The sequence below is a fragment of the Sparus aurata genome, chromosome 8 (genome assembly GCF_900880675.1).
Source record: "Sparus aurata chromosome 8, fSpaAur1.1, whole genome shotgun sequence".
In the NCBI taxonomy this organism is placed as follows: domain Eukaryota; kingdom Metazoa; phylum Chordata; class Actinopteri; order Spariformes; family Sparidae; genus Sparus; species Sparus aurata.
The window spans coordinates 22,122,003-22,193,491 of NC_044194.1; the positions used below are offsets into that span (position 1 = coordinate 22,122,003).

General features: G+C 39.3%; 5 protein-coding genes and 2 long non-coding RNA genes across 9 annotated transcripts in view; 1 reads left to right on the forward strand and 6 right to left on the reverse strand.

Annotated features, from left to right (window-relative positions):
• Positions 1-3,792: 3,792 nt before the first annotated feature.
• On the reverse strand, positions 3,793-21,883 carry LOC115586143 (B-cell receptor CD22-like). The gene is made up of 9 exons (XM_030424938.1): positions 21,811-21,883; positions 21,202-21,585; positions 20,652-20,957; positions 20,289-20,537; positions 6,627-6,932; positions 6,264-6,512; positions 5,987-6,062; positions 5,605-5,644; positions 3,793-5,234 (listed from the first exon to the last, which is right to left on the reverse strand). The coding sequence occupies exons 1-9, from the start codon at positions 21,881-21,883 to the stop codon at positions 5,007-5,009; spliced, it is 1,911 nt and encodes a 636-aa protein (XP_030280798.1). The 3' UTR covers positions 3,793-5,006.
• Positions 21,884-29,856: 7,973 nt separating this feature from the next.
• LOC115586578 (vascular cell adhesion protein 1-like) lies at positions 29,857-37,508 on the reverse strand. Its single transcript, XM_030425725.1, has 12 exons — positions 37,377-37,508; positions 36,978-37,045; positions 36,351-36,734; positions 35,826-36,131; positions 35,582-35,669; positions 35,435-35,471; positions 33,904-33,933; positions 33,032-33,053; positions 31,011-31,394; positions 30,478-30,783; positions 30,115-30,363; positions 29,857-29,933 (listed from the first exon to the last, which is right to left on the reverse strand). The coding sequence occupies exons 2-12, from the start codon at positions 37,039-37,041 to the stop codon at positions 29,857-29,859; spliced, it is 1,947 nt and encodes a 648-aa protein (XP_030281585.1). The 5' UTR covers positions 37,042-37,045; positions 37,377-37,508.
• A 1,807-nt stretch (positions 37,509-39,315) lies between these two features.
• Positions 39,316-45,901, forward strand: LOC115587290 (homeodomain-interacting protein kinase 1-like). 3 transcript variants are annotated; one of them, XM_030427053.1, is made up of 15 exons: positions 39,316-39,732; positions 41,280-41,490; positions 41,740-41,931; positions 42,028-42,209; positions 42,327-42,450; positions 42,907-43,017; positions 43,155-43,232; positions 43,314-43,462; positions 43,590-43,796; positions 43,927-44,094; positions 44,314-44,408; positions 44,494-44,648; positions 44,809-44,946; positions 45,187-45,357; positions 45,435-45,901. In XM_030427053.1, the coding sequence occupies exons 2-12, from the start codon at positions 41,296-41,298 to the stop codon at positions 44,607-44,609; spliced, it is 1,617 nt and encodes a 538-aa protein (XP_030282913.1). In that variant the 5' UTR covers positions 39,316-39,732; positions 41,280-41,295; the 3' UTR covers positions 44,610-44,648; positions 44,809-44,946; positions 45,187-45,357; positions 45,435-45,901. The 3 variants fall into 3 exon arrangements, with proteins under 3 accessions (XP_030282913.1, XP_030282912.1, XP_030282914.1); XM_030427052.1 differs by having other exon boundaries at positions 45,462-45,901; XM_030427054.1 differs by lacking the exons at positions 44,494-44,648; positions 44,809-44,946; positions 45,187-45,357; positions 45,435-45,901 and having other exon boundaries at positions 44,025-44,094.
• Positions 45,902-48,496: 2,595 nt separating this feature from the next.
• Positions 48,497-49,589, reverse strand: LOC115587293 (uncharacterized). The gene is made up of 3 exons (XR_003985021.1): positions 49,508-49,589; positions 48,781-48,817; positions 48,497-48,571 (listed from the first exon to the last, which is right to left on the reverse strand). It is a non-coding gene; the product is annotated as an uncharacterized LOC115587293 (long non-coding RNA).
• Positions 49,590-53,948: 4,359 nt separating this feature from the next.
• On the reverse strand, positions 53,949-54,735 carry LOC115587294 (uncharacterized). The gene is made up of 3 exons (XR_003985022.1): positions 54,702-54,735; positions 54,520-54,559; positions 53,949-54,265 (listed from the first exon to the last, which is right to left on the reverse strand). It is a non-coding gene; the product is annotated as an uncharacterized LOC115587294 (long non-coding RNA).
• A 1-nt stretch (position 54,736) lies between these two features.
• On the reverse strand, positions 54,737-60,307 carry LOC115586580 (vascular cell adhesion protein 1-like; the record flags this gene model as incomplete). Its single annotated transcript, XM_030425726.1, has 4 exons — positions 60,244-60,307; positions 59,077-59,382; positions 58,714-58,962; positions 54,737-54,789 (listed from the first exon to the last, which is right to left on the reverse strand). Coding segments are annotated over exons 1-4 (636 nt in total), but the record flags the coding sequence as incomplete, so codon positions are not given.
• A 2,687-nt stretch (positions 60,308-62,994) lies between these two features.
• LOC115587292 (sialic acid-binding Ig-like lectin 12) overlaps positions 62,995-71,489 on the reverse strand; it is a 10,738-nt gene continuing 2,243 nt past the window's right edge. The window contains exons 6-10 of the mRNA XM_030427058.1: positions 65,218-65,523; positions 64,855-65,103; positions 64,575-64,647; positions 63,784-63,841; positions 62,995-63,484 (exon numbers count right to left, since the gene is read on the reverse strand). Coding sequence (XP_030282918.1) covers positions 63,236-63,484; positions 63,784-63,841; positions 64,575-64,647; positions 64,855-65,103; positions 65,218-65,523 — 935 coding nt within the window. The 3' untranslated portion in view covers positions 62,995-63,235. The remainder of the gene's footprint in view (positions 63,485-63,783; positions 63,842-64,574; positions 64,648-64,854; positions 65,104-65,217; positions 65,524-71,489) is intronic.

The following is a 71,489-nucleotide window of genomic DNA, read 5'->3' on the forward strand; positions in this document are numbered from 1 at the left end:
AAAATGCCAGGGCCGATTTTTTGTCCCAGTCCAGCCCTGCTCACAGGACACTCATCATCTGGGTTTGAAAGAAAAGGGTACTTTTTAAAATATTAATCAAAACACATTTTAAACAAATCGTTGATGTTCTTTCAACCTCAAAGTCAAACATTCAAACCAGGAATTTGCCACCAAGTGTTGTGTGTGTGTAGTGATGAATAGTATCTGCAAAGTTGCTCTGAAACAGTTTGAATGTAGATTCAAAGTGAGAACGTTTTTGAAATGATACAGTTCAGATATAAAAAGCAGTAAAATTTGACCTTACCAAATTAAGCATCAGATGATTTGTGTCAGTAGAGCTCTAACAGACCCAGTCACAGATGTCCATACTAAGACGTTGTAGTATAAAAGCAAACAGACTTCTGGTTTCACATGACTAAGATACTGCAGAAATAAGAGAAGTCTTCATCTTATCAGAATGCAGATGACTTATTTTAAAATATGATTTTGACCAGAAGACTTACTGGAGCCTATATGTCTTAACTTCTGCTTTAGTACATATTCTATCAATAACAATGATATTTAACTTTTTTTAACAAATACAAAAAAACTAACATTTTCACACGGGCTCAGAAAAGGCGGAACCAAATGCAGAAGACTAAAAGCAGGCAGATCAGTGGATGAACATTTATTCAAAGTAACAGCAGGAACAAGAACACGACAATTTGACAAAGACTGAACTAATGACTGGACTTAATCCAAACTAAAGTAACAAGGGGAAGAGGTGCAGGTGGAGAGAGGTGGAGAAACACAGGTGAGAGGAATGAGTGGAGGAAGCAAGAGAGCAGGAAGGAGCTGATGGGCTGAGAACAACACTGGGAACAGGACAGGACTAATAAAGCTGATGCAGGGCAGGTGTGGAGGAAATATCAGGCTGAGGAGGAGCACAGGAACACAGGAGGGAAACACAACAAAGATTAAAAGACAAAAACCCAATAAAACTCAAATAAAAGGAGACAGAAACCACAGCACCATGACAACTACATGTACTGATCACATGTAGTCATGATTTAGGTGATCAGTAGATATCAGATGTAGACAGAGACACATATCAGAGGGACAAAGGAGGACGTGAGACCATCAGGACAGACAGACAGTGTTTCATAAAACAAATACAATATTTTAGTTTCGCCTTTTTAAATTGGACCTTCACACAGAGCTGCTTCTCATACAGCTGACATCTCACCAGCTGGGACTGTTAGATTAAATACTGCAGTGATCAGGTATTTTAATGGAAACTGAGTCACAGGAGGTGAAGATCTGTTAGCAAAGAGTAACTGAAGGAAATTGTCCCAGTCAAAGAATAAATAGTCAATACATGGACAATAAACACAGTTGTGGAACACATGATGAAGACATTTAGTTTCAGAGAGCTGTGTGGAGGACTTGTTGACAGAAGCAGCAAACCAACTTCCCTGTTTACTTTAAGTTCTCAGGTTTTCTCAGAGCTCTGTTCATGACTTCATCGGGTTCAACCCACCACTTCTCTTTAGCATGGTCACTTTGGTTTATCAGCCACACACAGAAACAGGTCTCCTTCATCTGCATATATATGTATAAATGCAACCTCACACCAAATGCTTATGGTTATTCAGAAGTGTTAACGAAGAGACAAAGATGGTCTCATGCATGTTGGTATCACCCAGTTTTGGTCACTTGTGTTTGCAGCACACAGCTTTTAACAGTGTTCATGTTAAATCATAAAAAGGGTGAGCTGAAACTTTACATGTCTAAGTTGTCTACAGAAATGATAATTTTACAGCTACATAGATCTACAGTTATAATTTAATGATTAATCCATGTCCTCACTGACAGTGAAATGATCAACTTCCTGTTTAGTAAAAGTTCTCAGTGTTTTCTCAGCACTCCGTTCATGACATAATCAGTTTACTGTCCAACACTCCTCTTTAATAACTTTAATTCATCAACCACAAATTCTATGACTGCTTCTAATTCAGCAGACGTCTCCACATGTAAACCATACACACATGATAGAATGACCACGAGCCTCATGTAGCCAAGAGTGTTTGACTGACTAATAATAATAAATATTAATAATAACATTGAAATTAGCATTTTAGCAACATTGAACTACCAAATCTTAGTATTCATTTAGTCTTTAGTATTGATATGACCTTTATGCTGGTTGTTATATTGAGATATTCAGCCTTTTTTGAGGATATCAGATGATTTTGAGACAAACTGTTAATTCTAAAAGCTCCGACACAAACACAAAAATCTGCATCACTGCTCGTGTCTGTGGTGGTGACTAGTGATGAGTTTAGATCAGAGGAGTTGTAAATGGGAGCAGTTCAAAGTGTCACCATGACCAGCTGGTGGTGTATGAAACACTCATGACTTAAAGTACAAAAAGCTCACTGCTAATCAGAGCTCAGACAGAGACTCAGAGCCACAAGTTCATATTTTATTAAAGTCATTCCTGCAGCACAGAGAAATGTAAAAAATAAAAACAGCACTGATTCAAATGAAATCTTCAAATCCTCACAAACACAAGATACTTTCTAATCTAATTTTATTACATCAGTCTTTGAGACTTTAGTAATTAGTGACAAGCGCCTTCATACAGGTCAAATAATGAGATTATATTTACATAATCACACACAAGGTAACTAAAGCAAACATGTGACGATCAACTACAGCTGTATATATAAACTTATTGGAGTAAAAAAGGGTGTTTGTGTCATTCTTTGTGAGCGGTGTGAAAACCTCATGAACAATGAAGGAAAAGTCGACTTTAAAGACCTTTGAGGATCCTTAAAAAGTGTAAATTTCTTGTTCATGGGCAAGTTTGAGGAAGATTTCATTCACAGAAACAACAGGAACGGTCAATATATGGAGCATTTTTCCAGATTCATTGATTACATTTGTTATGATGTGATCAGGCGATGAAGAGGCGCTTTCAAGGTCTTTCTCATATCTAAATTCATGTACCGTCTTCTCTGATGGATAAGAGCTTGGATTACCTACACTTTCTAGATGTCAAAATGACCACATCTGTCTTTTGGAAATACTCTGACAGAAACAATTTCTACAGAGTTTTATGGCTCAGCAGTGACTGACTGGTTAATGTTTGCCACTCTGATATTCATTAATAATAATATTCCTGAGTGAGACCTTGTCTTGTTTTGAAATGGGCCTTTTATGCAGAGATGCTTCTCAATAAGAATAAATAGTCACTACATGGACAATGAACACAGTTGTGGAGCACGTGATGAAGATGTTTTGCTGCAGAGAGCTGTGTGGAGGACTTTTTGACAGAAGCCGCAAAGAACAGTTTATAGCTCCCACCACTCCCCTTTAGTATTCTCACTTTGGTTTATGAGCCACACACAGACGCAGGCCTCTCACTTTTGATTTGCTCCTTCACACCTAATGCCTCAACTACCATCTGAGTTCTGGTAACTCATTTTGGGTGTTTCTTACTGCTGCTCTGCAGTGCTTCGAATGCAGCATCACCATCATACTATGATACAATAGTGACATTTAAACAAATGTACAGTTGACAGAGTCAATGTGTAAACACTGATGGAGGCAACAGACAGCCGGTGGGGCTCCTTCTGTTGGATCAGGTGACCAGTCCTGTTGTGATATTTTCAAAATACAACCAAACAAATAGGTGCACATCAGAAGTATGATTTGAAAAAAGGGTCAGATTTGTTCACTTTTTGCAGCACACAGCTGTAAAAACTGTTCCGTGTTTGTATCGAGTCACAAGTAAGATGAAATAGAAACTTTAAGTCTCTAAGTCTTTTATTTTGCACTTCATCCACAGTTTACCATCCACCACTTCTCTTATACACACTGAAAGTCATCAACCACAACATGCTTTGAATGTTTTGAACTCTTCAGTCGTCTATATACAAACACAAATGACAGGATGAGTTATAAAAGTGCTTCATCTTAGATATCTTAGACTCTCTTTGTTGTCTCTTTTGAATATATATTTTTGCACACAAAGAAACACCAGCGAGGGAAAGAAGAATAATGTTTCCATGAAAAAGTGTCTGAAAACCACCCGACTGTACAGAGAGCTGGATTTGTTCTCTTACATCTGCCCACCAGGCACAAAGACGACATTTATATTAAGAGTGTTTTAGATTAAAATGTTCATCAGTCCTCGCTTTCTATGAAAACCACATCTGTAGTACGTTTTGTTATTTTGTTTTCTTTGGTTTGTTGCTCTATATCAACAGTCATAAACTATTACAGATGTGAATTGTAAATAATTATAAGTTCAATGTCTTCTAGATGCTCTTGACTAGTTTTAAACAGTGATGGAATGAAACTAAATACATGAACTCAAGTACTTTACTTGAGTATTTCCATTTTTCTGCTACCTGATAGTTCCTCTCCACTACATTTTGGAGACAAATATTGTACTTTTTACTCCACTACATTGATTCTATACCTTTAGTTACTTGTAACTTTACAGAGTGCCAGCTGCAGCAGAGCAAGTAGCAAAGTTTAAAAGAAATATCCAGATATGATAATTAAAATGCTGAATTTCATATTTAATAAGCCATATGATACAGTATATACAGTACTTACATGCAAATATATGCAATTCACTTTAATACCAAAATACATTTATTGTGTAAATTAAATAAGATAATTTCTAATATTCAGGCTTCTGCAACCAGCTGATGCCAGTGCCACTAATTTTTAGGCTATAGCGCATTAATTTAGAATGGTGAACATACAGTTTATATCAGGATTTAATAGATCTATTGAACTACTCAATGTAATCTTACATTATCTGAGCTGCAGGGTGTGGAGGTTTTTTAACTTCCCTTTATTTAACTGTAGGCAGTGAAGATGACATGTTCTTGTCGAGGCTCCAGTGTCTTTTCTGCATTAACTGACATAAAACATCTTGCATACGTAACAAATGAATCTATATTATGAATCCAAGACAATATGATCTCAAGACAATACTCATTTTATCTTCACTTGAGCATAGAGATCCTCCGGCCTGTCAGCAGTCTGTCTCGAGGTGTTTGCTTCACGGACACATTGACCTGTGCATACACTGTGTCCTGCTGCTGTCCACTGTCCTGCACTGAGTCAGAGGACGGTTCAGGTCTGCGCTTGGAGAAGACGATCTCTCCATAGTGGATGTTTTCTGCTGCTATGCTGGATGGAAGTTGAGGAACCAGCTCATCGTCTCTTTGACTCTGAAAAATTAGTCAAACAAGAAATGTTGTCAGCTGGATACTAAAGTTTACTAAATGGCCTTTTGGATAAATTGGACTCAAAGCACAACATATGCTGATCTTGCTGGTGACCAGTCAGTAGTAAATATTTGACTTGGAGAATGTGTCTGTCCCTCGCAGCTGCTGCTCTTCACTTTAAACAGGTCATATACTAGGAGGCTAATGTTAGCTTTATCAATAGCTTCACTCAGTTAGGAGCTACATCTGCTGTTACTTGGCAGATTCTATGTACTGTTAAAGGAATGTTTTCACATAAAATAGAGGACACAATCACTGTGAACAGATGTGAGACAAACATTTCAGTCCTGTGCAATGAAGTTTCTTCACTCACCTCAGTTTGTTGAGTAGTTTGATGTTTAGTCTGAAACCACCTGGAAGACATAATGGACAGCTCTACAGGTTTTAGGTTAAAAGGACGATAGGAGTGTATGGACTGATGGGATTATCTGAGGTGCATCAGTGGGGAAAAAATAAAATCAATCTAGATCTATTTACACTAAAAAGAGATTAGCGTTGAAAGTAAAAAGTTTGCTGAAGGTAGGTCACAGAAAAGCTTGAATAATACTTTTGTTCCCCGTGTTTTTTTAAGAGTTTGGGATTCAGTCACTTTAATTAGTATAAAAATGAGGAATCTGTTGGTGCAGAAAGGAATCAATAAACACATCACATCTTTATCCATGTCTTCACCATGAATGAAGGTTTGTGATACTCACCAAACACAGACTGCAAGGCAGATGAGTATGACGACCATGATCCCTCCAAGAGCTGAACCCCAGACTACAGAGTTATCTGTTCAACAAAAAGGAAATACATCAAACTACGGTGACTAATAAAAACAAGTTTGGATGTAAACATGTGACAATATTGATGTAGTCATTATTTGGATAGAATCATTTCATACACTTGCATTTAAAAGAGCTTTACAGGGAACTGAAACAAAAGAGAGCAGGTTAGACTAAATGAGCAGATTCAGTCCAGTTCTACATTTACCTCCAACATTCAAGTAAATCTGTGATGACGTCTGGTTACCAAGATCATTTGTGGCCACACAGTAATAATCTCCTCCATTCGTCACATTAACGCTGTAAAAGTGTCCTTCAGATACATTCACTGGTCCATCTTTGCTGTTCCTGAACCAGGTGAAGCTGCTGACGGGAGGCTTGGCTCTGCTGGAGCAGGTCAGGTTCACCCAGCTACCTGCTGATGCACTGATGGACACTGAGGTGTCTTTAGGAGCATCTGAGGAAAATGTGACAGAGATGTGAGATATGAGAGTAACATCAGAGCCTGAATAAGATCCTTTATTTGTATCATGTGCTGACAGGATCCAATAACAAACTCTGGGTGTCTTACATGAAACACTGAGAGTCTTTGTCTCCTCTGCTGTCTTGACATGTTTTCCTTCATTCACAGGATATGTGGCAGAACAGCTGATGTTGTATCCATCATGTTGGTCTGACAGAGTGATGGTCTTCTGGATTTTAGTTGTAAAGGTTCCATCTGTGTTTTCCTCTATTTTGTTGTGAGAGTCTTGTTGGAGATTCCAGGTGAGTTTAGGAGGGGAGTGTGGACAGGGAGTGAAAGCTGAGCAGGTTATAGTGACAGACTCCTTCTCCTTCAGATCACCTGAGATCTCAATTGTGGGGCGACGAGGAAAATCTGTGGGTTCAAATCAAACACATATTTAAAGAAATCAAAGAAATCATGTTAAATTCATTAATTTGTGTTTTTAAATGCCAAAACTGAAACAGAATCTTACAATCACACAATTCTTCCCATAATTGGACCATTTAATGTCAAACTGTAATGATAGAAATAAAATGTATTCAAGTGTAACTGATTTCCATTTTTATTCAGAACAATAACATTATAGACTGACAGAAAGAAACTAAACTCTCTTACCTGTAACGTTTATTTGAAGAGGATCACAAACAGCTGTTGCCTTGAATGAGTCAGTCTCAATCCTGAAGTAGTATGTGTTTGTGTAACTAGTGATTAAACTGGGAAATAAAGTGGTGCAGTTTTTCTCTCTCAGGTTTCCAGTTATCTTCATTGGATAGATGTTATTTGTCCTACTGCTGTTGGAAATCACATTGTTTGGATAGTCTTTAAATTTGGGGTCACTCTTAATCCACACTCCAAAGATTTCTCTGCTGCTGTCAAACCCTTTTTCTGGTTTAGCACTAAAGTTACATGGGATTTGCAAACAAGATCCACTCAGTGCTTCCATCTTCTTTGGTGCAGTAATGAAGAGGGCTGACTCATCAGGACAAACAGCCAAAGCTCCTGTAAATCATAATCATGATTAACACAATTTGTGATGTAAAGTTGATGATAAACGAAGCAGCAGTAGGTTGTTTGCTGGTCTTTTTCCCTCTTCTGTTAACAATATCAGTAAAACAACATTTCACTTTGCATTCTGGAGATGGACAGTTGAATAAAGTAACTCTGTCTGCTCGTTCTGCTTTGTTTCTAAATGAAGTCCAAAGTGTGAATAATCAGTGTCTCACCTGAGAGAAAGAAGAGGCTCAGCAACATGTTGGCTGTCACCAGATTCACACACAGGACTGACAGGACACTCATCATCTGGATTTGAAACAAAATTTTAATCAAAACACATTTTATACAAATCATTCATGTTCTTTCAACCTCAAAGTCAAACATTCAAACCATGAACTTGTCACTAAGTGTTGTGTGTGTAGTGATGAATAATATCTGCAGAGTTGCTCTGAAAACAGTTTGAATATGAATTCAAAGTGAGCATGATTTTGAAATGATCAAGTTCAGATATAAGAAGCAGTAGAATTTGACCTTACCAAATTAAACATCAGATGAGCAGAGTCCCCAACAGACCCAGTAACAGACGTCCATACTAAGAAGCAGTATAAAAGCAAACAGACTTCTGGTTTTACACGACTAAGATACTGTTGAAATAAGAGAAGTCTACATCCTTCCTGTTCACACTCTGTGAGTGAGGAAGTCTTCACCTTATCAGAATGCAGATGACTTATTCTTAAATATGATTTTGATCAGGAGACTTACTGGAGCCTGTATGTCTTAACTTCTGCTTCGGTACATATTTTATTAATAGCAATAATATTCAACATATTTCAAATTGATACAAAAAAACAAACTTTATCACACTGGGTCAGAAAAGTGGAGGAACATTTATTCAAAGTAACAGCAGGAACAAGAACACGACAATTTGACAAAGACTGAACTAATGACTGGACATAAATCCAAACTAAAGTAACAAGGGGAAGAGGTGCAGGTGGAGAGAGATGGAGAAACACAGGTGAGAGGAATGAGTGGAGGAAGCAAGAGAGCAGGAAGGAGCTGATGGGCTGAGAACAACACTGGGAACAGGACAGGACTAATAAAGCTGATGCAGGGCAGGTGTGGAGGAAATATCAGGCTGAGGAGGAGCACAGGAACACAGGAGGAAACGCAACAAAGATTAAAACACAAAAACCCAATAAAACTCAAATAAAAGGAGACAGAAACCACAGCACCATGACAACTTCATGTACTGATCACATGTAGTCATTATTTAGGTGATCAGTAGATATCAGATGTAGACAGTAGCTGTTTTTGATGTAACTATTTAATATCAAACTGTAATGTAACGACAGAATTAAACTGTATTTAAATGTAACTGATTTCCCTTTTTATTTTTTTATTCTATTCTGAAAAATAACATTATAGACTCACTGAAACTAAACTCTCTTACCTGTAACGTTTATTTGAAGAGGATCACAAACAGCTGTTGCCTTGAATGAGTCGGTCTCAATCCTGAAGTAGTATGTGTCTGTGTAACTAGTGATTAAACTGGAAAATAAAGTGGTGCAGTTTTTCTCTCTCAGGTTTCCAGTTATCTTCACTGGATAGATGTTATTTGTCCCACTGCTGTTGAAAATAACATTGTTGTATATATCTTAAATTTGGGGTCACTCTTAATCCACACTCCAAAGATTTCTCTGCTGATGTCAAACTCTTGTTCATATCTAAGTCTAAAGCTACATGGGAATTGCAAACAAGATTCACTCAGTGCTTCCATTGTCTTTGGTGCAGTGATAAAGAGGTCTGACTTCTGGGTACAAGCAGCCAAAGCACCTGTAAACCAGACAACACAAGTCTGACCCCCACTGGTGACCAAACCCAGAGACACAAACACTCCAATGATTCAAGTAATGTCTCCAAATAAAAGTGAGTGAACAAACAGCTCACCTGAGAGAAAGAAGAGGCTCAGCAACATGTTGGCTGTCACCAGATTCACACACAGGACTGACAGGACACTCATCATCAGGTTCCTTGTTAAGCTGTTGTAATTAATACTACGTCGACTTCCTCCTTTATGAATTTATGACCTTTTTTCATATTGGTTCTGTCTTTCCTGCTGATATCCTGTGAGTATTTTTATTCGCATGACTTTCTGCAAGTCTGTATAATGTCAAATCTTTACTAGTGTGTAGAATAATAATATCATGATATCATGTATTAATTGTAAAGATATTTAAAGCATTTATAACATTAACTACCACTTTGTTCACATGTAGCAACCACAATGACTCATGCACAGATGCTGTGGGTCACTTTGTCGCTGTTACCATATGCAATGACAGGACTGCAGTGACAACCATCATCAGCTTCTCTGATTAGCTCTTGCAATTTAACCACGTCTACTTCCTCCTAAATGACCAGAGAACATCCACAACTTCGTCTGAGTGAGTACACAAGGGAGCCGTTGGGGTGTTGGCAGATGCATGCCCTCTATGGTCGCACTTTATTTTACAGTACATTAATAAGACGTAACATCATATATCCCACCCAAATTACGCTGTAATCAGAAGCCGCACATAAAGTCGTATTACTCAAAATATAAGCTACTATACTTAGACAATATTATACCAAATTATACTGTAATTACAAACCAGATCGGAGATCATAATACACTATGAGACACCATTTCACAAGATCTCAGTCTAATTAGAAGTCACACACAATGTCATATCAGATCCAAAATAGCTAGTTAGACACTATTCTACCCTTACTACCAAATTGCTTTTAATGCTACCAACATCAGTGTATAGCTTAATCAGATGAATGTACTGCCATGTTATATCGTATTGTTTTTGTCTGATTTGATACGAAGTACGGCCTGTTACATCTTATTAATGTACTGTAAAGTAAAGTGCGATACACTCTACTGAGTGCCATTCCTGTTGTAATTGTACTCACACAATACAAACCACAAAGGCTCTACTGGCATGATATTCTATCAAGTTGAATTCAATTTAATGCAAAAAGTTAATAATTAAAACAGATCAAGAGGAAATAAAAGAAGTTATTCTCATTTTTAAATAGGTTCAAATCTATTTTCAGTCATCTTTGTCTTCATCTGGCTCATTTCTTCCTAAACGTAACACCAAAAATTTAATATATCATGATTTTTCATGAAAAGCAGCAAAAATAAAAACCCCTCTAGGTGAAAAACTTCAAACACACACACAAAAAAACTTTACATTTGATCTTACAAAACAATCCTGCAGCAAAGTTGGAGAAGTACCGTAATTAGTTTTAAAACCAGAAGATCTGTGAGCTTCAGCGGAACTTCAACAGGACTCAGTAACACACAGATAAAAACAAACTGTTTCAGACTATTTGTCACATAGCTAAAATAATGCAGAACTATTATTTTTATAGAGAGGGAGGAAGTCAGCTTTTGATACATCTTAACCTCACACAGGTGTGATGAGTTATTCTTGTATTTTGATTATTTTCTACTTTTACGACTGACTTCACTTTACACACTAATGTTGTGTATCAATCGCAAGCCCACATGCCCTGTTTTTCTCAAGTATATGATATATATCACAATGGTGGCATTTTAAAAGGGCTGGCTATTAAAGGGTTAAAAAACACAATTATTACAATATGTTGTGAGGAGGATATTTCCATTGGACATGTAGATGATTCTCTCTTCATTAGTTTCTTATTGTCAGACTTACAGCTGCTCAGTGCCGACACACCAGTACACACGGCACCTTATTCTGATAAAATAGCAAATAGTCAAGGCTGAGAAGTGTTGATGAGCAGCAAGCAGGGGCGCTGCCAGGGATTTTGGGCCCCATGAAAAGAAATATTACTGGGTCCCTGTATAGCTGGCCGTAAGGCCGGCGAAAATTTGTTATGCTGTTTACATAAAACTGTGCATTTTAATGATATGTTTGACTATAATTTCCTATATGTGTGAAAAGAACAACACGACAGTTACTTGGTAGGGGAAGCACTGAACACTCAGAATACAATGGAATTTAGATTCATTGTCTGCAAGTCTGCAACGCTAATGGTTAAAATATAAAATTCTCTTAAATTAAATTACCTGAAAAATACAAATGCATGACATACATGAATTATATAGAATTTCCTGTAATACCATTTGAAATAGCATCACCATCACCAGATTCAGGTTTCCTCCCACCATTCTGTTTTACTGTCAATGATTTGATCAAAAATAACAAAAGAAAATGTGATTTTCACAACCAGTACCCCACTGCTCACTGTCTCCCTCTTGTAGCCCTGCATTTAGGTCTAATTTATCTCCAAAATTACTATTATAGCAATACCACACAATTTCTCTTTCAAACATGCACATCACCCCCCCACTCACACACTTAGACCAGCCACTGCACTCAATGTAAAAACTGTATGCTGTCTTACATTATGTTTTTGTTGTTGTTTTTATTAAGTTTGTTATATACGTTTATATTTTGTTAAAACAAATCTATTAAAATAATAATAATAATAATTTCTCTCAAACTGTACGTGGTGGAATTAGAGTTGGGGGTGGAAAAAAATACATAAATGAGGCTCTATGGAGCAGTCACTTCGTCTGCAAGCACCAGATTATTCTCCTCTTTTCCTACTGCAAAGCAAGGGGTGAGAGTCCCAAACTACTGACCAAACATAGTATTTCAGTGAGTTTATAGTTCAGTTTCAGTGATAGCTAAATTTCAACAAAACAAAATAAAGTTATAGGCTATATGCTTTTTAAACCATCTAAATCATTCTGAAACAAATACAGACTATGTGTTTTTATTTCAGAATGATCTTTATTCATTAATTTCAATTTATCTTTTTTTCCATAATAATAGATTAATTCAACACAGAGCTGCTCACCTCCTTCCTCAGTTGTGGGTAGGCCTACTGGGGCTGGTTCAGGGGTAGGTGGGGGTACTGGGGCTGGTTCAGGGGTAGGGGGGCTCACAGGGCTCACAGACCGCCGTGGCTGCGGCTGCTGCTGCACTTGACGTGTCTGTTCAAACATGCATCATTTTTGACAGGAGGGGTGGTCAACTGATTAAATATGGGCAGCTTGCTAAATGTGAACAGTGAAATCTAAAAATCCAGAGTTTTCTTCCCAAATATGAGCTAATATGGGGAGAAAGTGAGCTAGCTTAGAAACCACAAGGTTAAGATAAACAACAGACTAATGTGTTCCAGAACTTTCCACCACATGAACCAAACCCACCTTGTTTTTGGAAAAACTGGGTGACATACTGACGCCCCTTTGCTTCTCTCTCCTGCCTAATCTTTTTGTCTTTCCTTTTTTGGCTACCCGACTTCTCTCGGTCTCCTTACTGACTGAATACACCCACACCGCGCAGCATTTCAGTTGATTCGATGGGAGGACCGAACCATTTTACTCAAGGGGGGCCTTGAGAAATGTTTCCAAAATAAACTTAGTGTTATTATCAGTGCATTAAGTGATGCATATTTATGATTATAAACAAAAAATTAGTGTCATATTATTTTTGTCAGTGTTATAATATTATTAGGGGCCTTTCTGGGCCCCTGTCAATGATGGGCCCCTAGAATCCTTCCCCTTATCCCCCCCTTTTCGGTGCCCCAGGCAGCAAGTGTCCATTTTAGGCTACTTCATGGCATTTTAGATATTTAGGTTAAAGGTGTGTTGAAAGGCTGCATAGTAGTTTGAATTTGTTGCAACCCTCTATGCTGTGGTTAAACATGTTTTATAAAACAGATTTTAAAACTGCTGAATGATAAGTAAAAGCTTTGCAATTTAAGCATTACTAAAGTAGGTGTAAATAAAAGTATAAAAGTATCATTAGCAAAAGTTATGCCCACATTGAATAAGAGTAAAATGCTTTTAAGACATAGTTGCTTTGCATGAGTTCATAAAGCAGCCCTGTCTTTAGCCTGATATAACAATGTTATAGCTTTTTAAAGGAGGGAGGACCTTTTAACCTGAAGAATTAGAATTGAGCTGCTATAGGGAAATTCAGAAAAAACATATTTGAGATGATTTCAATAAAAAGGATAAAAGAATCAATTTAACTACACAGAGCAGACAGAAGTAGTGGAGGTAACAAAAGATGCTAAACTTCTGAGATTTAGGATGTTGATGATACATTATGCTTGAAATAGAATATACCTAAGGAGGAAGAACTATGTGTTGAGTAAATTTACTTATTTGCCTTCCATAATAGTTATTTGATAGACTTCTAAAGTCAGCAGGGGTGTAACATAGTTGTTCATAGGATTGAAAGGGTTTGTGAGCGTTTTTTCCAGTCAAGTGAGTAAACATATGCACACCTAACCACAATAATTAGAGTTGGGTTTGGGATAAAAGTAAAATACATTCCTTCAGGGAACACATACATAAATTACTAGTCAATTGTGCTCCACTATTTATGAGGGGCCGGTCTAAGACAAAAATGCCAGGGCCGATTTTTGTCCCAGTCCAGCCCTGCTCACAGGACACTCATCATCTGGGTTTGAAAGAAAAGGGTAATTTTTAAAATATTAATCAAAACACATTTTAAACAAATCGTTGATGTTCTTTCAACCTCAAAGTCAAACATTCAACCAGGAATTTGCCACCAAGTGTTGTGTGTGTGTAGTGATGAATAGTATCTGCAAAGTTGCTCTGAAACAGTTTGAATGTAGATTCAAAGTGAGAACGTTTTTGAAATGATACAGTTCAGATATAAAAAGCAGTAAAATTTGACCTTACCAAATTAAGCATCAGATGATTTGTGTCAGTAGAGCTCTAACAGACCCAGTAACAGATGTCCATACTAAGACGTTGTAGTATAAAAGCAAACAGACTTCTGGTTTCACATGACTAAGATACTGCAGAAATAAGAGAAGTCTTCATCTTATCAGAATGCAGATGACTTATTTTAAAATATGATTTTGACCAGAAGACTTACTGGAGCCTATATGTCTTAACTTCTGCTTTAGTACATATTCTATCAATAACAATGATATTTAACTTTTTTTAACAAATACAAAAAAACTAACATTTTCACACGGGCTCAGAAAAGGCGGAACCAAATGCAGAAGACTAAAAGCAGGCAGATCAGTGGATGAACATTTATTCAAAGTAACAGCAGGAACAAGAACACGACAATTTGACAAAGACTGAACTAATGACTGGACTTAATCCAAACTAAAGTAACAAGGGGAAGAGGTGCAGGTGGAGAGAGGTGGAGAAACACAGGTGAGAGGAATGAGTGGAGGAAGCAAGAGAGCAGGAAGGAGCTGATGGGCTGAGAACAACACTGGGAACAGGACAGGACTAATAAAGCTGATGCAGGGCAGGTGTGGAGGAAATATCAGGCTGAGGAGGAGCACAGGAACACAGGAGGGAAACACAACAAAGATTAAAAGACAAAAACCCAATAAAACTCAAATAAAAGGAGACAGAAAACCACAGCACCATGACAACTACATGTACTGATCACATGTAGTCATGATTTAGGTGATCAGTAGATATCAGATGTAGACAGAGACACATATCAGAGGGACAAAGGAGGACGTGAGACCATCAGGACAGACAGACAGTGTTTCATAAAACAAATACAATATTTTAGTTTCGCCTTTTAAAATTGGACCTTCACACAGAGCTGCTTCTCATACAGCTGACATCTCACCAGCTGGGACTGTTAGATTAAATACTGCAGTGATCAGGTATTTTAATGGAAACTGAGTCACAGGAGGTGAAGATCTGTTAGCAAAGAGTAACTGAAGGAAGTGTCCCAGTCAAAGAATAAATAATCAATACATGGACAATAAACACAGTTGTGGAACACATGATGAAGACATTTAGTTTCAGAGAGCTGTGTGGAGGACTTGTTGACAGAAGCAGCAAACCAACTTCCCTGTTTACTTTAAGTTCTCAGGTTTTTCTCAGAGCTCTGTTCATGACTTCATCGGGTTCAACCCACCACTTCTCTTTAGCATGGTCACTTTGGTTTATCAGCCACACACAGAAACAGGTCTCCTTCATCTGCATATATATGTATAAATGCAACCTCACACCAAATGCTTATGGTTATTCAGAAGTGTTAACGAAGAGACAAAGATCATTTCATACATGGTATCACCCAGTTTTGGTCACTTGTGTTTGCAGCACACAGCTTTTAACAGTGTTCATGTTAAATCATAAAAAGGGTGAGCTGAAACTTTACATGTCTAAGTTGTCTACAGAAATGATAATTTTACAGCTACATAGATCTACAGTTATAATTTAATGATTAATCCATGTCCTCACTGACAGTGAAATGATCAACTTCCTGTTTAGTAAAAGTTCTCAGTGTTTTCTCAGCACTCCGTTCATGACATAATCAGTTTACTGTCCAACACTCCTCTTTAATAACTTTAATTCATCAACCACAAATTCTATGACTGCTTCTAATTCAGCAGTCGTCTCCACATGTAAACCATACACACATGATAGAATGACCACGAGCCTCATGTAGCCAAGAGTGTTTGACTGAATAATAATAATAAATATTAATAATAACATTGAAATTAGCATTTTAGCAACATTGAACTACCAAATCTTAGTATTCATTTAGTTTTTAGTAATGATATGACCTTTATGCTGGTTGTTATATTGAGATATTCAGCCTTTTTTGAGGATATCAGATGATTTTGAGACAAACTGTTAATTCTAAAAGCTCCGACACAAACACAAAAATCTGCATCACTGCTCGTGTCTGTGGTGGTGACTAGTGATGAGTTTAGATCAGAGGAGTTGTGAATAGGAGCAGTTCAAAGTGTCACCATGACCAGCTGGTGGTGTATGAAACACTCATGACTTAAAGTACAAAAAGCTCACTGCTAATCAGAGCTCAGACAGAGACTCAGAGCCACAAGTTCATATTTTATTAAAGTCATTCCTGCAGCACAGAGAAATGTAAAAAATAAAAACAGCACTGATTCAAATGAAATCTTCAAATCCTCACAAACACAAGATACTTTCTAATCTAATTTTATTACATCAGTCTTTGAGACTTTAGTAATTAGTGACAAGCGCCTTCATACAGGTCAAATAATGAGATTATATTTACATAATCACACACAAGGTAACTAAAGCAAACATGTGACGATCAACTACAGCTGTATATATAAACTTATTGGAGTAAAAAAGGGTGTTTGTGTCATTCTTTGTGAGCGGTGTGAAAACCTCATGAACAATGAAGGAAAAGTCGACTTTAAAGACCTTTGAGGATCCTTAAAAAGTGTAAATTTCTTGTTCATGGGCAAGTTTGAGGAAGATTTCATTCACAGAAACAACAGGAACGGTCAATATATGGAGCATTTTTCCAGATTCATTGATTACATTTGTTATGATGTGATCAGGCGATGAAGAGGCGCTTTCAAGGTCTTTCTCATATCTAAATTCATGTACCGTCTCCTCTGATGGATAAGAGCTTGGATTACCTACACTTTCTAGATGTCAAAATGACCACATCTGTCTTTTGGAAATACTCTGACAGAAACAATTTCTACAGAGTTTTATGGCTCAGCAGTGACTGACTGGTTAATGTTTGCCACTCTGATATTCATTAATAATAATATTCCTGAGTGAGACCTTGTCTTGTTTTGAAATGGGCCTTTTATGCAGAGATGCTTCTCAATAAGAATAAATAGTCACTACATGGACAATGAACACAGTTGTGGAGCACGTGATGAAGATGTTTTGCTGCAGAGAGCTGTGTGGAGGACTTTTTGACAGAAGCCGCAAACCAACTTCCCTGTTTTACTCAGAACAGTTTATAGCTCCCACCACTCCCCTTTAGTATTCTCACTTTGGTTTATGAGCCACACACAGACGCAGGCCTCTCACTTTTGATTTGCTCCTTCACACCTAATGCCTCAACTACCATCTGAGTTCTGGTAACTCATTTTGGGTGTTTCTTACTGCTGCTCTGCAGTGCTTCGAATGCAGCATCACCATCATACTATGATACAATAGTGACATTTAAACAAATGTACAGTTGACAGAGTCAATGTATAAACACTGATGGAGGCAACAGACAGCCGGTGGGGCTCCTTCTGTTGGATCAGGTGACCAGTCCTGTTGTGATATTTTCAAAATACAACCAAACAAATAGGTGCACATCAGAAGTATGATTTGAAAAAAGGGTCAGATTTGTTCACTTTTTGCAGCACACAGCTGTAAAAACTGTTCCGTGTTTGTATCGAGTCACAAGTAAGATGAAATAGAAACTTAAAGTCTCTAAGTCTTTTATTTTGCACTTCATCCACAGTTTACCATCCACCACTTCTCTTATACACACTGAAAGTCATCAACCACAACATGCTTTGAATGTTTTGAACTCTTCAGTCGTCTATATACAAACACAAATGACAGGATGAGTTATAAAAGTGCTTCATCTTAGATATCTTAGACTCTCTTTGTTGTCTCTTTTGAATATATATTTTTGCACACAAAGAAACACCAGCGAGGGAAAGAAGAATAATGTTTCCATGAAAAAGTGTCTGAAAACCACCCGACTGTACAGAGAGCTGGATTTGTTCTCTTACATCTGCCCACCAGGCACAAAGACGACATTTATATTAAGAGTGTTTTAGATTAAAATGTTCATCAGTCCTCGCTTTCTATGAAAACCACATCTGTAGTACGTTTTGTTATTTTGTTTTCTTTGGTTTGTTGCTCTATATCAACAGTCATAAACTATTACAGATGTGAATTGTAAATAATTATAAGTTCAATGTCTTCTAGATGCTCTTGACTAGTTTTAAACAGTGATGGAATGAAACTAAATACATGAACTCAAGTACTTTACTTGAGTATTTCCATTTTTCTGCTACCTGATAGTTCCTCTCCACTACATTTTGGAGACAAATATTGTACTTTTTACTCCACTACATTGATTCTATACCTTTAGTTACTTGTAACTTTACAGAGTGCCAGCTGCAGCAGAGCAAGTAGCAAAGTTTAAAAGAAATATCCAGATATGATAATTAAAATGCTGAATTTCATATTTAATAAGCCATATGATACAGTATATACAGTACTTACATGCAAATATATGCAATTCACTTTAATACCAAAATACATTTATTGTGTAAATTAAATAAGATAATTTCTAATATTCAGGCTTCTGCAACCAGCTGATGCCAGTGCCACTAATTTTTAGGCTATAGCGCATTAATTTAGAATGGTGAACATACAGTTTATATCAGGATTTAATAGATCTATTGAACTACTCAATGTAATCTTACATTATCTGAGCTGCAGGGTGTGGAGGTTTTTTAACTTCCCTTTATTTAACTGTAGGCAGTGAAGATGACATGTTCTTGTCGAGGCTCCAGTGTCTTTTCTGCATTAACTGACATAAAACATCTTGCATACGTAACAAATGAATCTATATTATGAATCCAAGACAATATGATCTCAAGACAATACTCATTTTATCTTCACTTGAGCGTAGAGATCCTCTGGCCTGTCAGCAGTCTGTCTCGAGGTGTTTGCTTCACGGACACATTGACCTGTGCATACACTGTGTCCTGCTGCTGTCCACTGTCCTGCACTGAGTCAGAGGACGGTTCAGGTCTGCGCTTGGAGAAGACGATCTCTCCATAGTGGATGTTTTCTGCTGCTATGCTGGATGGAAGTTGAGGAACCAGCTCATCGTCTCTTTGACTCTGAAAAATTAGTCAAACAAGAAATGTTGTCAGCTGGATACTAAAGTTTACTAAATGGCCTTTTGGATAAATTGGACTCAAAGCACAACATATGCTGATCTTGCTGGTGACCAGTCAGTAGTAAATATTTGACTTGGAGAATGTGTCTGTCCCTCTCAGCTGCTGCTCTTCACTTTAAACAGGTCATATACTAGGAGGCTCATGTTAGCTTTATCAATAGCTTCACTCAGTTAGCAGCTACATCTGCAGTTACTTGGCAGATTCAATGTTCTGTTAAAGGAATGTTTTCACATAAAATAGAGGACACAATCACTGTGAACAGATGTGAGACAAACATTTCAGTCCTGTGCAATGAAGTTTCTTCACTCACCTCAGTTTGTTGAGTAGTTTGATGTTTAGTCTTAAACCACCTGGAAGACATAATGGACAGCTCTACATGTTTTAGGTTAAAAGGACGATAGGAGTGTATGGACTGATGGGATTATCTGAGGTGCATCAGTGGGGAAAAAATAAAATCAATCTAGATCTATTTACACTAAAAAGAGATTAGCGTTGAAAGTAAAAAGTTTGCTGAAGGTAGGTCACAGAAAAGCTTGAATAATACTTTTGTTCCCCGTGTTTTTTTAAGAGTTTGGGATTCAGTCACTTTAATTAGTATAAAAATGAGGAATCTGTTGGTGCAGAAAGGAATCAATAAACACATCACATCTTTATCCATGTCTTCACCATGAATGAAGGTTTGTGATACTCACCAAACACAGACTGCAAGGCAGATGAGTATGACGACCATGATCCCTCCAAGAGCTGAACCCCAGACTACAGAGTTATCTGTTCAACAAAAAGGAAATACATCAAACTACGGTGACTAATAAAAACAAGTTTGGATGTAAACATGTGACAATATTGATGTAGTCATTATTTGGATAGAATCATTTCATACACTTGCATTTAAAAGAGCTTTACAGGGAACTGAAACAAAAGAGAGCAGGTTAGACTAAATGAGCAGATTCAGTCCAGTTCTACATTTACCTCCAACATTCAAGTAAATCTGTGATGACGTCTGGTTGCCAAGATCATTTGTGGCCACACAATAATAATCTCCTCCATTCGTCACATTAACGCTGTAAAAGTGTCCTTCAGATACATTCACTGGTCCATCTTTGCTGTTCCTGAACCAGGTGAAGCTGCTGACGGGAGGCTTGGCTCTGCTGGAGCAGGTCAGGTTCACCCAGCTACCTGCTGATGCACTGATGGACACTGAGGTGTCTTTAGGAGCATCTGAGGAAAATGTGACAGAGATGTGAGATATGAGAGTAACATCAGAGCCTGAATAAGATCCTTTATTTGTATCATGTGCTGACAGGATCCAATAACAAACTCTGGGTGTCTTACATGAAACACTGAGAGTCTTTGTCTCCTCTGCTGTCTTGACATGTTTTCCTTCATTCACAGGATATGTGGCAGAACAGCTGATGTTGTATCCATCATGTTGGTCTGACAGAGTGATGGTCTTCTGGATTTTAGTTGTAAAGGTTCCATCTGTGTTTTCCTCTATTTTGTTGTGAGAGTCTTGTTGGAGATTCCAGGTGAGTTTAGGAGGGGAGTGTGGACAGGGAGTGAAAGCTGAGCAGGTTATAGTGACAGACTCCTTCTCCTTCAGATCACCTGAGATCTCAATTGTGGGGCGACGAGGAAAATCTGTGGGTTCAAATCAAACACATATTTTAAAAAAATCAAAGAAATCATGTTAAATTCATTAATTTGTGTTTTTAAATGCCAAAACTGAAACAGAATCTTACAATCACACAATTCTTCCCATAATTGGACCATTTAATGTCAAACTGTAATGATATAAATAAAATGTGTTCAAGTGTAACTGATTTCCATCTTTATTCTGAATGATAACGTTATAGACTGACTGAAAGAAACTAAACTCTCTTACCTTCAACGTTTATTTGAAGAGGATCACAAACAGCTGTTGCCTTGAATGAGTCGGTCTCAATCCTGAAGTAGTATCTGTTTGTGTAATTAGTGATTAAACTGGAAAATGAAGTGGTGCAGTTTTTCTCACTCAGGTTTCCAGTTATCTTCATTGGATAGATGTTATTTGACCTACTGCTGTTGAAAATCACATTGTTTGGAAATTTTTTTAATTTGGGGTCACTCTTAATCCACACTCCAAAGATTTCTCTGCTGCTGTCAAACCCTTTTTCTGGTTTAGCACTAAAGTTACATGGGATTTGCAGACAAGATCCACTCAGTGCTTCCATCTTCTTTTGTGCAGTAATGAAGAGGTCTGACTCATCAGGACAAACAGCCAAAGCTCCTGTAAATTAAGAATCATGATGAACACAATTTGTAATGTAAAGTTGATGATAAACGAAGCAGCAGTAGGTTGTTTGCTGGTCTTTTTCCCTCTTCTGTTAACAATATCAATAAAACAACATTTCACTTTGCAGTCTGGAGATGAACAGTTGAATAAAGTAACTCTGTCTGCTCGTTCTGCTTTGTTTCTAAATGAAGTCCAAAGTGTGAATAATCAGTGTCTCACCTGAGAGAAAGAAGAGGCTCAGCAACATGTTGGCTGTCACCAGATTCACACACAGGACTGACATGACACTCATCACCTGGATTTGAAACTAAATTTTAATCAAAACACATTTTATACAAATCGTTCATGTTCTTTCAACCTCAAACATTCAAACCATGAACTTGTCACCAAGTGTTGTGTGTGTAGTGATGAATAATATCTGCAGAGTTTCTCTAAAAACAGTTTGAATATGAATTCAAAGTGAGCATGATTTTGAAATGATCAAGTTAAGATATAAGAAGCAGTAGAATTTGACCTTACCAAATTAAACATCAGATGAGCAGAGCCCCAACAGACCCAGTAACAGACGTCCATACTAAGAAGCAGTATAAAAGCAAACAGACTTCTGGTTTTACACGACTAAGATACTGTAGAAATAAGAGCACGCTTCATCCTTCCTGTTCACACTCTGTGAGTGAGGAAGTCTTCAGCTTATCAGAATGCAGATGACTTATTCTTAAATATGATTTTGATCAGGAGACTTACTGGAGCCTGTATGTCTTAACTTCTGCTTCGGTACATATTTTATTAATAACGATGATATTCAACATATTTCAACTGATACAAAAAAACAAACTTCATCACACTGGGTCGGATCAGTGGAGGAACATTTATTCAAAGTAAAAGCAGGAACAAGAACACGACAGTTTGACAAAGACTGAACTAATGACAGGATTTAAATCCAAACTAAAGTAACAAGGGGAAGAGGTGCAGGTGGAGAGAGGTGGAGATACACAGGTGAGAGGAATGAGTGGAGGAAGCAAGAGAGCAGGAAGGAGCTGATGGGCTGAGAACAACACTGGGAACAGGACAGGACTAATAAAGCTGATGCAGGGCAGGTGTGGAGGAAATATCAGGCTGAGGAGGAGCACAGGAACACAGGAGGAAACACAACAAAGATTAAAAGACAAAAACCCAATAAAACTCAAATAAAAGGAGACAGAAACCACAGCACCATGACAACTTCATGTACTGATCACATGTAGTCATGATTTGGGTGATCAGTAGATATCAGATGTAGACAGTAGCCGTTTTTAATGTAACTATTTAATATCAAACTGTAATGTTACGACAGAATTAAACTGTATTTAAATGTAACTGATTTCCCTTTTTATTTTTTTATTCTATTCTGAAAAATAACATTATAGACTCACTGAAACTAAACTCTCTTACCTGTAACGTTTATTTGAAGAGGATCACAAACAGCTGTTGCCTTGAATGGGCTGTTCTCAATCCTGAAGAAGTATGTGTTTGTGTAACTAGTGATTAAACTGGAAAATAAAGTGGTGCAGTTTTTCTCTCTCAGGTTTCCAGTTATCTTCATTGGATAGATGTTATTTGTCCCACTGCTGTTGAAAATCACATTGTTTGTATATATCTTAAATTTGGGGTCACTCTTAATCCACAATTCTCTGCTGATGTCAAACTCTTGTTCATATCTAAGTCTAAAGCTTCATGGGAATTGCAAACAAGATTCACTCATTGCTTCCATTGTCTTTGGTGCAGTGATAAAGAGGCCTGACTTCTGGGTACAAGCAGCCAAAGCACCTGTAAACCAGACTCATGATGAACAAAATGTTTAAAAAAATCTTCATTAACAGATAAACAAAATATACTTTAGCAGTAATATTTTACATTATGGCTGTTTTCATTGTTCAGTCTGTTAATGGTCATTTCATCAGTTTACAAGAAGCAGATAACAATCTCCACTTAATCCCTCACAAGTCTGACCCCCGCTGGTGACCAAACCCAGAGACACAAACACTCCAATGATTCAAGTAATGTCTCCAAATAAAAGTGAGTGAACAAACAGCTCACCTGAGAGAAAGAAGAGGCTCAGCAACATGTTGGCTGTCACCAGATTCATACACAGGACTGACAGGACACTCATCATCAGGTTCCTTGTTAAGCTGTTGTAATTAATACTATGTCGACTTCCTGCTTTATGAATTTATGACCTTTTTTTCATATTGGTTCTGTCTTTCCTGCTGATATCCTGTGCGTATTTTTATTCACATGACTTTCTGCAAGTCTGTATGATGTCAAATCTTTACTAGTGTGTAGAATAATAATATTATGATATCATGTATTAATTGTAAAGACATTTAAAGCATTTATAACATTAACTATCACTTTGTTCACATGTAGCAACCACGATGATGTCGCTGACTCATGCACAGTCGCTGTGGGTCACTTTGTCACTGTTGCTGACACCATATGCAATGACAAACATCATCAGCTTCTCTGTTTAGCTCTTGCAATTTTACCACGTCCACTTCCTCCTAAATGACCAGAGAACATCCACAACTTCGTCTGAGTGAGTACACAAGAGAACCGTTGGGGTGTTGGCGGATGTATGCCCTCTATGGTCGCACTTTATTTTACAGTACATTAATAAGACGTAACAGGTCGTCCTTTGTATCAAATAGAAAACTATAAATATTGTAATCTTAATAAGACAGTAAACAAGTAAAGTTATACTGTAATTAGACATCATATATCCTACCCAAATTACGCTGTAATCAGAAGCCACACATAAAGTCTTATTACCTAATTATAGGCTACTATACTTAGACACTTTTATACCAAATTACACTGTAATTACAAACCAAATCAGAGATCCTAATACACTATGAGACACCATTTTACAAGATCTCAGTCTAATTAGAAGTCACACACGATGCCATATCAGATCCAAAATAGCTAGTTAGACACTATTCTACCCTTACTACCAAATTGCTTTTTATGCTACCAACATCAGTCTATAGCTTAATCAGACGAATGTACTGCCAGGGTTATATCGTGTTGTTGTTGTCTGATTTGATACGAAGTACGGCCTGTTACATCTTATTAATGTACTGTAAAATAAAGTGCGATACACTCTACTGAGTGCCATTCCTGTTGTAATTGTGCTCACACAATACAAACCACAAAGGCTCTACTGACATGATATTCTATCAAGTTGAATTTAATTTAATGCAAAGAGTTAATCAAAACAGATCAAGAAGAAAATAAAAGAAGTTGTTTTAATTTTTAAATAGGTTCAAATCTATTTTCAGTCATCTTTGTCTTCTTCTTTGTGGCTCATTTCTTCTTAACCGTAACCCCAAAAATTTAATATATCATGATTTTTCATAAAAAGCAGCAAAATAAAAACCCCTCTAGGTGAAAAAACTTTAAACACACACACACAAAAAAACTTTACATTCGATCTTACAAAACAATCCTGCAGCAAAGATGGAGAAGTAATTAGTTTTAAAACCAGAAGGTTTGTGAGCTTCAGTGGAACTTCAACAGATTCAGTAACACACAGATAAAAACAAACTGTTTCAGACTATTTGTCACATAGCTAAAATAATGCAGAACTATGATTATCATAGAGAGGGAGGAAGTCAGCTTTTGATACATCTTAACCTCACACTGCACTAACTTCATTCTCAGATTACCTTGACTGGAATGGGCTATTCTTCTTGATGCTCACAGCTCATTGTGTTTTGGTGACATGAAACAAATAGTTAATATTGTACTGTTAAGTGAATGTATACACAGCGGACACAATGCAAACATACATTAACACAGTTTGACACGAGGGAACCAGATGCTTTGCTGCTGTGTCTAATGATCTCAGCTCATTGCTCTGGTCAGCCGTCTGCCTGCAGCAGCATGTTCAGTACAGGTTATGACCACTCTCTGACTCTTGAAACTATGATTCATCCTTTAATTTGAACATCTGGATGCCTGCAGTGACTAAAGGCCATACGTAACCAGACCTGTAGATATTTTAAGAGGTGCACCACTCATGTCAGTGCATGGTGACAATCTATCTTTGCTACAGTGATCCTCGAATTGGCATATAGACAGTCTTCACATGAAGTCTCCAGAGCCACACATTTGGTGTAATTTTAAACCACAAACCTTTTGGCAGTTTGAGAATCATCCTCTATGAATGCACACACACACACACACACACAAGCTACCATTTAAGGGGCCTGCATGACAGCTTCCAGGTATGAAAAGTGGCTTGAATCTGCATTCTGTCTAATGGCCAGCAGGGGGAGATTCTACTGGTTGCAAAAATATGTCCAAATGTATGTAAGTTAATGAGAAAATGACCCTACTTCTTACTTGATTTATTGCCACGGTAAACAGTTTTCTCATAAGTTTATGGAGTCAATTACTTGTTTCAAGTCCTCTTCAGTGAATAATGGTGCCTGTTAGAGTCAAATAGATGATAAAGCCATATTTGGTTTAGGGCGTGGCTAGCTTGTGATAGACAAGTGGCTATCACAGAGTGTCCCTGGATTCTCAGTCAGATCCAAAAACCAAGATGGCCACAATCTTCATGCCAAAACTGAGGCAACAAAATCGAATTCCACATTTGAATGGGTGATGTCACGTCACTTTAATGATTGGAGTAGAATTCAATAGGAGAACCTCTAGAAACAACAGTTATACAGTTACTCTTGTATTTTGATTATTTTCTACTTTTACGACTGACTTAATTTTACACACTAATGTTGTGTATCAATTGCAAGCCCACATGCCTTATTTTTCTCAAGTATATTATATACATCATAATGGTGGCATTTTAAAAGGGCTGGACACAATTATTACAGTATGTTGTGAGGAGGATATTTCCATTGGACATGTAGATGATTCTCTCTTCATAAGTCTCTTATTGTCAGACTTACAGCTGCTCAGTGCCGACACACCAGTTTACACAGCCAAAAAAAAAAAAAAAAAAAAAAAAAAAAAAAAAAAGGCCGAATGTGGCAACGGAGCTGTTACCATGTCAGGCGGGGGGTTAAAGGGAAGACTAAGGAAAGGGGAAGGTAGACCCAAATGCAGTTATACACGAGAGGCAAGGCTAGGGGAAACAAAAGGCGAGCTTTATTGTAAAGCTGAACACGAAAAAAACAGGAGCAGACAAAACGGGGGCAAGAGACAAAGCAGCAACCAAAAACTGGGCAAAGTACAAACCAAATAGCAAAGTACAAATCAAAACCAAAGTTCAAATCAAAAATGCAAAATGCAAAACTCAAATCCAAAACACATACCATGGGGAACAACGAACAGACAGGAGCAGGCATATGAACGGGAACATGGACGAGACAGAGGCTGACAATTACAATGACCAGACAAGGAGTGAAGGGAACACAGAAACTAAATACACAGACACTGATGACAAGACGAGGAACAGGTGAGGTGGACCAACAGGTGAGATAACGAAGGGGAGGAGCACATGGGAACATGAAGGGAACAAAGCAATAGACAGAGGGAGCCAGAGGGATCATAGAAAGATACACAGGAGAACTTAAAGGACACATGGGGGCATGGAAGAACAAGACACAAGACAAGAAACAAAGACATGGAAATCAAATACAAGAACCCACAAGACAAAACCAGACAAGAACACAACAAACAGATCTACAGTCATGACATACCACTTCTCTTATGCACATCCACTCTCTTTAATGCACAAATACCGTAGACCTAAGGCTTATATGTAGCATGCATTTATATCTGAAACAAAGAAGGTTATCAAACTTGAGTTAGTCCACCGGCCTCCGAGTGATAGAAAGGCCACACTGTGTTAACTCCTCTCTGTGCTCCAAGTGTCAGATCATTTTTGCCTCTCTCTAACCCACACATACATAATCTCATATTGAATCATCAACTGCTAATAAACAAACCAGTTTTCTAACAAGTGAATCTTGAATTTCATCCCACACTGAGTGCCGTATGGCTCTCCTCTCGCAAGTTACAACTTTCTGATAATACTGGGCATGTGTGAATTGTGTGATGGAAAATGTTGAACCAACAAACGTGTCCAAGATTATTGGGTCATTTTTAAAGTAAGATAAAACAAAAGAAAATAAAAAGGGCTTCATTGCAGTGCAATGAATAAGTATCTTTAAAACAAAAGACTGCATAAAAACAATAGAACACACAGTAGATTATATAACACTGTGTTACCAAAAAGAGTGAAAAGTACCATAAAACTAAATCACAAACCTTTCAAAATGGAACATAATAAGAGAACTGCCTCTGGTGTTGTGTTCATTTCTTTTATTTAAACATTGGACTTTTATTTGCACAAATCTGATATATATATATAAAAGATCACACAGAAATGTCTGTATGAGGTCAGCACACAAATATGAACATGCTGATCACGTAAAGCTGCACAACATCTTTCTGTCCAGGCTCCAGTGTCTACACCAACAGACAGATTAAACATGTTTTTTGGCTTAAAAATTAAAGCACATTTAATATAAATTCCAAACAACAACAGCATTATACATTTCTTCTTCACTTGAGTATAGACATTCTCTGGGCCGTCAGAAGTCTGTGTTTACCTGTTGGCAGGCTTGGATACTTTCACCTGAGCGTACAGCGTCTCCTCCTGCTGTCCACTGTCCTGCACTGAGTCAGAGGACGCTTCAGGTCTGCGCCTGGAGAAGTCGATCTCTCCATATTGGATGTTTTCTTCTTCTTCTTCTTCTTCTTCTTCTTCTTCTGTTTGACTCTGTTCAAACATGTACCAGAACATGAACAAGACATGAGAGGAATATTTTCAGCGTTATCCTTTCACCTTAAATAATTACAGACCCATTTCAAATGAATTAAATTGAATTTTTTGGATAACAGATGTAAAACATTCAAAACACACAGTCTGTAAAGTTTTGTAGTAATTTCGCACCTGAGTCTGTGGTGGAGTTGGACTTTTTGGTCTGAAATGCCTGTAACACATGAGAGGCTGTTAGAGTAACTGTACTGCTCTTCAGGTGTATTAGTGAAATATCAAGACTGATGGAAATAGATGTTATCACATGTGGAGCTGAAATTTCAGTGCCAGTTACTGAATCAAGTGGTCACTGGTCAGGTTTTCATCGAGATGTGAAGCCACTGGTGCAATTTGACGATTTCTGTCCTTTTGATATGTTCTGTATTTAAAGGTTGAATATGTAATGTGCTTATTAAAAGCTATATTTTTTCAAAAATAATACATCCACGGGGTGTTTAGAGGGGCGCTGCTTAAAAGTAATGCGTTTCCTTGAAAAATTATATTTAGTCTGAAATAAATAATTTAAGAAATTTTGACGGGTTCGACAATGACTTCCTGTTTACATCACACCAGCCAAACAGCGGCCAGCATTGCGGGTTGCCAATTTCGCAACCTCGGCAATGCTCGGCAAAGCTCGGCACAGCTAGGCTGACACTGGGTAAAATGGCGGAGTCTGCAAGCTCTTCAGAGCCCCAGCGAACGGTACGTTATCTGTCCCAGCAGCTGAGTGACCGGAGAAGAGCAAAAACCAGAGTAAATATCGGTGAAGCATACGCTCGATGGACTCAGGTAAAGGATTTCCACGGCATCATAACACACGCGGAAATGGCAAACTCGGTAAGCTAACTCGCTTGCTAACTTAGCTAACGTTACCTGTCGGTCAAACTCCTCTGCTATACTTATTTTCATTATATCACGTTGATCCTAGATATGAGAATACTGATCGTGACCCATCGACCTCCACACCAAGTAAACGGAGGAAACGGAAACACTCAAAACGTCAGAGATTAAAAGAATAAATGATAGTAGGTTAACGATAGCTAGCCTAAATAGGACTGTCAGAGATTTCATGCATCTAATAGATAATGAATAGCTAGGTTAACATTAAATACTGTTGTAAAATGAATTGATTAGTCGAAATTAGTCCTTACCCTGTACGATTCATCACTTGACATGATGCTGGCTGATCCTGACACACTCGGCAACAAACCTGGCAACCCGACCACTGGAATTACTTTTTTGTTGTTGCGACTACGATCTTGAGACACTAGATGGCGGCATTCAGCTCATATTTCATATTGCACCTTAACCTTTAATTGTATATTGTTGTATATATTTTGTATATAAAATCTGTTGTTTTTGGTTTGCTATCGACCCTTTTATTGACATTTAAGAAGTCATTATCTGTCACCTTAATTACCTGCTTTGATTAGGGATACTTACCAAAGACAAACAACCAGACAGATGAGCACAATGATCCCAATGATTCCTCCTAGTGCTGCCTCCCATGGTAGGCCTAAAGACCAATTACAGTTTTTTATGAAGGAAGATTCTATCTGCATTGTTGCAGTCATCAGGTGTTTTTACAAGCACTGCTAGAGTCACAATGTTCATTAAACATGAGAAGTCAATTGATACATCTGCCCCCTTGTGCAGGGGTGACTGTAACAACATGTGCAGGCTACTGACTAGCTTACCTTCAACAGTCAGATGGATCTCTGGTGACTTCTGACTCCCGAAATTATTTGTGGCCACACAGTAATAATCTCCTCCGTCTGTCACATTAACGCTGTAAAAGTGTCCTTCAGATACATTCATCAGTCCTTCTTTGCTGTTCCTGAACCAGGTGAAGCTGCTGACGGGAGGCTTGGCTCTGCTGGAGCAGGTCAGGTTCACCCAGCTACCTGCTGATGCACTGATGGACACTGAGGTGTTTTTAGGAGCATCTAAGGAAAATGTGACAGAGATGTGAGATATGAGAGTAACATCAGAGCCTGAATAAGATCCTTTATTTGTATCATGTGCTGACAGGATCCAATAACAAACTCTGGTTGTCGTACATGAAACACTGAGAGTCTTTGTCTCCTCTGCTGTCTTGACATGTTTTCCTTCATTCACAGGATATGTGGCAGAACAGCTGATGTTGTATCCATCATGTTGGTCTGACAGAGTGATGGTCTCCTGGATTTTAGTTGTAAAGGTTCCACGTGTGTCTTCCTCTATTTTGTTGTGAGAGTCTTGTTGGAGATTCCAGGTGAGTTTAGGAGGGGAGTGTGGACAGGGAGTGAAAGCTGAGCAGGTTATAGTGACAGACTCCTTCTCCTTCAGATCACCTGAGATCTCAATTGTGGGGCGACGAGGAGAATCTGTGGGTTCAAATCAGACACATGATTTTAAAATCATTTAAAAATAACTGATTTGTTTTTAAATGCCAAAGTTGAAACTGACTGACACTTTTGTTTATTTTCAATATTTGACCATTTAATGTCAAACTCTAACTACAGACTCAGTGTTTAATCAAAATGTAAAAAGTGTAACTTTTTATATTTTTAATAACATTATAGACTGACCGAAAGAAACTAAACTTTCTTACCTTCAACTGTTATCTGAAGAGGATCACAAACAGCTGTTGCCTTGAATGGGCAGTTCTCAATCCTGAAGTAGTATCTGTTTGTGTAACTAGTGATTAAACTGGAAAATAAAGTAGTGCAGTTTCTCTCACTCAGGTTTCCAGTTATCTTCATTGGATAGATGTTATTTGTCCCACTGCTGTTGAAAATCACATTTTTTGGATCATTTTTAAACCTGGTGTCATTTTTGATCCACACTCCAAATATTTTGCTTTTGCTGTCAAACTCTTGTTCTTGTTCAGGTCTAAAGCTACATGGGATTTGCAGACAAGATCCACTCAGTGCTTCCATCTTCGATTGTGCAGTAATGAAGATGCCTGATTTCTGAGTACAAGCAGCCAAAGCACCTGTAAACCAGATTATTGATAACCAAAATGTTTAAAACAATCTTCATTAACAGAAAGACAAAATATACTTCAGCAGATATATTTTACATTATGGCTGTTTTCATTGTTCAGTCTGTTAATGGTCTCCAAATCAAAGTGAGTGAACAAACAGCTCACCTGAGAGAAAGAAGAGGCTCAGCAACATGTTGGCTGTCACCACATTCACACACAGGACTGACATGACACTCATCATCAGGTTCCTTGTTAAGCTGTTGTTATTAATACCACGTCGACTTCCTCCTTAATGAATATCTATGAAGACGTTTCTCACGTACACAAGAATTTATCTCCTTTCCTGCTGATATGCTGTGAGTATTATTATTCACATGACTCCCTGCAAGTCTGTAAGATGTCAAATCACTACATGTGCATATCATGCTTTAAATATGATAATATCGATAAATGATAAAGATATTCAAAACATTTGAAACATTAACTTTCTCTTCGTTCACATGTATCAGCCAGAGTGATATTGCTGACTTGTGCACAGTCACTGTGGGTCACTTTGACCTTTGTAACTGTTGCTCAACACAACTGCACTGATAAAAAGTGTTTTCCTTCCGTCCCAGGCTTTTATTTGTACATCACAACTTTATCTTTAATTCTAATTTATCATTTGTGTTCAATTCCCATGCTGAGTTCTTGCTAGTTTGTGATTTATCTGACTGGAAACATCACAAAGTGGCATCACTCGTGCACGGTCCAGGACAGGAAGTCTCTGCAGCTGGTGATTAAACCGTCAGCGACATCATTAGTTCTTATTTACTGAGCATCAGTGATATCAGTGAAGTGTCTGAACTGACTCCTGAACTCATCCTCAACACTCCGCCATGAATCACTTGTTTTTCTGACTTGATTCTTTATTAATTTGTCTGTTTAGCTTCTTTTATTGAGTCTGTGTCTTTGTAGTTTAGAGAGTCACAAACAGAAATGTCAAAATATGTTACGTTGTATATGTTACGCAAACTTGTATTGCATCAGACAAGAGAGAAAAAGTCAGAGACTGCCCACCTCATTCAAACTGCCTCGTCATCGCAGCTATCTAGTAAGAATCTTTTCAAAATACATTTTACATACAAAGGAACACCAGCACACAACAGGAAATAATTTTTCTGATTCCTTTAAGAATAATAAATTCATAATTCAACCTAGCATTACACAGATTATTGGTGAAGCTGCACAGTATTTGTTGTTATGTTATTCCAACAAGCTGTTAAAGTGTCAATCAGACACAGTCATGGGTCCGTCTTTGTTCTAAACACAGTCATGGACCACTTGTTTGTTGCAGAGAGCTGTGTGGTTGCAGTCAGTCCTTTAGTACTTGTTTTCTTAGCGCTTCATCATATTACATCCCACCACTTCTTCTTAGAGCTCTCACTATGTTTATCAGCCACACACGCACACAAAGATCTATTTCAACACATTTCCATCACTGGTAATAACAGATTAAACTGTGAGATGTCTCAGTTTCCTTGAACTAAAGAGGATATCTAATAATACCTCCGGACGCCCAGTACCTAAACTTCTTCTGAAGTGTTGACAACAGAAGACGAGACAAAGACTGTTTCAATCATGTTGGTACCACAGAGTTTTGGCACCTGTTAGAGACGAGGATTGTACCTGAAAGAACCACAAGATGGAGACATTACAAGAGTATGGTTGGTGGTTCAATCCCCTGGTTGCATGTCGGGCAAGATACTGAACCCCTGCCGTCAGTGTGTGAATGTGTGTATGAAAAGGAGTATGTAAGTGTTTGAAAGTGTTCAAGTGCTCAGTAGACTGTAAAAGCACTACTGGATATAAATACAAGTCCATCTACCATCATGATGAAAACGCATTAATTAGTATTACAAAAATGAACTTCATACACAAGGGAACTAAAGGGAAGATGACTCATCTGAAATGTAAATATCAACTACTAGTGGAGTAAAAAAAAAGAGGCTGTTTGTGTCATTCCATGTCAGCGGTTTGGTAAAACTCAAGAAAAATTCTATACCCCAAAAAGACAATGAGATTTAAAGACCTTTGAGGATCTTTAAAAAGTCACCATGTGCAAGTCAGTGTGATATGATTCATTGTTCAGTTGAAACAAGCAGGTGACATAAATAAAAAGTCCTCATCATCCAAAATATCTTACAATAATTGTCCTCATTTCACATTTGGAGATGATTATCAACACACACAAAGAACCCACCACAGTGGAAAAGAAAGATGATTCCCATAAAAATACTATAAATAACCTCGATCTTACACACACACTCATGATGATGATGAAGGAATTATATTTGTGTTATCTTCCATCAAAACAAACACCTGTGCTGTTTAGACTTCATCCTTTTTTCATGTCACCAAACTCTTGCAGACTAATTGAATATTTAAGAATTAGAGGAACAAGAAATAGAGAAATATTCCATTTATGGTGAACATGACGTCTTCCTCTTCTCCTTCATGATGCTTGAATCTCAATCACTCTGTTGACACAGCCTGCTTCATCTGTGTCCTGAGAGAGAGAGACAGAGAGAGAGAGAGAGAGACAGAGAGAGAGAGACAGAGAGAGAGAGACTTTTGACTTTTAACTACCTTTATCAAAACCAGGTACTCGTTACAGCACAGCACCAACACAAATTAAAAATCTTCCTGTCACAGAACCTTCTCATAAACAAATGACCCGTTCAGTCAACAAAACAGCTACAAACAGCCCTGTCTACACACCAAACCCTCTGAAACACATCAGGGTCATTAACAAAAGAATAATACTCAAACTCTGTAGCCCGTAGACGTGCAGACACCAGCCCCTTGAACAGTAACTCAGGGTCCACCAGCCCTGAACCCTGCAAACCGGTTGCGCCTCGTGAGCCAAGTAGCCAGTTCAGCCTGACCAAACAGAAAATGAATCAGGAGATCTCTGTGCTTGGTCTGAGCTGAATACCTGGACCCCAGTATGTAAAGCCCCTCAGAGAACACCGCTCCTATCCTCCCACAGAGAGCAGAGAGGAGAGACAGCAAACGATGGCATTCAACAAACACATGATTTACAGACTCAGGCATGTTACAGAACACACAGCCCTCCCTCACATTATGATGCACTTTAGACCAAAACACATTTGTTGCCAGGGCCCCAGGTAACACCCTCCACTGCAGATCTCCTGACCTCTTAGGCAGAGGGAGCTTATACAGCCTGATCAACCTAAACTCTGCCACCATCTGTCTCTCAAGGTAGCGCAGCCACTGATGCTCCCTGACCTCCTTCAATACTGCAAAGTTCCTACGCTGCATACAAATATTTCCCCTTTACACCCTGAAAACCCCAGGCTCAGAGAGGCAAAGGACAGCAGTCTGTCTTCCTGCTAACCTTCTGGACCTGCCACCAACAGCACAGGGACAAGTGGAGGCTCCTCCCCCGTCACCTGACTGAAGGAGTCCAGTACTGATGGAGACAGCGAGCTCAGCACCTGCCCTCTCCGCCTCCTCAGAGTCCTCTGTATCCTCTCCAACAGGCCAGCAGGTGGATTAAACTGTTGATGATCAGAGTGCGACCTCTGTAGGAGACTTGAGAGAGGATCCACCTCCACTTTGCCAGCCTGGTGTTTGTGGCTGAGAGGATCCCCTCCCAGTTCCTACTGCCCCAGCCCTCCCAGCATCCACACAACAGCGCCCCACTCTTCCCCCAGTTCACTTTTGCAGACAAAGCCTTTTCGATAAATCTGAAGTGCACTCACTACTGCCTGCAGGTCTTGATCATTTTTGACCAGCATTGACACATCGTCACATCGACACATCTAGACTACATTGGGGTCTTCCTAAAGGCACCAGTCTGCACAGCTGCAAAGCTACCTTCATTACTCACTAGGCCCCGGCATGGACAAAATGTTCCCCCACTCCAAAAGCATGTAAAGCCTTAAACAGGTACCCATGGTGCACCCTGTCAAAGGCCTTCTCCTGATCCAGACTACAATTGACTGTTGACAGAATAATGTAGCTGTCCTCATCTAGCAGCTTACCTTCACTGGTTTGTTGCAGCATCTTGATCTGAAGCAGCTGAAAGAAAGGAAGATGGAATAAATAAACATGAATACAAGTGAAACATTTTAGAGATAACAATAAGTCTGTAGCTGGAAATGATCACATCATAGGAAAGTTGGTCTCACCACTCAAAGATGATGATTGCACTGTAGAGCATGATGACTCCCAGGATCTTCACTGTAATGTAGACAGAAAACACAAACTCCTGATCATCTGTAACAAGACAGCACGGTCAGCTTCTCTTTAATGGAAAATGTTACGACTCTGAAACATCCTGAACTTTAATTCCTTCTGTTAACCTCAAATGTAAACTTGTACATCATAAAACACGACCTTCAGCACTTCATTAACAAAAATAAAATGTCTTACATGAAACACTGAGAGTCTTTGTCTCCTCTGCTGTCTTGACATGTTTTCCTTCATTCACAGGATATGTGGCAGAACAGCTGATGTTGTATCCATCATGTTGGTCTGACAGAGTGATGGTCTCCTGGATTTTAGTTGTAAAGGTTCCATCTGTGTTTTCCTCTATTTTGTTGTGAGAGTCTTGTTGGAGATTCCAGGTGAGTTTAGGAGGGGAGTGGGGACAGGGAGTGAAAGCTGAGCAGGTTATAGTGACAGACTCCTTCTCCTTCAGATCACCTGAGATCTCAATTGTGGGGCGACGAGGAGAATCTGTGGGTTCAAATCACACACATAGTAGAAAATATATCATCTCAAATTCCTTCATTTGTTTTTTTTAATGCCAAACCTATTTTGTCCTAAAGTTTGACCATTTCATTTTGAACTGTAACAGTAGACTCAGTGTTTTCTCTGAATTTTAATTCTTGGTAAAGTGAAAACTTTCATACTGAACAATAACATTATAGACTGACAGAAACTACACTCACGTACCTTCAACTATTATTTGAAGAGGATCACAATAAGCTGTTGCCTTCAATAGGTTGCTCTCAATCCTGAAGTAGTATGTGTTTGTGTAACTAGTGATTAAACCGGAAAATAAAGTGGTGCAGTTTTTCTCTCTCAGGTTTCCAGTTATCTTCATTGGATAGATGTTATTTGTCCCACTGCTATTGAAAATCACATCGTGTGGATTGTTGCTAATAAAGTGATTACTTTTAATCCACACTCCAAAGATTTCTCTGCTGCTTTTAAAATCTTTTTTTGACCTAGGTCTAAAGCTACATGGGATTTGCAAACAAGATCCACTCAGTGCTTCCATCTTCTTTGGTGCAGTAATGAAGAGGTCTGAATCTTCAGGACAATCAGCCAAAACACCTGTAAACCAGAATCATGATTAAAATGATGTGGAAGAGAAAGTTGATGATGCAGCAGTAGGTTGTTTGCTGGTCTTTGTCTCTGTCCTGTTAAGAATGTCAGTAGAAAACATTCACTATGCAGTCAGGACATGAACAACTGGATAAAGTAACTCTGTCTGCTCTTTCTGATTAATTTCCGAATGAAGTCCAAACTGTAAATAATCAATGTCTCCAAATAAAAGTAAGTGAACAAACAGCTCACCTGAGAGAAAGAAGAGGCTCAGCAACATGTTGGCTGTCACCAGATTCACACACAGGACTGACATGACACTGAATAAAAAACAACATATATTATATATATTTCAGTCAAAGCATCTTTTAAACAAGTTATTTGTGTTTTTTGAAAGCAACTAGGAAGGAACTAGCCAAGTAAAACCAGATGCTACTGTGTTAGAAGTAGCAATGAATAATATCTGTAGAGTTGCACTGAAAGCAGTTTAAATATCAAATGAGTTTATGATATTACACTCAAGTAGTGTCTTATTTCTTGAGGCTCATTTCTGCTTAACCAACACATAGTATATGTTATTTCTTGCAATAAAAGCAGCAATTTAAAACCTGTCCAAGTTCACACATCAAAAGCAGAAACATTTGACCTTACCAGACAAGCCTGCAGCTGAAAAAGAGAAGAAAGTAGTTTCTTCCAGTAACAAACTGATCGGACGTGTCATATAAAAGCAGCCAGACTTCTTGTTTCACACGACTAAAATACTGCAGAAATAAGAGAAGTCTATATCCTTCCTGTTGACACCCCCTGAGTGAGGAAGTCCTCAGCACATCAGAATGCAAGAGACTTATTCCTAATTATTATTTGGATCAGGAGACTCAGTGAAGCCTGTATGTGTTATCTTCTTCTGTCGTACATGTTACATTAGGAGGATGTTTTAAATTGGGCCTTGTGGAGAGCTGCCTCTTATATACTTGTATCAAGTATTTCAAGGGGCACTAATATACAGGAGGAAAACATCTAGATGTTAGTGATTTGAAATATGCAACTGTGTAGGTGATCCGGATCAGCTGCTGGTGTAGCTCTTTCCGTCGGGTCAGAGAAGGAAATTGTTTTGTGTCCATCACAATCAATCATTTGTGGGGGGAAAAAAAGCACGAGCTGTGCGTTAGATTCTTCCTCGCTTCTCATTGCAGTTAGCACAAGAACTAAACTTAAGTGTTCCAGTCAAAGAATAAATTGTCAATACATGGACAATGATCACCGCTGTTGAGCACATGATGAAGACGTGTTGCTGCAGAGAGCTGTGTGGAGGACCGAAGCAGCAAACCAACTTCCCAGTTTCCCTGACCTTTCACCTCTCAGGGTTTTTTTTGGCTCAGACCGCTTTTGTAACTTCATCCGGTTTCAGTCAGTTTGGTTTCTCAGCCACTCAGAGATACAGTTCTGTTTCATCATATTTACAACACACCGTTTTAGTAGTAATTAAAGACTGAAGGTGTCTCAGTTTCCTTGTACTTAAATGCACTGAAATACAAACTGACGCCCAATGCTTCAACTTACTCTCAACCAAAAAAGATGAGTGAGAGAATACTTCAGACATGTTGGTACAGCAGAGTTTTGGTTACTTGTGTCAAGTGTTTCTCACTGCAGCTCAGTGACACAGAACTGATAAGTGAACCTCAGTTATCAAAATGCTGTGTTCACTTAAAATGCGCTGAATGCTCTATTCCAGTATCACAATGTTACAATTGCGATTTAAATTGAAATCCTCATATGTCGTAAAAAAAATAAATCTTTTTATGTATGTAGACAGCTGTTAAATGTCTTCATGTTAAAATTCTAGAAATGTAATGGTCTATTTTACACCGAAATTGAGATTGTCTTTTATCTACATAGATCAATTGATTAATGTCCTTAGTGACGCTGAAACGATCGAACTCTTCTTATCTATCGTATTATCTCTTATCTGTAAGTCCTCAGTCTTTTCCCAGTACTCTGCACAATGACATCATCAGTTGAGCACCCGCCTCATATCTTTTATTTGCACTAAAATGTTGATCTTGTGTACAACCTGCCGATCTTATCAAAACATTATTATTTAACATGTGCAGGCTTCTGTGACTCTGGAGGTAATGTTAATCAGAGGGTCGGTGGTTCAATCCCCGCTTCCAGCTGCTTGTCAAAGTGTTTTGGGCAAGATACTGAACACCAATTGCTCATCCATCGGTATGTCAGCGGAGTAAATGTGTACTTATTTTTTCAGGCTCACGTTCATTATTTTAGACCCCCACAAACTGAAGATTAGAACTTGAGATGTTGTAGAAACACCTGCTGCTCACACAACAATCCCACAGTTTACATCTATCAGTTCAAATAAACTTTATTGGCATAAATGAAGTGACACTATTGACACATTTAAAGTTATTGAATGACGACATTTCACACAAGAAAACTAAATACATTCATTTGCTGCACAGAACCTGCATGATCACGCACGCACGCGCACGCACGCACGCACGCACGCGCGTCACTGAAGGCCATGGAAACAGAACGTTAACCAAAGCTATAAAAGCTGCAGGCCTCATTTATTTCTCATTCGCACATTAAACTTTGACAAGTTGACCTACTGCGGATTTATTGTTGGAAAGTTGCAATCTGGGAAACCCGATTGACTGGAAAACTTCTACTTAACAAAACTTTTTGGATTATACCTGTTCACCTGGAAGACTTCATCTCAGACAATCCTTTTTTGGATTAAATCTGATCACTTGAAGACTTCATCTCTGACAAACTTCTTTTGGATTTAACCTGATCACCTGCAAGGCTTCATCTCAGACAAACCTCTTGGATTATACCTGACCACCTGTAAGATTGTTTGCAAACAAACCTTTTGGATTACTTTGCTCTAGGACCACTACTGCCAGAAGTAGACCATCTCTAACTGCTGGAGAAGTGGCCTCCGGTTGACCCCCTGTGGCGAGGCACCTGCTGTCCTGAGTCTCTGCAGGTAGGACATCTTTTATTATCACACCAAATGTATTTATTCATCTTCTTATACGTGGAGAAGTTTGTTTCGGTTGACTAATGTGCCGATACTCTTGGTAAATGATCGAATTTACAGATAGGCTATTGATAACATTTTAGCTAGCCTTTCATGGAAAGTCACTTTTGGGTCGTACTCGACGTTTTCTCGGTGTAAAATGTTTTTTAGAGGTTAAGAATGCGCTGAAAGTCCCGCGAAAGTTGAGGAATGTGTTCACGGTTGTTTAGTGGTTTTCAAAGACTGTTATTTTTGTTTGAGGCATTAGGCTACATGTTTAAATATTTAAGGCTGAACATTTAGGGGAAAATATGCGACCGGGCCTTTTTTTGAAAAAACAACATGTTTGTCTCGTGCACCATGGAGACGATGGAACGTTAGGAGATGAGAACGTGCAGGTGTAAACACAGCAGGGCCGTCTGTCTGTGTACAGCTGAGACAGCTGCTGTAGTTGTTGAAACTGAACTGAAAGCCTAACCGGATATGTTGTCAGAGAGAGTTCAAGTTCACAGTTTTAAATATTTTTGAAGGCCTTTTCACTGTTGTGTTCAGTCAGGCTCAGAGCTTGTACTTGACGTGTTGGTATTGAAAAGGTTTGGCAGAGATGAGGGTGGCATCCTCCGTCCATCCCACCGTCTCCTCCATGACTCATGACTAATAAAGTTAAACAACATATTGGCTTTATCAGTTTTCCCTGCCGTGAAGAACAGATTATTGTGTGTGCTTATTTTGGAGAAGTCATCTTGTTGACTTCATGTTTTTTAATGAAGGTATGGACAGGTTAGGTGCCTAATGGCGCACGCTTTTCTGCGCACAGCAATATATATTTGGCGGATAGACAGTATGTAAATTGGACAATGGGCAAATGGTTGTGCTCTTGGAGGATAAGCCTACTTACTTTACTTGATAGACTGTTATAATTAACGAATCTACTGGTATTCATAACCGCAACACTGCATCGAATTTATGAGCTAATGCCAGGTTTTAGATGTAAAATCCTCATCTGTACTGTAACTTGTAAGGAGTATCTGAATGAACTATTTCGGCCCATTCAAGGATTGTTGGAGACTTTTTACTTCGCCATTTCCTGGTTATTGCTTTTTTACCAGCTGCTAGTAGTATTTGAAGTGACGTTTAATATCTGGCCGTTTTTTTTCAGATCAGATTTCCCACACAAATTACAGTGACATTAAAATCAAGATGTGATCTCTGTTACTACATCTGTCCAGTAAGCAGAGATATTAGGACACTACCAAAAATTCCCTGATTTTGCTCAGACCTCAGACAATCAGATGATCACTGAAATGTGGAATATGAAATATATACACGATTGTCTTTAAAGACCTGAAGCGGCAGTTTAACAAGTTTTGTGTCATCTAATCGTTGACAGGGTAGAGACCGTAGGATGGTAGCAAAATGATATGTACTCAATATCTGAAACATTGTTATGGTCCCTCAAAGGGAATGAAATTAACATCTCATTTTTCTTGTTGTTTTCACCTGTTTTGTTTCAGTATTCTGAGAGACAACATGGGATCCAGGGTATCCAAGGCATCCACCTCACCTTCCGAGATGGACCCCGTCCAGCTCCCCAGAGGATATGAGGTCCTGGAAGTTCTGGGAGAGGGCTACTTCGGAAAGGTGTTGAAATGTTGGAAAAAGGACATCAAGCAGACGGTGGCTGTGAAGATACCTAAATGCTTCGAGAATGACACCGTCAATGAGGTACGAGGTGTTGATTTTTATGTTCACGGTTCAAGATATTGTGTAGTCAGAGGTTCTGTAAATGCCTCGCACAAACAAGCAATTCCTTTTCATTTGAGCTATTTTAAGCTATCTAGAAATGTCACTATATAAAGAGATATTGATTATCTGCACACTAAGTTTTAAGCGCCACGTTATAAAGACTTAACACGTTAACACATGAACTGACTGTAAAAAACTAATCATGTCAAACTTGCCGTGTCTCTCCAGGTTTCCATGCTGAGACGGTTCAAGCACCTGAAACTCCACCAACACAACATCGTTGAGTTCATGGATTGCTTTCAAACCAGATATGGAAAGGCAATCGTGTTGGAGGTGTTGGATATCACCCTAGGCGACTACCTTGGAAAGACAAGTTTTGCGCCTATGCTTGTGAGTGACATCAGAAGCATCATCCAGCAGGTATGACCTCCATCAGCACGGCAGATGGAAAGCAAAGCACTGAGCACTCTGTCACTTTTAGGCTTTGGTACATTCTTACTGACCTTGTACTTTCAGATGGGGACAGCATTTGAGGCACTGAAGGGGATCGGGGTGATCCATGCTGACCTGCACCTGCACAACATCATGATAGAGAATCACCAAACACAACCCTTCAGAGTCAAGCTCATTGACTTCGGTGTTGCCATGTCCAGATCAGAAGCCAGCCAGGGCAAGCTCCTGCAACCGATGGCATTCAGGTGGGCTTCCTTATTTTTATTATTACACTGGAGTGAGTTAGAAGTTTACCATTTATTGCTCCCCTCCCAGGTCTGACAGCGTAAACATCCTGTGTAATGTTTCTCCTCCACATTCAGGTCTCCAGAAATCCTGTTGGGCTGTCCATTTTCTGAGGCCATTGACATGTGGTCCCTGGGCTGTCTGATGTTCATCATGATCTGCGGCAAACTACCTTTCAGTGGACGCTCCGAGTATGAAATTGTAAGTCACTTAAATTATTCAGACAGTTTGTCAGTCACTTGTGTGTCTTCACTCTTGCTTGTGGTTTTGCTCTAATTAGTGCTCCATGTACAATAATGAGTCATCTGAAGCTGGGACTCGAAAGAAAATTTAGATAACAGGGAATGAGAAACCATCTTGGTGTTTTGTTAAAACAGATGAAAAGATGCTATAAATTTACTTTGAGTGTGACAGAAGGAAGTAATCTGATGTTTAGTGGTTCAAAGAACTTCCTACCTTAGCTACGATGATGGGTGTTAACATAAGCATGTTGTGAAAGGATGACCTGCCCTACTTTGCCTCTGATTGGCTGCCTCGTGCTTGAACCGAACCCACCGACGAGAACTGGCCATTCAGATATGGCGATTCATACTTTGCCCTCCTGAGAACAATACTTGCTCTTACATGTCTTGATGTAATGCTGTGTTTAATCTCCAGCTGCGGAGCATCATTGATCTCCTGGGTCAGCCAGAAGACCTTGTTCTCAGTACTGGTCTACAGACAAAGAAGTACTTTAACTGGACTGAGTCCAGCAGCTGGGAGCTCAAGGTACCACAGTGAACCTTCTCTGACCTTTAATCTTTTATCATCTTTTATTTCTTGTTAACATTTCCCAACATTTAACAGTCGATCATTCAAAATGATTCTGAGGATCACTGATACAAACACTTTGAACCTTCTTTCAGACATCTTTTGAGTATTTCAGATGTCACCTCAGCACTGTCAAGGACCACAAGCTCCAGTCTCTGGACGATCTCAAAAAAGTAAGTGTGAAGTAACTTTCTTTGTCACTATGACCGATTGTCTTTCATGATGGTGGAAATGACTGTTGTTTCCTCAACTAGATGCGTCTTGAGGAAAATAATGGATCTGAGGCCGCAGAGCGAGACCAGTGCATCGAGCTCCTGAAGGCCATGCTGAAGACGGGTGAGGATGAGAGGATCACTCCCCGTGAAGTCCTCACTCATCTATTTATCACCAAAGACTACCCAAAGTAAGTGTGCATGTGAGGTGTGAGTCCTGTAGGTGGTGTTTTGTAAGTTAGTGACAATTTGTCATTTGATCAGTGTCCTGTCGTGTTTCCAGGACATCAGTGTAACAGCGAGTATGTCTTTTTGTAGCAATGGGGCAGAGAAGTCTGAGACGAGCCATCGTAAGATGATGAGACCAAAGGCGGCAGTCCTGAGTAAAAGACGCCCCGCTTGTCCTACAACAGCACCCCCTTCCACTCTCCACACTTCTCACATTCCACCAGCAGGTGTGATCCTGGTTCAGCCTGCGACGGCTGAGAACATACTGCTGCTGGAAGGTCAGGGGAGTGAAGTCAGGTGAGATGTCTTCCTCTAGTCATGACACCCATTTCTCAGATGAGAAAATGGTTCACATCAGCAGAAATAATAGCAGAGACATGATTCTTGAAGATGTCATGACAATAACAGGATAATTGTGCATGTTCAGTGGCAGGTCTTACATTGACAAGACCTCAGGATGTTCAGCCTTCACTTCCCCGTTCTCGAGTGAGGACTCCACTCCATCCCCCACATTTCTACCATCAGGTGTGGTGATTCTGGTTCGGCCTGCGACAGCCCAGCGCTCGATGCTGGGAGATCAGGAGAGTGCAGTCAGGTGAGATGATGAAAATTAGTATCAGAACCTTTTGCCTTTGTTTTTCACTCACTTCCACATCAAATCCACACGAAAGCTAGATCAAGATCTTTACTTCAGGAGGTTTGGTCCGCAGGAGCCTCAGAAACAACAAAAATGAAAAGTTCCTTGTTGCAGTTTTACGATGTGATGACGATAACAGGAATGAAAGTCTGACTAATTGTTTTGTTGTGTTTTTAGTTTTCAGTCTGGCCTGTACGAGGCGTCAGTGTCCTTAGTGACTGACGTTGAAAGTGGGATGGAGTCATCAATATGTGAGGCCTCAGGCTCATGTGGTAAGTAACAGTCACCTCTACTCGTGTCTGAGCTGTTGTGCATTTTGGAGTACGGCTGAGGACTTTAATGTCCTTTTATTTTCAGAAAACACGGGGGCAGAGAACGAGCCAGGGAAGAAGAAGAATTTCCTCCGACGTGTCTTCTCCTGGATGAGAAAGACGTTCAGGCCATGTGTTCCCTCTGTTGATGGTCCAGCCTGAGAACATGCTGCCACTGGAAGGTGGGGGGGACAAAGTCAGGTGAGATATCTTCTTTTGGTCACGACACCTATTTCTCAGATAAAAAAAAAAAAAATTCCGCTCACCCAAACTAATAACAGATACATGATTCATGACAATAACAGGATAATTGTGTGTGTGTGTGTGTGTGTGTGTGTGTGTGTGTGTTTTTCATGTTCAGTGGCAGGACTTACATTAACAAGACCTCGGGAAGTTCAGGCTTCACTTCATCGAATAAGGACTGTGACTGTGAGCCTGATCCTGGGTCGGCCTGTGGCGGCTGACAGCATGCCACTGTTGGAAGGTCCTGGGACAGAGAGTAAGCCTGATTTTATTAGATTTAACTTTAATGGCGCCACCTTTCTAGCTTTGAATAGTATTGTGGAGAATGAATTGTGCATCTTTACAAAAGTTGTGACTCTCAAATAAATGTCATTTGATCCAATATACATATTCAGATGTAGTTTACTGCAGAGTAAGAAGAGGAATCTTATTTGTTTGTGTATAAGTGTTTTTAAAGCTTTGGAGGATTGATCTGTGTTTTTGTTTGTTGGTGTAGCAGTGTCAGTGGTGGCTTCCACCTCACGGGCAGCTGTGATGGAGGCCTCGACCTCACAGAGAGCTGTGGAGGAACCTCGTCCCTCGCAGACAGTCCCGGTCCTGTCACAGCACACGTCAGCGGACGGTCCTGGTGCAGCTGCCGCACACACAAACTCCAGTGACCGTGCACGTGAGTGACATGTATCACCTGCTCCAGGAGTACATTCTAAGCCCCGCCCGCCTCCTGGCTGCATGTTCTTGAAACAGCTGTCACATCTCTGTCCTCCTCTGCAGAACTCACACAGAGTCCAGCCAATCAGAGGATGTGGAGCATCACCTGGTGACGGAGCAGCTTGATCCTCCACCAAGTCCATCCAATGCAGAGCATCAGCTGCCCTCCTCTCCTCACGGTGGACTTCTTTGATGTCATGCAGATGGATCAATGGATGTGTAAATAGATGTACAGATAGATGTTTAGATAAATATATAGACTGATGTACAGATAGATGTATAGATAGAATTTAAGATCTTTGTATAGATACATTGATAGATTTAGAGATATATGTTTAGATTGATGTTTAGATTGATGTATAAATAATTTTTCAGATATATGTATAGGTTGATGTTTAGATGTATACACATATGTATAGATTGATGCATGGATATTTGTATGGACTGATGTATAGATTTATGAATGAATGTTTAGATGTTTAGATATATGTAGAGATAGATGTAGAGACATATGTATAGATAAGATTTTTTTTACAGTAAAACTGTTTAAACTATATTGTCCAGCTCAATATGATTCATTTTGTGCAATTACATGATAAATCCACCTAAACCTTTGAGCATCACACTGACTTATTTTATAGCTTTTTCAAAATTATAATTTTTTCACAGTAGAGTTCAATTAATTGGTAACTACAAGATACTTAAAGCTGTGTTTAACATAATTGGTGTAATTAATAACTTGATACATGAGACAGACACGAGAGCCAAAGCTCAATAAACATGACGTGTCAGAAACGACAGCTTGCTTTTATGCCAATAAATGCAGTGGTTCATCAGCGGGAAAGGTTCCTTATACAAGGTAAACAAACAAAGCAACAACTCAAGCAAACAATATATCAGGGTGCTACTTCTAGCAAATATGAATAGGGTGTGGTAGTCACAACTCCACAAAAAGCTGTTTTTGAGGTGTTAGTGCTTCGTCTACACTCATTTCTATTTCCGGGCAGCCCGACACGCTCGGGAGGTGTTGTCGCCTCCTACTGTCCTCAATTTGAACAAAAGCATTTTAATGAAACACACATTACAGATAAGGTCTTCAATTATGGGCTAATGTTAGCTTGCCTTGTGAATAGCAGCTAGCTAATACTTGATTAACATTAACTGGCTCAAGCTGCTTACTGGCCGATAGCTGTGTTAGTACAGTTAGTTTAGTAAAACCTTTACTGATTTGATAAGTGTTGAATACATCTGGGTCAAAATCAGAGCAGGGGAAGTGAGAGCCTTCATAGAACACATTAATGCCGCGTACAATAACATCAAGTTCACATGTCAACGAAGATGTCAGACGAGAAGGTCCGCCTCTCTTGGACTGCACAGTACACACTGTAGAGAAGCCTCAGCATTAAGGTTTACAGAAAACCTACACACACAGGTCAGTACTTGCTGTTCGACTCTCATCACGGCCTGGAGCTCAAGCTGGGGGTCATCAGAACCTTAAACCGTCGGGCTGAGACGTTCCCACTTAGTCAGAGGGGAAGCAGAAGGAACAGAAGCCCATCAGGGGAGCACTTTAAAACTGTGGCTACCGAAACTGGACCTCAGTCAAAACCTCCTAAAGATCCAGAGCAGACAGAGAGGAGACGAGTAAACGTGACAACATCGTCATTCCCTATGTCGCAGGAACATCTGAGAAACTCAGGACGATCTTTGATAAACATGAGATCCCTGTTCACTTTAAGCCTACCAATGCACTTAGGCATAAATTTGCCCATCCTAAGGAAAAAACACCCAGGCCTAAACATAGTAATGTAGTTTATGCTGTTCAGTGAAGGCAGGAATGCACAGATTTGTGATCTCTCAAATATGTTTTCCATCATTTTCTGGTTTTCATCTTTCTTTTTTCTTTAACTGTTGGAAACGGCAAACCCTCTCTCCCTCTTTCACTCTTGTTTATCATTCATTTATTGATCTCTGCCCCTAGCGTTCATTCTGTCTCCTCTCTTCTCCTCTCGCCCTGTCTGACACTTTCATGGTTGGGATGGAGGTGACCAGAGATGAATTTAGGTGAGGAGTTTTAATAGGAGAAGTATCAGCACCACCAGCTGGTGGTGTACGAGCCACTCCCGACTTAAAGTAGAGACAGACATTCAGCTGTACACTCACTGCTAATCAGAGCTCAGCCAGAGACTCACAGCCAGAAGTTCATGTTCACAGAGAAACATAAACACTTAAAAAAAATCTGCATTACTAATATTCCAAGTCAAATCTTCAAATCCTGAACACTTGAAAAATTAAAATTAAAATGTATACCAGTAACAGTCTGGATAATTGAGGAATTAGTGACAAGTGCCCTCATCTCTTCACGAGTAAAGATTGGATCACACTGAGATTATATTTACATAATAATACACAAGGTAACTAAAGCAACAATTAAACGACCAACTACAGCTGTCATGTCATATACATTTAGTGGAGTAAAAAAGGCTGTTTGTGTCATTCTTTCACCTCGTGAAATATTCTGTCCCTCAAAAATACAGCAACATTAAAGGCCTGTGAGGATCCTTAAAAAGTCATCATGTGTAAGTACCACTTTCAGAAGGTAATGGGATCGTCAGAGGACTCCAACCAACACATTTTGACATAAAACTACTGAGGACATGACCTCTGTCTTCTGTGACAACTACAGCCCTGACTAGTTAGCAGTTAGAACACATTTGACCTTTAATAAGATGAATTGTTCGATTAAAACAAGCAGTTGACATAAATAAAAAGCCTCCATCTGCATCTTCATCACCTGAAATATTTCACATGAGTTGTCCTGATGTCTATTTTGGAAATAATCTTAATCTTTAAACACAAAGAAAAGATCGTGAAGGCAGAGAAAGGGAATCAATATATGAATGTTATAAATCAGCTCAATCATACACAACCTAATAATGAAGCTGCAGTATATTAAATTTGCGTTATATTCCATCAGAACAAACATCCGTCCTGTTTACACTCCATCCTCTGTTCATCCCACCAAACTTCTGCAGACCAGTTGAATATTTAAGAATTAGAGGAACAAGAAAAAGAGAAATATTTCATTTATGGTGAACGTGACATCTTCCTCTTCTCCTTCATGATGCTTGAATCTCAATCACTCTGTTGACATAGTCTGCTTCATCTGTGTCCTGAGAGAGAGAGAGATAGAGAGAGAGAAAGAGAGAGGTGTTGGTTCTCTGCAGTGAGTTTAATGCAGCTCAAGGAGAAATGCCAGCAGCACCTTGAGCTTGTCTTGGTAAATCAAAGTCTGAAATAAAGTGAGTTTAGCTCTCCTTAATGAGATGAAGACAACTGACTGTTGACAGAATAATGTAGCTGTCCTCATCTAGCAGCTTACCTTCACTGGTTTGTTGCAGCATCTTGATCTGAAGCAGCTGAAAGAGAAAGAGATGGAAGAATACACGAGTTAAAGTCCCCATAATGTCAAAATCATCGCGTAAGTGTTTTTTCACCTGTATCTTGCCTCATCAGTTGTTCACCTCACTTATACAGCGGTATCAGGCCCAACATTGGCACTGATATAGTACTGAAGAGAACTTACTGGAAAATCATCGAAACTCATCAAAGATGACTCAACATGCACTCAGTGGTGCATATAAATGATGGGTCCAATAAATGCTGTCTTAGACTTGAGTTGTACGTGACAGGACCTTGTAGTTACTGTACACAAGCATAGCTGTATAACCATATAAAAGCCTACCTTTATAACATTATTAAATGTTTTGGGTGAAACTGGATAATTTTTTATGAAGAAAATATTTGATTCGGTTGTCATTCTGCTGCCTTCAGGCTGCTCTGCCTTGAGAAGCTCTTGACGGATAGCTTTACTTGTTTCTAAAGTAACTGCTATCAAACTGGTAACCAGCAGACATACAGATTTCCAAGAACGACGACGGAGGCCAGTTGTGGTACCAAGGTGACGTGTGAAAAATTTCCTTGTAGACAGATTCGAGTAGCTTAATTGTTAATGAAATAGGCTTACTGCTGCTCGATGTAGTCAGCTGGCCTTAGCTTGGTGAGCTGCCCCTGCTGACTCACACATAAAACAGAAAAGATGGTCTCACCACTCAAAGATGACGATTGCACTGTAGAGCATGATGACTCCCAGGATCTTCACTGTAACGTAGACAGAAAGCCCAAACTCTGTAACAAGACAGCACGGTCAGCTTCTCCTTAATGGAAAAAGTTACGACTCTGAATCATCCTGAACTTTAATTCCATCTGTTAACCTCAAATGTAAACTTGTACATCATAAAACACAGACTTTATTAAACAATAAATGCTCTCCAGCCACCACGATATGCTGAGATACTCTCCAAGTAAGAGTTTATTACTTTAGAATCAATTCATAAAAATGCAGTCAAAAGGGCTTTACCAAAACTAGGATACTAAAAAAAAATTAACAAGAAACACCGAAGCAGGAAAAAAGCATTGACTAAAATGAGCAGATTCAGTCCAGTTCTACATTTACCTGAATTATTTAAACGAACCCGTGACGATGTCTGACTCCCGAGATCATTTGTGGCCACACAGTAATAATATCCTCCATCTGTCACTTCAATTCTGTAAAAGTGTCCTTCAGCTACATTCACACTGAGAGTCTTTGTCTCTTCTGCTGTCTTGACATGTTTTCCTTCATTCACAGGATATGTGGCAGAACAGCTGATGTTGTATCCATCATGTTGGTCTGACAGAGTGATGGTCTCCTGGATTTTAGTTGTAAAGGTTCCATCTGTGTTTTCCTCTATTTTGTTGTGAGAGTCTTGTTGGAGATTCCAGGTGAGTTTAGGAGGGGAGTGTGGACAGGGAGTGAAAGCTGAGCAGGTTATAGTGACAGACTCCTTCTCCTTCAGATCACCTGAGATCTCAATTGTGGTGTGACCAGGAGAATCTGTGGGTTCAAATCTAACATACATTTTAACTTGAAAAATAAATAACAAATTACTTAAACACATTTCCAAACACAGGGCGGCTGTACCTCAGCAGGTAAAGCAGGTCGGCTAGTGATCGGAAGGTCACTGGTTCAAATCCCAGCTCCGGGCTGAGCTGAGCTGCATGTTGAAGTGTCCTTGAGCAAGATACTGAACCCCAAATTGCTCCTGATGTGCGGTTGACACCTTGCATGGCGGCCTCTGCCATCAGTGAGGGACCTGCGATGAGCTGGCGACTTGTCCAGGGAGTACCCTGCCCTCGTCCAGAGACAGCTGGGATTGGCTCCAGCAAAACCCCCCGCAACCCCATAAAAGGGATAAAGCGGTTACAGACCATGGATGGATGGATGGATTTCCAAACACTGCTGACAATAAATTACACATCTGACCATGACCACTGCAGAGAATGCAGATGCAGCGTCCTGAAGCTCCCTTATGTTTTCCTACATTTTTTTTTTAATGTGCCATTTCTTTGGCTTTTTTCACTGAGGCGCACATTGCTTGTGAAGAACTACACTCGTTAACATTGGAAAAGAAAGTGTGGATCATGTGTGAAGTGTTTCACCTAAATTACACAATCATGTTCAGGTCCCCACCACCCTGGATCATGTCTATACAAATATTCCTGTAAACTGTAAACTGTTAGTGTGACTACCACCAGACAACAGTGCTTCTGCGTGGTTGTGACACTCGTTAACTCATTCTCAACAATACACCCTAAGAAAGAGTTTTTCTTATGTAGCATAAAGGCACTACAACTTGCATTTTGTTCTACAACCCTGTCTTGTGGAATGACAGTAAATGAATCTTGAACTTTGACAGAAGGAAACTAAACTCTCTTACCTTGAACGTTTATTTGAAAAGGATCACAGAGAGCTGTTGCCTTGAATGAGTCAGTCTCAATCCTGAAGTAGTATGTGTTTGTGTAACTAGTGATTAATCTGGAAAATAAAGTGGTGCAGTTTTTCTCTCTCAGGTTTCCAGTTATCTTCATGGGATAGATGTTATCTGTCCTACTGCTGTTAAAAATCACATTGTTTGGAATGTAGCCAAATCTGTGGTCACTTCTAATCCACACTCCAAAGGTGTCGTTGCTGCTCTTTAAGTATTGTGCTGATTTAGCTCTAAAGTTACATTTGATCTGCAAACAAGATCCACTCAGTGCTTGAATCGTCTTTGGTGCAGTGATGAAGAGGCCTGAATCATCAGGACAAACAGGGTCAGCTAAAACACCTGTAAAGCAGATTGATGATTAACAAAATGTGGAAGAGAAGAGTTGATGATAAACAAAGCAGCAGTATGATGTATGCTGCAATGAATATAAATGATCAATGAATCCTGATAAAAGTGAGAAGAAAAAAGTGAGAAAGAAGAGGCTCAGCAACATGCTGGCTGTCACCATATTCACACACAGGACTGACAGGACACTCATCACCTGGATTTGAAATTAAAATGTTGGTTTTCAGTGTTTCAAACAAAGCATCTTTTAATCAAATCATTCATGTCCTTTTAAAGCAACATTCAAACCAGGACCCTGCCACGTACAACCAGATGTTACTGTGTTATAAGTAGTGATGAATGATATCTGCAGTATGGAGAACAATGCTCATTTTGACATGATATTAGGTTTATTTATCTTGACGACTTAAAGGAGAACTTCGGTCGATTTAAACATGCAGCTTCATTGCTCAAGCTACCCTTGACTTGCCAGTACCGAAGACGCAAACACATTTGGTCCAACCATTACAGAGCTCCGTGAACGGAGACTTAGCATTGACAGCTAACAGCATGGGGTCAGAACTTTACACTGGGTTTCAAGCGTCTTAGCATGCTCCACATCTCACACCGAATGTTATGCAACAACAGCAGACACCTTAGCACACAGCACTGTAGTGAGTAGCTGTAGCATCGAGTGCCCTCATTTACATTTACATAAAATGTCACTCAAGCAACTTGTCATTTATTTATGGCTCATTTCTAGTCAACCAAAGCCCAACAAATGATGTATATCATGTCGTTCCATGGAAAGCAGCAAATTAAAAAAACCTCTCTGGACAAAACACTTCAAACATGAAAAGTAGTTACATTTGACCTTACCAAACGATCCTGCAGCTTAACACAGACACAATCAGTTTCAAAATCAGAAAAAAACATACTTTGTAACAAACAATGTTCTAGTGAACCAGGAAGTCACTTTTGATACAACTTAACCTCATACATGTGCAAATGATTATTTTCTCGAAGTATTGCAGATATTATAATACTGGTGAAAACTTACTATAATGTAAGGAGGATATTTCCAGTGGAGATTTAGATGATCTCTCCTGCTGAGTCTCTTATTCTCAGACTTACAGCTGTTCAGTGAAGACGGACTAGTTTACGGAGCCAAAGGAAAAAAGGCTGACTGTGGCAACAGAGCTGGTACGACCCCTTCTGCTGAACGAGGTAAGGAAACTGTTGCGGTTTTGTTGACATGCAACCAAGCAAGTAAGATTCCATCATAAGATGTGATTAAAAAAAACAACCAAAAAAAAAAACAGAGGAAACAGCAGATAAAAGTCTGTTCATGGCACCTCCTGAAGAAGAGTGGAGCAGAGTGAAATTTAGATATGATTTGGATGTTTAGGCTACTGTACATATGACTTCATGCATACTTTAATCTATGCCATTGCGACACCGAAATATGAAAGAGTATTAATTCTTCACTAAGTGATATAGCAAATGTTTTGTGAAATACTGCAGACACCAACAGACCAACTTCCCCCTTCCTATCTTATCTTTTTCTCTGTGGTTTGTATGACGTCATCAGTCCCCCCCGCCATCACTTCTCTTGGGCACGTCAGCTCTCTTTCATCGCGGATGCACATACTGTCGACCTAAACCTCATATGTAGTCCTCTTTCATCACTTTAAGTGGTGTTGGGCTAAATGTAATGTCCACTTGCAGGACTTGCCTCACTCTCTCAAATATAACAGAACAAAATTTGGCAAAAAAATTCAGCTGCTCATGTATTTACTTCTGAGAGAATCATCACCCAAAGACCCCTGTTTCACTAAACTGCAGCACTGTCGCAGATAGCACTTTAAGTTGAGGTTTTACACTTTAGAGGCAAACTAGTGAGACTTATGTGGCTTGGCTGGTTTGAACTGCGGACAGCTTGTACCACAGTCTGGTTGTCCACAGAATACAACAGCAGTGTAATATCAGAGGAGGCACACAGCTCTCCCCGTAGGGAGGAATATCTTTCTGATTAATTGAATCGATCAGATTCTTTATTATTTCTTTATTTTTTTTCACTTCAAAGAAAGACAAAAAGGGTTGCATTACACTACAATGATGGAATATGTTATAAATAAATGACTGCATAGAAAAATTGGGAAACACAGTAGATCATGATGTAACAACAAAAATAATCAGAAAACAAATGACACACAGTTGAGAAATTAAAAAAATATTGTACAAGACTGCTCATTTGTTTATTTACACTTTGATTTGCACATTGCTGACATAAAAATAACAGATCACACAGACATGTCAGCACACAAATATGGACATGCTGATCATGTAAAGCTGCACATCGTCTTTCTGTCCAGGCTCCAGTCTCTACACCAACAGACATATAAAACATGTTGTATGCATAAAACATTCGGGCACATCAAATATGAATCTTAAACAACAACAACAATCCTTTTCCTTCACTTGAGTGTAGACATCCTCTGGGCCGTCAGCAGTCTGCGTTTAACTGTTTTCAGGCTTGGACACTTTGACCTGAGTGTACAGCGTCTCCTCCTGCTGTCCACTGTCCTTGACTGAGTCAGAGGACGCTTTAGGTTGGCACGTGGAGAAGTCGATCTCTCCATAATGGATGTTTTCGTCCGCTTCTGTTTTCCCCTGTAAAAACGTAAACCAAACAAGAAATGTGAGGCAGATCTTCAGCTTGATCCTTTTATTTTACCCATCTCAAAATAAATGAAATGGAATTTTGGACGCAAACAGAACTACAAACATCACAGACCAGAGACTGCTCTGATAAAGGTGCTTTGAATAAATTAATCATTGTCTGAGCAGTGGGTCAGAAAGACAGCCTCTGTGAACGGATGTAAAACATTCACCAAGTGCAGTAAAGTTTTATAGTATTTTTGCACCTGAGTCTGTTGTGGGGATGGATGTGTTGACTTCAAATACCTGTAAGACATAAGAGGCAGTTTTTTTTTTAGGTTGAATATACAGCGTGCCAGTCGAGTCTGACGGAAAAACAGATAGTATGTGTGGCTGAAACGTCACTGCCAACTGAGTCAAGCATCTGCTGTGGTTTTGTGATACTTACCAAACACAGGCAACCACACAGATGAGAGCAATGATCCCAATGATTCCGCTGAGAACTGCCTGCCAGTGCACAGAGCTGACAGGATGTCCTGATGGAACAACAAGACCAATGTGAAACACTAAGTGGCAAAAAGAACATGTGATTCGATGTCGACACATACTACAACTGCGGTAGCCATCGCTGGAGTTTGGCTTTTCACATATGGATGCTATCTATGAGCCTTATACAAGTGACTACAAGGCAATGATAAAATCGTATTTCACATTTAAGGAGAAGACTTCAGCACTGTAAAGTGCCAGTATCACCAGAATGTAGGTAACTACAAAGACATTTAAAATGCAGCAACTAAAAGTGCATTTGTTCAATATTCGTTATCAGACAATTGTGCACGCGTCATAATGTCATGATGAAACGGCTATCATGTCACAAACCAAATTAGTAAAAGTGGAGCCACAACGAGGAGTCAGTGCTTAAATCCTACAGCTGGTAAACGTGCACACGCTATTCATCACAATGATTACAGTTCTGTTTGCAAATAAAAAAACAGTGCATAAGCCGACAATATAATATCTTGCACCATATTTTGTTCTTCATTCAGACTCATTCTCACAGTGTGGAAGGCAAGGATGCATAAAAGAAGACAAGACTTTCTCAAGCAGTAAACGCCTGTTTAAATGAATGAACTGGAGTTTGCTGTTGTGAAAGGAGCTAATAGGCTAGCTTCCATCCAAGTCCCCAGTTGCAGTTGAATCGAGGAAATAGTGTTAGCACGTGAGCTTGTGAATCCACTTTGCAAGGCGTCAGGCCATGTGTTCGGTCAAATCAGTGTCCTGCCCGTAGCTCCTGGCAGCTACGGTCATGGTTTAGGTGTGATGACCAACAAGAACAGCGACTGTTCATTTGAAAGCAACATCCCAACTCCTGAGGATGTTACCTTAGCAGCTGTAACATCAGTTCTATCAGAGTTGGAGGGTATATCACACTGAAAGAAGAGCAAGGAACAGCACTGAAGGTGTCAGTGATAGTTAGATTTACCACCTGGCTCCACTGGTGGTAGTCCTCTTCTACTGTTGATCTGATTGGTTAAAGTCAACCTGCGATAGGCGGTGCTAGACAGATTGTTCGTACAATCACCTGCCAAGTATTTTTTGACTTTAAGTGCTAGCCCTTCACTGAACAGTCATCCCAGATGACTTTCCACAAGGTTCTGAGTGAAAAACCATCATCAGAGTCAGGTGATCAGTTAACCAGTAACTACTTTTAAATGAGGCCCTTTAGATCTAACATGGGTGAAGATTCAGCAACTGAGATTAAATCAGTTCTGACAGGCTTTGGTGGAAAGTTATGATCAAAATTTACGTAACCACTAGCCTACCTCATACAAAAAAACCTTACAAATCATGCTCAATTCATATTGGCTCACAGAACGGCGTATCAAACCATTGACTATATTGTCAACGAATCAAACCTGCACTAGATAAACAGTGGTGTCTTGCCGGTCATAAACCAGGACGGAAGGAGGTATGGAGCCAGAACGGTGACTTTAAAATTTGGCATCCAAAAAAAAAATTGGCATTGAAAACAAAACCAGTACTGAAAAACAGAAACATTGTCATTGAAACATTTGTATTGAAAACAGTTGTATTGGCATTTAAACAAATATTGGCGCTGAAAAAAGAAAGTAATTCAAATTATTCAAATCCGAAAATGTTATCATTTTATTTTTTTTTTTTTGTATTTTTTTGTATTTTTCAACTACAATCTTCAGATTTTTTCTTCATGTCACTTTTTTTTCAGTGACAGATTTTTTTTACAATGTCAGTTTTTTTTCAGTGTCACTGATTTTTAGTTTCAACTTTCTGTCACTGTTTTGGCGTCGAAAGGAAGGGGCCTGAGGGGAGGGGCAAGTAGAGCGTGGTTTGCATATCATTTGAGAAGGTAATGGCTGCAGCCTGGGGGAAGGCGGGGCTGGACGGTCCAGCCACAGTACCGTTGTAGCCGGCTGTCTCTGGGCAACACAGAGTCCATCTAACTCGCGAACTTTTCTTCAAGCTCTCTCCTGATGTGTCCAAGTCTCTGTGTATTTGGTTCTGTCCCGGAGCTCCCGAGCTCTGATCTCTATATGCGTATGGAGTGTGGTAGTAGTACCGGGGCGCAGAGCACGGAGCATTAGCCACAGTTAGCACAACAGTAGAACAGCCTGTTGCTCCGAGCCGGGGCTGCAGCGCCGACTGCAGCGCTCTGGTCTGCTCCCCGAGCTCTGTGCCACCTTACCGCTACCGGAGACCGGAGCTCCTGAGCTCTAGTCTCTATATGCGTATGGAGTGCGGTAGTAGTACGGAGCTAACGAGCATTAGCCCCAGCTGTGTCGCTCCGAGCCGGGGCTGCCTCGCCGACTGCAGCGCTCTGGCCTGCTTCCCGAGCTCTGTGCCACCATACCGCTACCGGAGACCGGAGCTCCCCTATAGACTCAGTTCATGTGAATAATATCACCATTCCTACAATGACTCCTTTGAGTCGAAGCGAATAAACTCAACAAGTCAGTATGCGGGGAAAGTCAGCTGTGATTGTGCTACTGTGGTTCATAGTAAAGTACAACAGATGGCTGTAATCAAGTAACAGACACATATTTTCATAACTGACTGTATTTTCTCCAAACACTCTCTTTTATTGTCCGGTCTCTGTATGCGTGTGCAGCGGTACGGTGGCACAGAGCTCGGGGAGCAGACGGAGCGCTGCTGTCGGCGAGGCAGCCCCGGCTCGGAGCGACACAGCTGGGGCTAATGCTCGTTAGCTCCGTACTACTACCACACTCCATACGCATATAGAGACCAGAGCTCAGGAGCTCCAGTCTCCAGTAGCGATAGGTGGCACAGAGCTCGGGGAGCAGACCAGAGCGCTGCAGTCGGCGCTGCAGCCCCGGCTCAGAGCAATAGGCTGTTCTACTGTTGTGCTAACTGTGCTAATGCTCCGTGCTCGGCAGATACACAGAGACTTGGACACATCAGGAGAGAGCTTGAAGAAAAGTCTGCGAGTTAGTTGGACTCTGTGTTGCCCAGAGACGGCCGGCACACGGGCCCTAAAATGGTGTATTATGGCTGGACCGTCCAGCCCCGCCTTCCTGCAGGCTGCAGCCATTACCTTCTCAAATGATATGCAAACCACGCACTACTTGCCCCTCCCCTCAGGCCCCTTCCTTTCGACGCCAAAACAGTGACAGAAAGTTGAAACTGAAATCAGTGACACTGAAAAAAAACTGACATTGTTAAAAAAATCGTTCACTGAAAAAAAAGTGACATAAAGAAAAAATCTGAAGATTGTCATTGAAAAATACAAAAAAATCCCAATAAAATAAAATGATAAGAATTCCGGATTTGAATTATTTTAATTGCTTTCTTTTTTCAGTGCCAATATTTGTTTAAATGCCAATACAACTGTTGTCAATACAAATGTTTCAATGACAATGTTTCTTTTTTCAGTACTGGTTTTGTTTTCAATGCCAATTTTTTTTTTGGATGCCAAATTTTAAAGTCACCGTTCTGGCTGCATAAGGAGGACTGAAGGAGGGTCAGACGCATCTGCAAGAGCGAATGATATGACTTACAGTAGCTGATTCATCTGGTTCTCAGGATCAGATATGAAAACAGTTTAACAAAAGTAAAGTTGACAGCAACAAAACAGAAGAAGAACAAAGAGAAAAGAGCAGATAAGGTTTACAATGGTGGGTTCAAGTAACTGTTCTGAATTGCCTCCGATGGTGGTGTTCCACATGGCTCTGCTCATAGTGGCAAACCAAACACAAGTCATGAATAGACATGAAACAGAACCTGTTCAGCCTTTGTAAAATCAATCTTATGGATTCAGTTCGGGATTTAGGATTTACCTTTAATATCAAAGTCAATCATTAATGATTTCTCTTTACCAAGATTTACAGGGTGTATTTTACAGGGAACTAAAACAAAGGAGAGCAGGTCAGATTAAATGAGCCGATTCAGTCCAGTACTTTGTTTACCTGCAACATTCAAGTGAATCGGTGACGACGTCTGGTTGCCGAGATCATTTGTGGCCACACAGTAATAATCTCCTCCTTCCGTCACATTAAAGCTGTAAAATTGTCCTTCAGATACATCCATCAGTCCATCTTTGCTGTTCCTGGACCAGGTGAAGCTGCTGACGGGAGGCTTGGCTCTGCTGGAGCAGGTCAGGTTCACCCAGCTACCTGCTGATGCACTGATGGACACTGAGGTGTCTTTAGGAGCATCTGAGGAAAATGTGACAGAGATGTGAGATATGAGAGTAACATCAGAGCCTGAATAAGATCCTTTATTTGTATCATGTGCTGACAGGATCCAATAACAAACTCTGGTTGTCTTACATGAAACACTGAGAGTCTTTGTCTCCTCTGCTGTCTTGACATGTTTTCCTTCATTCACAGGATATTTGGCAGAACAGCTGATGTTGTATCCATCATGTTGGTCTGACAGAGTGATGGTCTTCTGGATTTTAGTTGTAAAGGTTCCATCTGTGTTTTCCTCTATTTTGTTGTGAGAGTCTTGTTGGAGATTCCAGGTGAGTTTAGGAGGGGAGTGTGGACAGGGAGTGAAAGCTGAGCAGGTTATAGTGACAGACTCCTTCTCCTTCAGATCACCTGAGATCTCAATTGTGGGGCGACGAGGAGAATCTGTGGGTTCAAATCAAACACATATTAAAGAAATCATTAAAAAATGGATTAACTTGTGTTTTTTCTTTTGTTTGTTTGTTTTTGTTTTGCCCCCAAATCTTTCCATTTAATGTAAAATTTTGTGTTTAATCGGTGTTTAAAAGTATAGCAAAGTGAAACACCTCTTAAATTAAAAAGTATAATGGATTTCATGTTTTATTCTGAACAATAACATTATAGACAGAAAATAAACTCTCTTACCTTCAACGTTTATTTGAAGAGGATCACAAACAGCTGTTGCCTTGAATGGGCTGTTCTCAATCCTGAAGTAGTATGTGTTTGTGTAACTAGTGATTAAACTGGAAAACAAAGTGGTGCAGTTTTTCTCACTCAGGTTTCCAGTTATCTTCATTGGATATGTATTATTTGTTCCACTGCTGTTGAAAATCACATTGTCTAGTTTGTTAGCAAATGCGTGGTGGTTTTTAATCCACACTCCAAAGATTTCTCTGCTGCTGTCAAACCCTTGTTCTTTAGGACTAAAGTTACATGGGATTTGTAAACAAGATCCACTCAGTGCCTCCATCGTCTGTGGTGCAGTAATGAGGTGGCTGAAACCATCAGGACAAACAGCCAAAGCTCCTGTAAACCAGATCATTGACAAAAATCTTCATTAAGAGAAAGACTAAATATACCTCAGCAGTTATATTTTACATTGTTCAGTCTGTTAATGGTCATTTCATCAGTTTACAAGAAGCAGATAACAATCTCCACTTAATCCCACACAAGTCTGACCCCCGCTGGTGACCAAACCCAGAGACACAAACACTCCAATGATTCAAGTAATGTCTCCAAATAAAAGTGACTGAACAAAAAGCTCACCTGAGAGAAAGAAGAGGCTCAGCAACATGTTGGCTGTCACCAGATTCACACACAGGACTGACAGGACACTCATCATCAGGTTCCTTGTTAAGCTGTGTAATCAAGACCACGTCAACTTCCTCTTTTATGGCTTTATGCCCTTATTTTTATACTGAGTTTTATACTATTCACATGAGTCAATACAAGTTTATATAATGTCGAATCTTAACATGAGTGTAAAAAAATAATATTATAATGATATGTATTACTGTTATTGATATATAAAGAGGCTACCAAAATCTAAAAACAGGAATAATGCAGAAAAGGTTCAGACTGCTTTCGACTGAGAAAGTTGCCATCAGTAACACACCAACAAACCTCAACAACCTCAGATTCTATGGAATTAGATTTGTGCCAAAAGAAACAAACAAAACTTCTTAAATGTCAAACAAAAACAGGAATTTGAGAGAACATAAAACTCACTTCAAAAATAAAACTTAGAACTTGCAATCAAATAATTTGTCAAATAGTGTAAAATATTGGTCTTTTACTCATCTAATAATGCATTATTTTGTTTTTACGGTTTCCTTCTGCTGGTCTCTCTCCGCTCAGACTTTTGCGCTGACTCTCAGCTTTGCGGTCTCGCTGCAGCTCTGTCTCGTTTGCGCTAGTGTTGTGTCGTTCGCAAACGTGTCGTTCAAAAGAACGAATCTTTTCAGTGAACGAAGTGAACGAAATCACTTCCTGAACTGATTCGTTCCTTTCTCAGTTCAATTGAGCTCAGCAGCGAGCATGCCAGCGGGGAGTGGAACTGCCGCGACTCACACACAGAACTGTGAGGACGCGATTCACGTTTGTGCTGATTCGTTCATGATTCGTGAACCTACTGCATACAGAGAACTGTCGCTGATGAGGTGATTCCCGTTCACGTACTGTGCTGAAAGTGGCGCTGTGTCACTCACTCAGGGCAGAAGAGTTAAGTGATTTTACTGCACAGTCACTAACGTTTGCGAACGTGATTCTCAGCAGGTAACGTAATTCAGGTCCTCAGCAGGTCGTTCACGAACGACGTACTGGCGTCCCTCCCTCGAGGGAGGGACGCCAGTACGTGAATCTCGTTCACGTACTGTGCTGAAAGTGGCGCTGTGTGTCACTCACTCACTCAGGGGAGAGGAGTTGATTCACGCCCAGTAACCTACTGCTAAAACTAGCGCTGTGTTGCTAGCATCTGCGTAGCATCATGTTAAGTGATTTTACTGTGCACAGAGGACACTTTCACCGTGTAATAATTTTAGTGCATGTATACCACTCAAAGCAGCACTGCGTCTCCAGCAAATGATTGTGTACTATAGTCTGTGAACGCACCGTCTCTCAGTAAGTGAAAGTAAACCTCAGGGCTGATTAATGAACTGAATGACTGATTGTTTGGCTGCTTATCAGTTCAGGGAGTTGGAGAGCACTGAACGATTCGGTGAACGAATCTTTTGAACGAATCATTTTAATGAACGGATTCTAGAGATTCAGTACAGTAAAAAGAACTGCCGTTCCCATCACTAGTTTGCGCTCCCTGACTTTTTGTTTGCAGTTTTGGCACAAATCTCTCAGGTGGGCGGGCGTTTTCAGCAGAGCGTCCCCATTGGCTAATTAGATTTTGACTGACACAGCTCAGTACCTATGTGTAGGTAGCTAGCATGCTAAACGACCCCGGCTTTAAAACGGAGAGAAGAAGAAGATGACGATGACTAAGTATTTTTGAAATGAGTTTTATGTTCTCTCAAATTCCTGTTTTTGTTTGACATTTAAGAAGTTTTGTTTGTTTCTTTTGGCACAAATCTAATTCCATAACATTCACTCACACACATAACCAGCATCAATGTGTGTGAGAAAGCAGTCAGCGGAAAGAAAAGTGGTTGACACAACTTGTGTGTGATATTATCTATGGATCGGACGACGCAAGGTAGGATTATCTCTATAATGATCTCTAACTGATCTCTTTTTTGGTTGAATAATCCATGTGAGGGACTGTTGATGGCCCTTTAGAGTACTAATGGCCTCCACAGAAGAAAAACTGATCTGGTCATTGCACTTAATGTTTTGAGAACTACTGCAGAGAAAGAGCTGTACTGCTAATTCAGAGTCAATAACAGACTCTTCGTGGCCAACAGTGCAGCCTGGTGGTCATATTGTATATAAGAAGTCATCAAAAAGGTGATTTTAAATGGGAGATACAGTAAAATGATGGGAGAACAATGTATTAAAGGTGAAAACCCTGCACATACAGGAGGCAAAAGAGGCACAACCTGACCATTTGTCACAGTTTTGGTTTCACTTATATTGTAAAAGTATTTTTTAATGATACATTTAGAGTCATTACAATGTGAAATGAGAGAGGACTTGTTTGACTTCATTGGTATAAATTGAGGATGCAGCTAGCCAAATCAGTGTGATCAGACAAAGAGACAACTCTTTTTTCAAATTGAGGTATTTATAGCTGTAACAAAGTATTGTTTCATTGCTGTATTGGTACTTTTACTCAAGTAAGGAGCTGAATACTTCTTCCACCACCAGCTACAGTGCTTTGAATGAATATGTTTAAATCCAGGAGCGGCGTCTTCAGTAGTTTCAGAACAACAGGGAAAGCAATAAACGAGAAACTCATTTTGGAAAAACTTTGTTAGAAATAAAGCGTTTTAAAATAAAAAGAAATACTCTCAAATTAACCACACTGCATTGTTAATGTGTGTATAGAAATAATTCTGGTGTCATTAAGAGTCTTGTTCCTGAGACTTTGGGCTTTTATTTGCACATATCAGACATGTATAAATCCCATAGTAACAGCTGTGTGAGGTCAGAACCCACATATGGACATGTCGATAAGTGACAAAAAGACATTGTGTCATTTTCCTGTCCATGCTTCATGATCTTTTTCTACATTAACAATAACTGAAAAATAAAGGTACATTTAGTATGAATCCCATTCAAATGTGATCTCTTTCCACGAACCCAACAACTCTCATTTTTTCTTCACTTGAGCGTAGAGATCCTCTGGGCCATCAGAAACCTGTGTTGAGCTGGTTGTTGTACTCGACACTTTGACCTGTGCATACAGTATCTCCTGCTGCTGACCACTGTCCCGCGGCAAATCAGAGGAAGTTTTAGGTCTGTGCATGGAGAAGTCAATCTCTCCATAATGGATGTTTTCGTCCTCTGCTTCTCTCATCCTTGCTGGCTCTTCAGTCGTCAGCTCGTCACCTGTTTGACTCTGCAAAAACAGGAAGTGTTGTGAGTGTCTGGATTGTGGACTGTCGTCCGGATTTGGAGCCGCGATCCAGCTTTTAGTGGACGCAGCAACAAAATACCTTATATTGTTTAGAAGAGAGCCCAAAATGAATTGCGTTCTCCTGTTTGGGTTATTAAAGTCTTCAACCACAGTTCATTTCACAGATCATTTGTAACATTTATCATTCAGTACAAATGCCTTCATACGTTATATCTTTCAGTACAAGAGATGCAAAACATTTAGAGTCAAGTGCTACAGAGAACAGTTTAGCATTTTCCCACCTGATTCTGTTGTTGAATTGAATCCGTCGACTTTGACCGCCTCACACACTTCAGGATGCTGTCAGTGTCAAATAAAACCATCAGTGAGAAATCTGGATTGGTACGTACACCAAATATAGAAATGTGCTCTTTTAAAGGATAACGCCACTGATTTTAGACATGCAAGTGTGTTTACAGGTGTTGTAGAGTTCTACTGCACATGTAAGTAAAAGTAGTATGAAGCCTTTGAAGGTTCGAGAGGAAGTTGGATGTAATCTGATAAATTACCTCCAGCTACGTTACTTGGTAGCTGAGCTGCATGTTGGGTAATGTGGGTGTCAGGTTTTCAAAAGGAAGAAGAATGTGTGGAACAGAGAAAGTGATCTCTGTTCTGCTGTTTCCATTTCGATCACCTGTTTTTTAAAGGTCCATTAGTCAAACAGTGTTATGTGAGTGCGATGCAGACCAGTGGACTGCGTCTCTAAACCTGGTGCCCACTGGGGGTGTCACTGCTAAGGACAATAATCATAAGCTGCTATGAACAATAATTGTGACTTTCAAAAAATGAATTATTGATATTGTGTTAATAAAGGACAAATGATTATATTCTGTAAATAATTCAGCGCTTCCTAAACTGTTACACTGGAAGAAAACGCTGCAGGAACAGTAAACAGTCTCTCTCCACATTCCCTATAACGAATGTTATTTATTTTCAACGTTAAAATTAATTTCACTGAGAGCTAAAAATGTTGAGTTACCCTTTAAGTCCCAGTATCTGAATCACTTTAGCTGCTTTAATATGTCATACTTACCAAACACATACAACCATGAGCACAATGATCCCGATGATTCCTCCAAGAATTGCCACCCATGGTGGAGGGGGGTCTGCTCATAGTGGCAAACCAAACATAAGTCATGAATAGACATGTAACAAATCCTGTTCTGCCTTTGTGAGATCATTCTTATCAATTCAGTTCAGGTCAGTATTTACCTTTAATATCAAAGTAAATTCTCATTACCAAGATTAAAATTCGTAATCCAGCATTAACTGCTCCTATTTCACTACTGGATGAACTACAGTTCCATGTTTACCTCCATTAGTCAGATGGATCTCTGACGACGTCTGGTTGCCGAGATCATTTGTGGCCACACAGTAATAATCTCCTCCATCTGTCACATTAAAGCTGTAAAAGTGTCCTTCAGATACATTCATCAGTCCATCTTTGCTGTTCCTGAACCAGGTGAAGCTGCTGACGGGAGGCTTGGCTCTGCTGGAGCAGGTCAGGTTCACCCAGCTACCTGCTGATGCACTGATGGACACTGAGGTGTTTTTAGGAGCATCTGAGGAAAATGTGACAGAGATGTGAGATATGAGAGTAACATCAGAGCCTGAATACGATCCTTTATTTGTATCATGTGCTGACAGGATCCAATAACAAACTCTGGTTGTCTTACATGAAACACTGAGAGTCTTTGTCTCCTCTGCTGTCTTGACATGTTCTCCTTCATTCACAGGATATGTGGCAGAACAGCTGATGTTGTATCCATCATGTTGGTCTGACAGAGTGATGGTCTCCTGGATTTTAGTTGTAAAGGTTCCATCTGTGTTTTCCTCTATTTTGTTGTGAGAGTCTTGTTGGAGATTCCAGGTGAGTTTAGGAGGGGAGTGTGGACAGGGAGTGAAAGCTGAGCAGGTTATAGTGACAGACTCCTTCTCCTTCAGATCACCTGAGATCTCAATTGTGGGGCGACGAGGAGAATCTGTGGGTCCAAATCAAACACATATTTTACACTGAACTATAAAGCAGAAATTATTAAAGTCATTTCGATGTTAAATGCCAGAGCTGATGCAGAGTCTCACACTTCTGTATGGAAACTACATAAAGTATAAATAAAGTTTGTTCTGCTTTTAGTGTTAAAAAATTTGGCAATTTTACAGACTTTGTTAATTCCGAATTGAAATTCCTGACAAAGTGAAACACTTATTCTGAACAATAACATTATAGACTGACTGAAAGAAACTAAACTTTCTTACCTTTAATGTTTATTTGAAGAGGATCACAAACAGCTGTTGCCTTGGATGAGTCGGTCTCAATCCTGAAGTAGTATCTGTTTGTGTAACTAGTGTTTAAACTGGAAAATAAAGTGGTGCAGTTTCTCTCACTCAGGTTTCCAGTTATCTTCATTGGATAGATGTTATTTGGCCTACTGCTGTTGAAAATCACGTCTTCTCGATTGTTATCAAATGCGTGGTGATTTTTAATCCACACGGCAAAGATTTCTCTGCTGCTGTCAAACAATTGCTCTGATTTAGTGCTAAAGTTACATGGGATTTGCAAACAAGATCCACTCAGTGCTTCCATTGTCTTTGGTGCAGTAATGAAGAGGTCTGAATCTTGAGTGCAAGCAGCCAAAGCACCTGTAAACCAGAATCACGATTAGAAAACTGTCCTCATGAAGAGAAAGACAAATTATTTAATCTCCAAATGACTATGTTAGTACTGTCACTGCAACACAAGAGCTGAGGCAGAAAACACAGTTATTAATATTTACATATATATTAGATGAATTTAGGAAAAATAACAAATAGAGTTAAACTGTAAATGATTCAATAATGTCTTTCATAAAAATGAGTGAACAAACAGCTCACCTGAAACAAAGAGGGAACTCAGAAACATGCTGGCTGTCACCATCTTCACCCACAGGACTGACAGGACACTCATCACCTGGATTTACAAACACAAAAATGCACTTCTGTTTTAGGCATTTTTGGACTGCAAAAGAAAAAATCGCACACATTTACAGCACAAACCTGCGCCATACAACCAGGAAACCCTGTGTTATAGGCTGAGATCAATGAAAGTCTTCAGAACTACATTTTCAAATACAATACTTAAAGTCTGAATAACAACAGATTTGTGATTTCTGGTATTTTCTGTTCTATAAAATGTTCTGCAGATGCAAAGACTCTACATTTCTGTTCATCTTAACAAACTCAACCAAATATGTTTTTGAAGTGTATCTAAATAAATTAATTGTCTGAACGTAAAACAAGTGAAAATAAATTCTTACCAGACAGTGAGAGAGAGAGAGAGAAAGAGAGAGCAGCAATGAGATGCTTCGGTGGTGATGATGATATCAGAGTGGAAAAACTTCAGTTGACAAATTTGAGCTGAAGTGCAACACCTAATGACCAACTTCCCCTTTTGGCTGTTGCAATTTAAAACCAAGTCGACTTCCTGTGTTTGAAATCTACAAAGACAATTCTTGACATATTCTAATCATAATTCTGCTTCTTCTTTGCTCGTTGTTCAATCTCATGTTTAAAAGGACTGTGTTGTGGAAATTCGATACGCTTGATCATTCAGGAGAGATGAAGAAAACTAAAGAGACCCCTTGACTTACGATGAAGTGGTTTTATATAACTCGATCAAGGAGGAACAACATAACAATACAACTGTGTTCACAGTGTAATACCAAGACGATTCCTCCAGAACCTCCCAATGTTCAGGTTCTTTCTTTTCTGCTCAGGAGGCACCTTTCTCATACATGGTTATCTGTTTGACCTATGTGTGGTCACAGACTTAAGACTGTCGCATTTGTTTTCTATTCTTCACTAAGTCAGAGGTGAGAAGCTCTGCAGTAACTTTCCTGTATTTCGGTGTCAAAGGCCACCCTGAGTTTACAAAACAACTGCTTTGGTCTGCAGCTGCTTCGATCTGCTAAGTTTGCACCGAACATAAGTGATATACACTCACAGATCAAGAGGTCACTGTGCCCCTCATCCATACATTATCATGCATTAACAAATATTAATTATCACTTCCTAAATTCCAGTTGGTTTATGTTGTTGTAGATCAGCTAGGTTTCACATCAATGATTTCTCAGTTGCTGATTATATCCTGTGACACAGGAAGAAGAGAGAGGCGACAGACCGGTAAATTCAACCAAATTAGATCTTTTATTTGTTATCATCTTATTTACATAAAAAAAAAAAAAAAAAAGTAAAACGGTTATTTTGCAGCTATTAGTTTTCTGAGCTGGATATATATATAAAAAAAGATTTGTGAGAGGTCAAAGAACTATCTCACATGCTCTTTAGAAATATCTTGTGATGATTTCAGTATTGTTCACAGACAATACATAAAAGCTTGTGTGCCAAGCAATTTTTTCAAGTACAAACAACAAACAATGAGTGTCCGTCATCTTCAATCAAAACACAAATCCATATACGATTACTAAAATATGATGCATACTTTCAGCCATTCAGCTACAGTATGTGCGGTGAATCAGAATCAGCTTTATCAGCAAATTGTGTGTGTACATATACATGGAATTTGACTTCAATTTTGAGTTGCACTCAGTGTGCTTGCACACAGTTCCAAGAACAAACTGCAGGAAGAAAATACATTTTGAGATATATAAACACCATGCGCACTGATAAAAACACACACAAAATGTCACATTTTAGATGAAATGCAATGAACTAGAGGTAAAGAAACAACATTTGCTTGCAAAAATGTGACAATATATGTTTAACGGTTGCATGTTATGCTCATTTCCAGGTTTTAATACTTTTATTTAAGGTGTCTAATACTAACTGTTAAACACTTTAATGTTCAAAAAACACGATTGTTCTCATACTGTCTATCACTGCAGCACCTCTATTCATCCTCTGTCTGAACGCTGTACTTTCATGCCTGTCTCTTTAAGGCCCTCCTCTCCGAAGGTTGCTCTGATTGGTCAGCCGTCACAGGTCTGAACAGGCATCGCCCACTGTGTTTCCACATCAGATCTGACAGTATTAATTCGACCATGGCTGTGTTGGAGGCGTGAACAGAATTCTGGACGGCTCGTTGAGAGTCGCCGTATTTGAATACAGACTGCATGTATTACTCTATTGTTGAGCATTTTGATACTTTCACAGTATTTATATGGCACCTAGAGCTGTTATATAATAAAAATTAAAACGACATGGAAATCTTACTTTCACTAATATGATGCCTTTAAAAAAAATGTCCATAGATTAATTTTTCCTCACTTGAGCATAGACAGACTCTTGGCAGTCAGCAGTCTGTGTTGAGCTGTTTGGTGTCTTGGACACTTTAACTTGGGCATACAGTACATCCAAGTTTAAGGATGGTTCTGGTCTCTGCTTGGTAAAGTCAATCTCTGCATAATGGACATCTTCTTTTTCTGTTGATTTGGCTGGCTGGTGAACAGCTGGCTCTTCTGCTGTTAGGCTCTGTAAAAAAAGAGGAAACAAGAAATGTGGTGATGAGCTGAAGTTGAGCCCTTAACTACTTCCTTTAATTCACCTAATTTTGTCACTCACTCATCCCCCAGTACAATGACAAAATGATAATAATCACAATAATCAATAACACAACCTTTTAGTAGACAGGAAATCCTGTTTGTATGCCAAAACTATAAATGGGCTCATGTATTTTCAGATACCACAGTGTGTTGTTGATGGGGGATGTTAACAGGATGTTTCCCCACATTTCCTGTGTGACCACATATTTGGTCACCAATGAGGAACCTGTGTAGCCCAGTGTAGAGCCCATGAGTGCAATCAGTATCAATATATACATAATTAAAATACACAATTCTGTACTTTCCCACCTGTGCCTGTTGTGATGTTGGTCGTTTTGACTTTAACCACCTAGAAAGTATAAGAGGGCAACTCTATTAATAATAATATCAATGATAATAATAATAATTACAATAACAACTAGACAATAACAATAAAAAGCTGTTACTAAGTGCTTAACATACAACTTAAAAAACATAAATTAAATACAACAATTAAAAAACACATTAATTTACACAATACGATATAAAATAACAGATCAAAGCAGGTCAGTTCACAGTTAAAGGAGTCATCACCTGGTTTTTTACATATCCAATCCCTCTTGGATCGCTTTGGATCAATTCTTAAAACTTATTAGAAAAAAAAAAAAAAAAAAATCAAACATAGAGCTTGTTTTGACACTTTCTCATACCGCGACTTTCTCACGCGAGATTATGTGCGAGGTTTTGACTGGTCCGGATGTGCATTGTATTAATATGTAATGAGGCGCGTGTTGATTGGCCGCAGGAAGGACAGAGCCAGAATGGGGGGCGAGCCTGCATGCACACACAGACTCCAAAACATAAACAGCCCCCTGTCATGGCGCACACACTAAATGACGAACCTTACGGAATTCAGGCATTTATGTACGAGCCAGAGTCGGAAACCGAAAGGGACAGTGAAGAGGCAGAGACGGTGGAAGACACGTTTACAGCAGGACGTCTCTGAATGGTAAAATCTTTTTTTTTTCCTTCTTACTTTTCACACTCGTGTTTTACATGTAAGACCTGAGTTTTAATGCTGGCGGTCACGATGTATGGCGTGAAAATGACAGAGAAATAAGCAGATTCAGCGTGCTCACTCAGAAAGTCTGTCTGAGGACGGCTGTGGGCCAATGCATATGCAAGTAGCCTCCTGTGGTAACGTCACCACAGGAGCAGAGTCAAAATCTCGTGCTTTAGGAACGCGCACTATTGTGCGCTATTCCTGTTCGGAAAAAGAGCCAAAGCGAAAAAAATAAGCCACTTTCAAACTCCAGCTTTTCAGGCACTTTCAACAGAGGTCCAACACCAATATGCATGATTTAACGAGAGAAATTGCGATTTCCGGGTGATGACTCCTTTAAGAGGATTTCAAAATTAAGTCTGTCAACCAGTCTTTGAGAAGGCTAATTCTTCCTGCCTTTATAACACACATTTGATGCTTTAAAAGTGAATAAATACTAAAATTCTACTTGATGTGAGAAATGCATAAAGGTCCACTTGTGATTTAAGGATGATTAATTTAAAGATGCTTTACATCACTGAAAGAAAAAAGGATTGTGTTTCTGTGAGGTTAAGCTTTCTTGGTGTTAATTCACTATAAATGGAAATTCCACATTCATGCTGTAGGATTTTTAGATTAGGAGCTAAGGTTCCTTACACTGCCATCGGTGGCACATATGTTAGTACGAACACCAATTAAGCAAGAAAAATAATGTGATGTTGAAAAAGAGAAATGGTGCCATCTGAGTAAAAATGAATATCTGTGTTGTGTATGTGCATACTGTGGCCATGTGGCAACATTTTAACACAACAGTAATGAACCCAGTATAGAACCCTGAGGAACACCACAAATATACCTCTGACTCAATGAATGAATTCAAAACAGACCCAGAAATATCACCCATTCTCTAAGACATTCAATCAAAATAGAACCATCAATGGTATCAGTTGCATACCTGAGCTCTAAGAGAACAAATGTGAACAAATAACCAGTGTTAATAACAAGCTAATCACACATTGAAAATTAAGAAAATATGTACAGAAACAGTTATGTGTGGATACATCTGAATATGAATAGATTTGAGTTACTTACCAAATGGCAAAAACTGCACAGATGACTACAATGAACCCAATGACCCCTCCAACAACTGCCCCCTGTTTTGCTCCTACAGAAACAAAAACTCAAAAAAAGTCAAGTCAGAAAGTACCATGCCTCTTACCTAGCTTTCCTCCAAGGCTTAGATTAACACTCCGTATTTTGCTTTTTATATGTTATAATATAATGTGTTGGCTGTGTCTGTAAGATTTGGACACAACTGATATTGTTGATATTTACACTGGTTCATAAAATAAGTAATCCAACATCAACTGCTCGTACTTCAACAATGGAT

Coding starts and splice junctions, on each gene's coding strand:
- LOC115586143 (XM_030424938.1), bottom strand. CDS start 21,883: ATGAGTGTCATGTCAGTCCTGTGTGTGAATCTGGTGACAGCCAACATG. Junction 6,063..6,263: donor GATTTACTTGAATGTTGGAG/GTAAATGTAGAA, acceptor TTTGTTGAACAG/ATAACTCTGTAGTCTGGGGT. Junction 5,645..5,986: donor TGCCTTGCAGTCTGTGTTTG/GTGAGTATCACA, acceptor TATGTCTTCCAG/GTGGTTTCAGACTAAACATC.
- LOC115586578 (XM_030425725.1), bottom strand. CDS start 37,041: ATGTCAGTCCTGTGTGTGAATCTGGTGACAGCCAACATGTTGCTGAGC. Junction 31,395..33,031: donor ACAATCCTCGTCTCTAACAG/GTGCCAAAACTC, acceptor TCTGGTTTACAG/GTGCTTTGGCTGCTTGTACT. Junction 30,364..30,477: donor AAAGACTCTCAGTGTTTCAT/GTACGACAACCA, acceptor CATTTTCCTTAG/ATGCTCCTAAAAACACCTCA.
- LOC115587290 (XM_030427053.1), top strand. CDS start 41,296: ATGGGATCCAGGGTATCCAAGGCATCCACCTCACCTTCCGAGATGGAC. Junction 41,932..42,027: donor TCAGAAGCATCATCCAGCAG/GTATGACCTCCA, acceptor TTGTACTTTCAG/ATGGGGACAGCATTTGAGGC. Junction 43,797..43,926: donor GGTCAGGGGAGTGAAGTCAG/GTGAGATGTCTT, acceptor GTGCATGTTCAG/TGGCAGGTCTTACATTGACA.